Below are 72,089 nucleotides of genomic sequence, written 5' to 3' on the forward strand. Positions count from 1 at the left end.
AGGTCTGCAACATTTCAAACTTACCCAGACATCTTAACTCTGATACAGGCAACCTACAAAACTGACTTGCACATTTCATCTGTTTTTTACTCTTTTACCCCTCTTCTGAAATCCTCCTCCTCATCTTTTTTCCCTCCCCTGTTCTTCCAGATATCTAGATTTCACTTAGAAGTCTTAGATTGTTGTCTAGCTGTTCAAAGTTCCCCCACCACTTTCAGATTTGCCCTCTTAAATGATCCCTCCATCCTTCTTGTCATACCAAAAAAATACATTCTCTTTACCCAGTTAGATGTTCATTATGACTAATTGATTCATGTAATTCACACCAAGGTGCCAAAAATGCATCATTAGAGAGATTTCATATTTTAAAAGATGCTGTGTTTAACACAAATGAACTCCTAATTAGTTGAATGCAAAGGGGTTTTTGGAGCATTAAAGTCTTTAAATATGTTATTTGACTCCTCTGGTCCACTCTATAAGTCCTCTTCTACTCATTACCTAGTTTGTTGGAGATTAAAATTCATGAAATCAGCACAATCATCACAAATAACCTGTGCTCTGCTGGGTTCAATTAAACAAAATTGTTCTTTGGGAAGATGACACAGGTTGGCTCATAAACTGTCCAATGTGAAAGGTCTTCCATATTTTGAAAAATTATGTTAACTTTTTCAATACCATCAATTATAATTATCATGTTCCAGAGAAGTTAATTTGAAGTCTTCACAACGTAGGATATACATTATTCACCTATCAGAATCTGGACCAGAAAGCCAAACCAGAAAGCATATTGTTTCAGTTCATTCAACATGTGAAATGTACCAAGAAAAAGAAAAAAAAAACCAATCTTTGTCTTCAAAGAGTACATCCTACTGGGAAGGGGATGAACATTAAATTGAAAATATATGGAAAATAATTGAGGAGGGGGAAAACAAAGTATTGACAGCTTGAAAGAGCAGGAAATACTTCCTACAAAAGTGGCAACTTCTTTCAAGAGTTCATGAGTATTCCAAGAATAATCTGATATTCTGGTGTAATCCTTCTTTTTTCAATAATATTAGAAATTACATAGATTCACTTCAAGTTTGTTTTGATTAACTAGATGTTTTATATTTTGTTTTATAGTAGAAAATGAATAATAATAACAATAACAGTTAAGCTTTTAAAAGCATCTTAGAATTATCTCATTTGATCCTCATGACAAACCTGGAAGATAGGTAATATTATTGTCCCAATTTTACAGAAAAAGAAACTGAGGCAGCTGAAGTTGTGACTTGTTCAAGATCATATAGGTAGTGAATTTCTGAAGCCAAATTTGAACTCAAATTTTCCTGACTCTAGATCCAGTGTTTTATTCATTAGGAACTTTAAAGGGCACTGAGCTCAACACCCTTGGTTTAAATATGTAGAATCTGAGACACAGAGAGCTTAAATGACTTACAGAAGTTTACACTGCTAGTAAGTGTGTAAGGAGAGATTTGAAAGTGGTTCCTTCTGATTCCAAGTGTAGTTTCCTATCAACCAACCATACCATCCTACCTTTCTTTAGTTTGGTTCATGGTTCAATTTTTTTAAAGCTATTAATTGATCTCAGTACCATACTTGGTTAATGAGTACAGTACAATATGGGAAGCTAGGTGGCTCGGTGACTGAGCTTGCAATCAGGAAGATTCCCCTTCGACAGTTCAAAACTAGCCTCAGACACTTACCAGTTGTGTGACCCTGGTCAAATCATTTAACCCTGTTTTACAGTTCCTCTTAGGTAAAAATGAGTTGGAGAAGGAAATGGAAAACCAATCCAGTATCTTTGTCAAGAAACCCCAAAATTGTGGCACAAAGAGTTCAACATGACTAAAACAACTGAATAATTCATCATAGGTTTTGAATAATGCATCACAGGGCACAACTCCTTAATTCAGAGCAATAATAAACTCTGTGAAATATAAGAGATATTGACATTCCTATCTCTGAAATTGACGTCCTTTATCTCAACTTTACAGCTGACTAAATGGGAATATGGGGAAATCAAACAATCAATCCATAAACATTTATTGAGCTCCTACTATGTGTCAGATTCCCCCAAAACAAAGATATGACAAGAAGAATGGAGAAATCTTGACTGCTTACTATTCCTCTAAGATCTTCCTGCCTCTGGGTTCCTGGTCATCACAGTCCTGCTTAAGCCATGGAACCAAGCTCCCCAACTCAAAGTGAGCATTCTTGTCCAGAGAGAATAATTATAACAATCATTATATAATTACATATTATATTAATATAATAACAAATATGACCTTGGAAGCCTGAATTTTCACCCCTGGTTGGAATTTCAGCCACAGATAAGAAGTAATTTGGGAGTAGTATGACTGTATATGACCAAGTGACAACTCAAGAAATCAGCGTCACCTGACACCGCAGGATATTTTTGCAATCAAACTATCTTAGATGGATAGTCCAGAGGTAGAAGTGAGTAAGAAATAAGATATGGGTTCAAGTACTCCCTGAAAAAAGCATGTAACGCAAGAATTGAGCTCTATTTAAAGGCACTGTGGAATGAGACATGTTGGCAGTCAATATGGTATAACAAAAAGAGTGCTGTATCTAATATGAGAAGACCTAGGTTCAGATCCCAACCCTGCCACTTAGTACACTGGACTGGTTATCAGGAAGGCCTGAGTTCAAACTCAGTCTCAGACATTTACTGGGTCTCAGATACTTATTAACTATGTGACCCTGGGCAAGTCACTTATTCAGTTTCCTCATTTGTAAAGTAGAGATAATAATAGTAGGGCTTTTGTGGGGATCAAATGAGATAAGGTATGTAACATGTTTAACAACCTTAAAGGACTATATAAATGCTAGCTATTATTATCATTATATCATCATCAATATTATTACTACTATTACTCATGTGACCTTGAGTAAGTCACTTAATGTCTGGAAAGAATGAAGAAATAAGTGAGAAATTCAGGCAACAAATCATGGAATTGGCATCTGTAAAACATGGATATTAATACTTGGACTACTTACTGCATGGGATCATTTCAAGGCAAAAGTTCAATAAAACTTATGTGATTAAGTGCTGTTCTGTCAAAAATTGCTGTACACAATTAGTTATCCTTTCTACATCATGGGCGTTAGGTGCATGATACCTCTGCGATCTATAAAATCTGCATAAAATTTCTGGCACTCCCTTCATACCAGAGAAGTCTGGGCTTTTCTTTTTTTTCTTTTTTCTTTTATAGGGTGTTTACAGTATCTTAATGCAAATAAGTTAATATTATACAACACTATACATATATTACATGCACTTCTGAGTTTCTAAACTTTTTCTGTGTCACCTGCTGGTTTTGAATGTCATCTGTAGTTTCTGAAAAACCCTCAAAAAATTTCCATTAAATTTCTTATACTGACCTGTGATTTATTGAAACCACAATGGGAAAATTGTGATGTGAAAGTGGTAACTGTACTTTCTTCAGACACTGACATCGTGTAACGATTGAAAGTGTATGGTTGTGTCATCAATCCCAAAGAGTCAGAAAGGTTCCCTTGAATATATGTACTTTACATATTCAGCCTATGTCACCTTTTATTTTCTTTTTTCCCCTAATTTACTTCTTTCAATCTTCAGGATACCATAGTTCTTAGCTGGGGCATCTTGGTGGTAAAGTAGATAACATACTGTTCCTGGAGTCAGTAAGATGAGCTCAGATCCAGCATCTGAAACTTACTAGTGTCTTAATACTTTCCTAGTTCTAGGATTTAGGGACCAAGTCCATGTTCAGTCTAGTTATCCTTTTAGTGAATGTATAGTTTTGCATTTTTTTTTTCCATTTCCACTCTTAGTCCTTGTTTTCTCAGGGTGACGAGCCGTAATCATTTGGTTCTAATATAGAAGCCCTTCCATTTGCTAGCTTTTGTTAGTTGCCTGTCTCTGGGCCTTGTCCAGCTCTATTAAGCTTTTTCTGAATTATAATATCAGAATTATACACTATATTTCAGTTGATTTAATTGAAAGGCAGAATAGTTTTATGTTTTGCTTTTGGATGGTGTCCATCATTTCTTAGATTTTTTTTTAATTGTGAAAGTACATTGGATCCTTGACAAAGAAATGACAATTGCTTCCCTTCTCCACCTTGGCACTCATGGCTGAGCCCATTACAGAGTCAAAGAATCAGATAAATGGAAGGGACCTTAGCAAAATCTCATCCTACTTATTCTTAACTATGAGTAAATTGAGGGGCAAAAAGACTGTGTCTTGCCTGAGATCAATACAAATTCATATGGTGGCGAAGCAAGGACTGGGAAACAAGCTCCTTGGTCCCCAGTCTAGTATTCTACTACACAATAGTGTGAATATTTTATTTCTCCCCACTTATTGAAGTTTATTTGTTCCTTTTCTGCCCATTGACAGTCCTGAAAGACTTTCCTGTTATTTTTTTTTTCTTTTCACCTTGCTGTTTTAATGTGCAGGGGAGATTCTCTCTATAATCATCTACTTGGGACAAGCAATACTTTTTATGTGGTGCCATTTTGTGTCATTGTATGTTTGTGTGTGTGTGTGCTTCTATTAGTACTAGATTGACTCAGAAGTCTGAATTAGAGGCAGCTAGGTGGTGCAAGGGATAGGAAAGCACTGGGGTGGAGTGAGGAAAACCTTAGCTCAAATCAGCCTCAAACACTTACTAGCTTGGTAACCCTGGGCAAGTCACATAATCTCTCTGTCTCAATTTCCTCAACTGTAAAATGGGGATAAAAATCACACTAAACCTCCAGGGTCATTGTGAAGATCAAATAAAATAATATTCGGAAAGCGCTTAGCTCAGTGCCTGGCACATACTAAGTATTATATAAGTGCTTATTCCCTTCCCCATTTAAAAAAGAAAAAGGTGAAACTGGATCGAGCTACTTTACCCCTTTTAGCTAGTTCTCTGTCAAGGGAGTACTGGTTTTCACAATATATACATGTGTTCCATTGTTTTCATTTGAAATGCTTTTAATTCCATGGTTTTAACAATGGGTATTTTTCCAAGGAAATATGTAATAGATATCACTTGTAAAGGACACATTTCAATAACTATTACAGATATTACAGCAGCTTCTGTGGAAGTCAAATATTTCAAGAGTCATTCAGGAGCACAATAAAAAAAAAAAAAGATTCATCCTGCTGAAATGCAAAGATGCAAAGGAAAGTTTTGAGGAAAACAGAATTAAACAAAACAAAAATTAAAAAAAATTTCAAGAACTGACAAGATGTTGTTACAAAACAGTTTAATTAATTCTCAGGAAACAAGCAAAAATGTCCAGGGGACGTAACAGCTAGAGGAAGTATGGCTGCTTCTACTGATGTGTTGTTAGCCTTCGTGAGGCTGGAAGAACAGTAAGAGCAGTATTTGCTTTTTAAGTGTTTGTTACTATAAAGAAAAAGTTGTTATGGGTAAGACTGAAACACTAAAGACTGGAAAAAGTCAATGTTTATTGATGAAATTTTTTTTTCTAATTCAAGCTAATTCATATTCATTCTAATTCTAATTCATATCAGAAAAAACGTTCAAGTGAGTTTGTAGTCTAATAAAGTTCTGGGCATCTTCATCAGACTGCACAATGTTCACATCCCTGACAAATGCTTCAGAGATTTTTACTTTCAATACACTTGGAAGTTTTGTCCTCAATGAGGGAATGGTAAACACTGATAATTATACCATATATTGAGAAGTAGAATGTTCCAGCAATGCAGAAATTCCAAAATAGAAATGGAATATTGCAACATTACCTTGTGCTGTGCAATGTAAGAAAAAATTAGGAAATTTATCCAAACAACAGAGAGAGAAAATGCTTTAAAGACCTTGGAACTCACATAATTTAAATTTCGTTGAAAACCTATTATCTATGATCAAAACTAGACTGAAAAAAATGCACTGTCCATCAAAAGTGCACTTAATATCCAACATAATAAAAGGATTGGGTTAATAACAAACTAAAAAAAATGTCTAAAAATCTGCTGAATTCAATGCCAAACCATATAAAGCAAGTTATTAGAAAAGAAAGATGTTACAAACGTAAAGGGTTTTTTTTTTTTTAAGATGTAAAAACTTACAGGTTTATCATGTCAGTTAAAAAAATAACCTCTTGTTCTAAGGTAAGTTGTATACCATTGCATAAAACCTGACGTCATCTCCAAGCCAGAAAAAACAATGATGTTGAGATGATCAGGAAATCAAAGGTAGAAATAAGCAAATAAAAAGGTAGGAATAAATAGTATTTCTCTGGAGGGACTCTGTCATGTGTGTGTGTGTGTGTGTGTGTGTGTGTGTGTGTGTGTGTGTGTGTGTGTGTGTGTGCGCGCTTATTTGTGTAAAACAAAGGTAGCCATGATGTGATTAATAGAAGGTTTTTCAGAGCCAGAAAATCTTGGTTTAATATCTCATCTCTGATACATTTTAGCAATATGACCTTGGGCAAGACATTTTTTATCTCTATGCTCTAAACAATTGCCTAAGGATATAAGTTGTAGAGAAGGCGCTGACCTCCATTGGTAAATGAAATTTTCTAACCTAGGAGTTACTATTATCAATGAAATGACTAATTTTTAGTCTTATATCATATTATGTAATTATAGATAGATACAGAAGGAGAGACAGAGGAAGAAAGAAAGAAAGAAAGAGAGAGAGAGAGAGAGAGAGAGAGAGAGAGAGAGAGAGAGAGAGAGAGAGAGAGAGAAAGAAAGGAAGGAAGGAAGGAAGGAAGGAAGGAAGGAAGGAAGGAAGGAAGGAAGGAAGGAAGGAAGGAAGGAAGGAAGGAAGGAAGGAAGGAAGGAAGGAAGGAGGGAGGGAGGAAGGAAGGAAGGAGGAAGGAAGGAAGGAAGGAAGGAAGGAAGGAAGGAAGGAAGGAAGGAAGGAAGGAAGGAAGGAAGGAAGGAAGGAAGGAAGGAAGGAAAGGAAGGAAGGAAGGAAGGGAGGGAGGGAGGAAGGAAGGAGGAAGGAAGGAAGGAGGAAGGGAGGAAGGAAGGAAGGAAGGAAAGAAATGTTAGCTTAGGTCTGTATTTAGAATCTGTCAGTTCTTTCTCTGGAGGCAGATAGAATTTTTCATCATGTTTCTTCTGGGATTATCTTGGAACATTGTATTGCTAAGAATAGCTAAGTCATTCAGTCGTTCATGATACAATGTTGCTGCTAATTGTGTACAGTGTTCTCCCAGAGCAACTTTTGAAGTTGTGCCTTACCAACAAGTTGTCAACTACATTGGCAGATGGAGTTTCCACAACGGAATCCTCTATATCAGTAATATATGTGTACACACGCACACACACACACACACACACACACACACATATATATATATATATCAATTTATAGATTATATCTATATAAGTGTATATACAATTTGTTGTGTGATCTAAATAATACAAATCTATATATGATGTACATGCATACTAACACAAATACATACACTTCTCTAGCAAAAAGCAATGAATATAATGAACACAGATGACATACATATGAGACAAAGTAATGTTTAGACACAGAGTCAGAAAACTGAGGTCCAAATCAGTGCTATGACATGTACTATCTACTTGGTCTATGGCCACTTGATCTCATTTTGGTGCTTCATATAACTGTGATATTTATTTGATCTAACTGTGATATCTATTAGTTACATGGTCTAACTTCACAACTCAATGTCTGTTTTCCCATTTGTAAACAGAGAGAATTGGAATAGATGATTATTCAGGTCCTTTCTAATTAGATTTCTTTGAATTTTTGGTAGGTTCAATTATCACAAATCCAGAAAGGGATCTAATAATTTTGTCTCTGAAAGCTAGGGTTCCATACCTTAATGCAACCAAAAAATAAAAACAAAATTAAATATCATTAGAAGGATATGGGGAAAAACATACAAAGTATCCTGTGTTTGGGGACAGAAAGGGTAGAGGGAGAGGCAGGAAGAGGAAAGATGATGGGAAGTTTTAAAAATTTGATAGAGTTTAGAAGAGAAAGAAGAAAAATATTGGTACACTGGCACTTGATGGACTTTGCTTGAGAACACCTCACCTATAATAATTGTTTGAATTGAGGCTTTGGGGCAGTTAGGTGGCACAGTGGATGGACTACCAGACCTGGAGTTGGGAAGACCAGAGTTCAAATCCTAACTCAGACACTTACTAGCTGTATGACCCTGGGTAAATCACTTATTCCGGTTTGCCTCAGTTTCCTCTTCTGTAAAATAAAAAGGAGCTGGAAAAAAAATGGCAAACTACTCCAGTATCTTTGCCAAGAAAACCCCAAATGGGGTTATGAAGAGTCCAACCCGACTAAATGATTGAATGACAAAATTGAGGCTTTGGCAGAAAGCCGCTATTTACAAATTAATGGCTATTGAGTAAATTAATATCTAAAAAGTCAGGAAGGCTGATATCAATAAATAAAACCTTCTATTGAAAATAAATAAAGACTGCTCAGGCTCCCCCATGAAGATAAACAAGCATTTTGCCACAGCTGTTTTGTCAAGATAGCTTGTCCTGAGAGCTGGGGAGAGCTAGAGAAGACAAAAGAACTCACTTCCAGAAAGCAGAGTAGAAAAGGAGGTGAAGAGACCTGCAGGGAGGTCTACATTTGTATTTCTGCCGTAATTCTGAGCAAATTATACACACATGCACACACAGCCACACATATATGTATAAACACACGCACAGTAGAAGTTGGTTTTGCTCCTTGAAAATAAGAATTGAAGAAGTAGGAGAAAACTTTCTCCTTTCTAGGATATGAGAGGAAAACAAAGTTTTTTGAAAGGATAGAAAAAGCACTCGATAAAATCAAAAAAGAAAAAAAAAGGATCTGAAGAGACAGTACAGATTTCTAACCTGTTAGGTAAGAGTGGAAGGATGTGACATAGAAGAAGGAAAGAACTGCTGAACACGAGGAATCAAATAATATCATATATACATATACATCTATATGTATGTATGTATATATATATGTATGTGCATGTATATATGTGTGTGTCTGTACATACATACATATATATATAGTTATATGACAAAAAATAAGATGTAGGAAACTTACCAGTAAAAAAAAAAAATTAAAAATTAGGACCTCTCAGGGGAGAGACTTTCTTGTGTGCCAAGGAAGGATAATGTGGACCCACATATGACATTAGGGAAAATGAGAAGTAAAAGTCAGAAGAAAAAGAAATAACTCTTAGAGTTTCTTTCTTCATGGGGGAAGGGAATGTCAGCCTCACTTTTTTGACCTGGTGCGAATATGTGAGGTCTGTTGTTTTCCTGAGCCAAGTGTGCAAGATGGCATAATGGGCCTTCTGAGACTTGTCAAACTGACAACCATTAGCCACTTCTGGTGATTCACACAAGGACAGAACATACTTCTAGAAGGCATCTAGAATGCATTACTAGGTATTTTGGAGTTCTGGAAATGAGACCAAATTAAATATACAGGTAGCATTTTCAACACTATTGAAAATGGGTATTAGGAACTCTGGGACAGAAAGTAGACTTAGGAAGTGACTTAGAATATGATGTTTAAGAACAGGATTTACATTTCTGGATAATAACTTAAAAATCTAGGCTGGATAGATAAGATATGGTGAAAAGTGTATTTGTTTAAGGACTTAAACTAAAATTGGAAGGGAAGGGTGAAAACTGCATGCATATATGCCTCCAGCCAGATGCCAATGAGTATAACAGCTATGGCAGAGGAAAAGGAACAGAAGAAATGAACTCCATAACTGACGGAATACAAAATCCCAGAAAAGCAACCACGAGTTAATCTCATGACCTTAGATGTCAATGTGTAAGTACATCTAGTGGGGTTAATAAACAAGATAAAGTAGGCATCTTAATGCAAGGAGTTCTATACAACCTAGTATAATAAGAATAAATCTAATAAGGATAAATGGGAAACTTTAAAATTGGATTCTGACAATCATCTTCACAAATGTGAAGCTGGAAAGGTATAGCTAAGACAAATGATTTGCTTAGAAATATGGAAGTTTTATGGAACACTAGGTCAAAATAAGTCAACAGACTACTGTGGCGGCCAAGAATGAAATTGTAAGCTTTGTTGACAAAGCCATAGAGTCCAATACCATCTTGTCATATTCTTTGCCAGTTTGACCATTTCTAGAGTAGCATGTGCAGTTCTGGTTAACACATTCTAACAGGAGCATTAATGGATCAGAAATATCCAGGATAGGGTGTACAGGAAGATGAAGAACATGTAGACCTGAGGCTACATGAGACTCAGTTGAAGAAAACTGGGGATATTTAGCCCAAAGAAGAGAATTTTTAGATGGGAATCTAGTAGCTTTCACTAATAATTGAAAGAGTCATCTCACAGAAAAAAGGGAAGACTTGTTCTCTTGTGCCCCAGAATGCAGAAATAAGAATAATGAAAGGAAGTCAGAGAGGCAAATCTGGGCTTGTTGCTTTTATCTTAGTTTATTTTAGTTTTAATTTATGAAATAGAAATCAAAACAATTTATAGTCATATGAAAAATGTTCCAAATCATTATTGACTAGAGAAATGCAACTTAAACTTGAGATATCATTTTATGCCTCTCAGATTGGCAAAGTAATTGAAGGGGAAAGCAACAAATGTTGAAGGGGAAAAATTGGGATCCTAACTACTGTTGATGGATCTGTGAAATGATCCAACTATTTTGGAGAGCAATATGGAATTGCCCCCAAAGAGTTATGAAACTGTCTATACCTTTGGACCCCATGATACTATGGATAGTTCTGTTTCCAAAGATAATTAGGGGAAAAGGAACAGAATCTATATGTTCTAAAATATTTATAGTAGCTTTTTGTGGAAGCTAAGAACTGAAAATTGTGGTGATGCCCATCAATTGGAGAATGAATGAACAAGTTGTGGTATATGATCATGCTAGAATATTGCTGTGCTATTAGAAAAGATGAGCTCATTGAATTTAGAAAAAAACAACATGGACATGATGTTAAGGAAAACTTTCTGACAATTAGAGCTCTGCAAAATGGAATGGGCTAAGTCTACAAGTAGAGTATACCTTCTTCATTGTTGGTTTTCAAGTTGATGCTGAATGACCACTTGTTAGGTATAATGTCAGGGGATAAGGAGGTAGACAGGTAGGAAGTCAGGGAAGGTTGGAAATCAGATAGGCAGGAATGTAGAAAGGAAGATAACAAGTATTTATTCAATGCCTACTACGTGCCAGATGCTGAGCTAAGTGCTTTACAGATATCATCTCATCTGATCCTCACAACAATCCTGGGGTATAGGTGCTAGTAGAGGGGAATTCCGGGGAGAAAATGCCTTCTAGCAGTGTAGATTGATTACTTGTCTTGTAACTTAAAATCTTAGAGAGTTTTCTGGGGCACAAAGAGGGAAAGCTATTTGCCCACAGTCCCACACTCAGTCTTCTGATTGTTCTCCATGCCTTGAACATTCTCCCTCTTTTGCTTTGACTACTGATCTCCCTGGCTTCTTTTAAACCTCAGTTAAAAGCTTAACTTCTATAGAAGGCCTTCCCTAACCTCCCCTGATTCCAGTGCCTCCTCTCTTTTAATTATTTATTTATCTTGTGCATGGCTTGCTTTGCATATATTTGTTTGCATTCTGTGTCCCCAATTAGATTTTAAGTTCATTGATGGCAGGGACTGTCTTTTGCCTCTTTTTGTACCTTTAGCACAGAGCACAGTGCTTAGCACGTAGTAGGTACTTAAAATGTTTATTGATCATTGTATCAGAAATGGGACCCGAACCCATGCTTCTTGATGCCAAGTCTAGTTTTCTAAACCATGCTGCCTCAGAAGATTATTTTATAAAGCAAATAATCATCTACTCAGCCAATTTGTATGACATAAATTTAGGGCTTTGTTTTGTATCCTGCACAGTCCCTTATCAGTTTGTCCCAAGGTATCATATTATACAGCAAGGTATACTTGCTAAATATTTGGAAATACCCTGCACTAAACAGAGGGTGCAAAGATGCACAAACAAACAAACAAACAAAAACCAATGTATCCAGTTAAGGATACGCAAGGACTTTCAATCATCTAACCAAAATGAACCCAAGTTGAACTGACAAGGGCCCAGACAATGAAAGAAATTAGATTAAGTGTGAAGGAAATAAAGCTATGATTGGGCTTGTCTATGATGTAATTCTGATTCCCTTTAAGGAATCAGAAAAATCTGCATTGCAAACTTCTAAGGAATTTCCTGAAGGAGAGAGATCTTGCAGAATCGGCAAAATAATAATATTTTTTCTTTAATGCTAAACTTTTCTGCTGACATTGTCACAAGGAAAAAAAGAAAAAAAAAAGACTCAGGACCAGTAATTAGCAAACCAAAAGTGATTTTGGAACATGGTACAATGGAAGGAATCCTAGATATTGAGTAAGAAGACCTTGGGTTCCAATCCTAACTCTGTTAACAGAGTCACAGATTTATTACTTCTAAATCTATTAGAAGATACCTTAGTGTCCATTGAGTTTTTGTCGTTGCAGCTATTCAGTGGTTCACTCATGTTCCACTCTTCATGACCCAATGGACGGTAGCACACCAGGCTCTTCTTTCCTCCATTATTTCTTGAAATCTATCCAAGTTCATGTTCATTGTTTCCACCATCTCATCATCTGCCTTCTCATTTTCCTTTTGCCTTCAGTCTTTCCCAATATTACAGATAAGGAAGCTGAAATACAGAGAGATTATAGACTTGCCCAAGATCTCCAATCAAGATTATATCTGAGACAAAATTTGAAACTAGGTCTTTCTGACACCAAGTTCCACATCTCTAACTACTGCTAGGCAACTCCATCTGAATCTACCACCAGTACTTCTGATTCAAATATTCAGAAATGAGGCATCCTCCTCCCTTAGGGGCAACTAGATGGTGCAGTACATACAGCACCAGTGCAGGAGTCAGGAGGATCTGAGTTCAAATCTCATCTCAGACACTTGACACTCACTAGCTGTGTGACCTTGGGCAAGTTAACCCCAATTGCCTCATCCTGGGTCATCTCCAGTCATCCTGATGAATATCTGGTCACTGGATTCAGGTGGCTCTGGAGGAGAAAGTGAGGCTGGTGACCTGCACAGCCCTCCTTCACTCAAAACAAAGTCAAGTGCAAGTCATCTCATCATTTCTCTGATGGCATGGTCTTCTTCGGCAATGAAGGACAAATACACACAAGTCTCCTGCATAGTTTCGCATTTCTTTTAATGCAACATCATCCTTCCAAGGAACCAGGCTCAAGATCGTTGACTTACCTGTGACCTTTCCTACTCCTTCATCTGCCCCCCCATCGGTTGTCAAAACATATTGATTCCACCTCTGCAAAAATCCCCTATTTTATAATAGTAACAGTTGCATAGTATTTGAAGTTTCAGAAGGTAGTTTTCTTTTGTATATACATATATGTATATATAGAAACATGTTTATATACATATACATCTATGGTCTGTATATAGTATGTGTTTATATATGTATATATGTGTGTATATACATATAAATATATACACATATATGTGTATGTTTGTGTGCATGTAATGCATATATATGTATATGTATTGTCCCAAATGTCTTGGTGAAGTTTTCACAGCAATCCCGTAAAGTAAGTGCTATAATTCCCACTGAACAGATATAGAAATTGAGACTGAGGGACATTAATTAACTCGCTCAGTGTCAGAAGCAGGATTTGAACTAATGTCTTCAAATTCCAGACCCATTATTATTTTTTTTTTTACTGTACCACATTTCCCCATAATTGCAACTTCTCTGGGTAGTCCACCATGTTGGCGTAGTACCAGGTCAATGCATGTCTACATTTTAACCTCCTTTCTCCACCATGATTTCTTTTGTCATATAAAGGAAGTGAAAATTAACATGTAAAAAGGTAACAGAGCTTGGCCTGCTGTTTTGCCCACATGCTGAATATGTTAATTAGGAAGGATAATAATGATGGATGATAATGACAATTTGTCAGTAGATTTGGGAGACATATCTATATACATATATATTGAGAGAGAGAGAAACAGAGATGCATAGGAAGGAAGACAAAAAGGGTGAAGGGGAGAAGGGAGGAGAGGTGGGGGGAATGGGAAGTGAGAAAGGCATAGAAGGAGGTGTGGAGGAGGAAGAGATTGGGGAGGAGAACTAAGAAGGAGAGAGTTGAGGGAGTGCTCTGCTATTTTTGGAAAAAGCATCTCTAAAATATAGCTACTAACCCAGTGTTCTGTATATATAAATTTTTTAAAAAAGCTTCACTGTGTTGGAATATTGTGACATTATATGTGTATACTGGAGGAGGCTACAGCTTGGGCTGCAATTGATGCTGTTTAGCAATTAAAACATCTCATCTCATTTGCTAAATGTCAAGCACTGCAAATAGTCAGGTGTAACTTCATGGACTTAGAGGAGAAATACAGTAGCACATTCAATTAGCAATCAAGACAAACTAACAACTAACTCTAGTTTGTGATTTAATAGCAGCTGTTGGAATGCTGTCATGACAACAAGGCACAGGGAGAAAAGACAAGATTGGGAGTCAGGAGGCTTGAGTTCTTGTTCAGAATTTGTGATTAACTGACTGTTTGGCCTAGATTACCATACCTACTGTCAGTATGATGAATGAATGAATAAATGAATGAAAGAATGCAGTGATTTAATGAATGTAACAAAAACATTTATTTAGCATTTATTATGTGGCAGACCTGTATTAAGGGCTGGAAATATGAATACAAGCCAGTGCATAAGTGTCTGGAACTCAAGGACTTTACATTTGAATAGGAGGAGACAACACATAGAGAGGAAAGTGATCAGGGAGGAGTTTCAAATACTTAGGCAAGATAAGGTTTAAGATCGCCCATCAGGGACTAGTCCAAGAAGATGGACTCCAATTTCAGGAGATATGGAGGAAAAGGAGGAGACTGGAGTGGCGTGGAGCTTTCTAGGAAGGGATACAGTGTGCCAGGGGACCCAGCAAGACAAGGTGAAAGCTTATCAAGGAGAACCCAGGGTGCCAGGAGTTAAAGTCAGTTTTCTGACTGGAAGGGGACAGGGAGAAGGAGAAGAGTGTATTACAAGGGGCATGGTATGGCAATGGCCAGGAAAAAACATGATTGGCTTGATGCAAACAAGATTAGGTGACGTTCACCCCTCAGAGCCCAAGGAGGAATAGTGGAAAGAGCATTCAGTGTGGATTCCTTTTAGAAGGGGTCTAATCCTGTCTCTACCACTCACTTGCTATATGTCATCTCTACCTCAGTTTCTCCATATTTAAAGCTGATACTTGATCTCTAAGGTTCTTTCCTGTTCATTACAATAATTCCAAGAAATGATGGTTGAAGAGGTGTCACATGATTCTTATGGGAAAATTTATTAAAATGTGAGGCAACCAAGAGGAGGATTTATTTTTTCTTTTCAAAAATGTACATGCCCTCATTAGGATTTTTGACTTTCTGTAATTTGGACAAATAAAAACCAAAAAGCTTCATTGTCACCCTTTTCCTTTGTGAAGTATTCAGAAATAAAATTTAAAAATCGCAACAACTTAATACTTAACTTAAAAATCATAACTTAACTTAAAACAATAATAACAGCTTCCCTTGATACAGCAAAAGATTTGCAAAGCACTTATGTACATAATTCTATTTGATCCTTGAAATAAACCTGTGAGGTAAGTATCATTATGTTATTATCCATAGTCTACAGATGAGAAAACTGAAACTCAGAGAGGTTAAATTATTTGTCCAGAGTTAACAAATCAGGGAGTGTCTGAGGCAGAATTTGGACCCAGGTCTTCCTCCAAAGCCATCACTCTCTCCGCTACTCAACAGAGCCTATGTATTCATATTATTCTACAGATCAGCTATGCAGCAATAAAACACCCCTCAATTAGAGGGTAAGTTGAGTCTGATCCAAAATTATTTTTTTCTATGCTGATAAAAGGAGCATAAGGTAAAGAAATTAATTAAAACCATACTATAGACCTCCTATACCCAAGTGTAGCCACCATGCCAGAATTTCTTGCTGACCTATTCATGGGAAAATTTTTTTCAATTTCTACCTTTACCTTCCTTTTTGCTTGTATTTCTATCCCTAGTGTTTATTGCCTTGCCTTGTTTTCCACAACTAGGCTTCCCAGGTCTTCTAACCCTGTTCTCATACCTCTCTTTTCTACTTGCAAAGCTCATATGGGTCTTGACTTTTCTTACAGACAAATTACTGATTGTCCTGGGCTATATTCCAGCTAGAGGACAACAGTGGAAAATCGGTGAGATATGTGCATGCCTTTTTTAAATAATAAGGAATTGTTTAAATCTATCTATTGAATCAGGATTTGCATTAAAGAAAAATGATGACATTTATCATAGGGTACTCTTGGAAAGGAGACCAGGCTTAGGTTGATGCAGTGGTAAAAAGTGGTTAAAAAGTGCTTATATGGAACCACTCTTGAAGTATAGGCTTATTTTACTAACCCGTTCCTGACATGCTTAGGTCCAAATATTTCCCTACTCTCATCAAAATCTCCAATAGTTCAAATTGCCTCTAGGATAAATACAAATTTCTCCGTTTGGCATTTAACGTCCTTTACAATCTAGCTCCAGCAAAGTTTTCCAAGATTATTATGTGTGCAGTGGATGATGTTGAGAATGATGAAAATAATAGCATTTATATAGCATCTACCATGTGCTAGAACTGTGCCAAACATTTAAAAATTATATCTCATTTGATCCTTACAATAAGCTTCTGAGGCAGGTGTCATTATCCCCGCTCTATAATTAAGGAAACTGAGGGAAGCGGAGATTAAGTGACTTGTCTAGAGTCACACAGTGTCAAAGGCTGGATTTGAATTTGAGTCTTCCTTGTTCCAGGCTCCATATCCTGTTCCACTTAGCAATCAAACCTACAGTTTACAGTTACATATGACATTCCACTTCTAATCTCCCTGCCTTTTTATGAATTATCCTTCATGTCTGGAACTCATTCCTTTCTTGACCTCTGCCTCTTAGAATCCGTAGCTTCTTAAGGTCACTTCCCACATAAAAAACTGAATTATACTCACCCCCATTTTCTAGTGTCCAGCCCTCCAAAAATTTTTTTCATATATTTAGCATTTTGTTTTCCACATTCATGCTCTTTTCCTCCAATGGAATAAAAGATCCTTGAAGGCAGGATTTGATTTGTTTTTGTCTTTATATCCCCCATGACTGGTAAAGTGATTGGGCACATAGGAGGCAATTAATAAATGCTTACTGAATTGCAATTGAATAAATAAAAAAGCAGGCTTTGCTGAAACTACTGAATGATTTCAACTCTGAAAGACATGCCCTTGGGAATGATGAAGCATGACTGGAGTGGGTGGGGCTGCATTGGAAATGACCTTTTCTTGTCTCTTTTTTCTCTCTTCTCTCTATCTCTCTTTTCCTCTATTCTCCTTTCTCTCTCTTTTTCTCCTCTCTCTGTCTCTCTCTCTCTCTTGTCTGTCTCTTTCCCCTCTCTATGCATCTGTCTCCCCCTCCTCTCTTTGTTTCCATTTGTTTGCCCCTCTCCTCTCACTGTCTCCTTTTTCTCCTGTGTCCCTTTCTGTGGCTTTCTCTTTTTTTCCTCTCTCTTTTTTTTATCTCTGTCCATCTCTTTCTTTCTCTCTTTGCTCTTTTTCTCTTTTTTCTGTCTCTATTTCTCCTCTCTTTTCTTTCTCTCTGTCTCCCTCTATCCCTTCAATCCCTGCCAATTTTTCCTTGTACTTTGAGCAATGGAGAATGGGATTTCTCTTCTCCATTTGCCCCCACCACCACGACTACCACAACAACACACACTCATAAATACACAATGGAAACTAAGGGTTGACAGAAGTAAGACAAGAGAAGCATGACAAACATGCTTGTCTAAGTGAACCCAAGATTAGGCTTCAAGCCCCTAGCTGTCTCTTCTGCTTTGTGTTTCTTTTCATGAATGCAGGTCCCAAAATCATGATCCTGAAAGATGGAAATTTTCAGCCTTGGTGGCTACTTGATGAATTTGAGATGTCATGAATCTCTGACTTTGTACTGACAGCCTAGTAGTGAGATGCTTCCTGGAATTATATTGCTTCTCAGAGGAGAAGTTTGACCACCAGCAGGAGAAATCAATAGAAAGATGTTGCTCCTGAAAAGACAAAGAACGAGCAATCCATGACCTTGCTGTCCAGAATATCTATATTTGTGAATTGTTTAGACACTTCAGATCTGAAATGAAAGTGGAAAATCAGCAAAGCAGTTCAACAAGATTATTTGTACTTCTCAGGAGACTATATAGGGGTAGGTTACTGTGAATCTCCTGTGTTTTATTTATTTCTTTTGCTGGTGAGGAAATAAGTGTCTGTCCCATTCCTGAGATCTTCTTTGTATATGGAACAAATTTTCTAGAAAGGTCCTTGGTAATCAGTTTTAGAGAAGAATCTACATATAGACCATAAATAAATTTTAACAGATTTTCTCTGGAATGCCACCTTGGGGGAATAACTAGCCAGAGCATGGTAAAACATCCTGATTCCTTATTTATTTATTTTTTTAAAGTTAGAATCTCCCAGGATTAAACTCAGGGTTGCTGGAGCCTAGAGCTAGCTACAGCAGGCTTATCAGGGGACCACAGGTAACAAAATAGTACATGGGAATATGAGGAAGGAGAAAACTGCAATAACTGGGTTATTAGGGAAGGCTTCAGGGAGTTGGCACCATCTGAATTAAGGCTTGAAGGAGAATGCCAATCTCCTATTCCAAAACACCCAGGGACTCTCTAGGGAAAATGTTGGCACTGAAATGCATTTGTAATCTGACTATAATAGTCCTTTCCATGTATGTCATATCACTTCCCTTCATGCACTTCATATTTTAACCAAACTGAACTTATTTCTCTGGTGGAGTTCTCAGAACTAAACTCTCTGCCTTCATGCAGGTTATTTTCTACTCTTGAAATATACTCCACCCTCACTCCTGCCTCTTACCTATCACATAATAAAGGCTTAATAAATGATCAGTCATTGATTGGTTGATTAACTGTTCTTCATTCAAGCTTCAGGAGCTGTCTCCAAGAAAAACCTTCCCCAAGATATTGGTGTCGCCCTCTATTTCTCTGTCTCTGTCTCTGTCTGTCTGTCTGTCTGTCTGTCTGTCTGTCTGTCTGTCTCTCTCTCTCTCTCTCTCTCTCTCTCTCTTTAAATTACCTTATACATACTTATTTCCACATATGCTGAACCCCCAAATAGAATGCTAACCTCCTTTAAGGAAAGGATTTCTCATCCCTCCAACCCCCATCTCCATCCCTAGCATAATGTCTTTAAATAATAATAATATTTATATTTATATGGTACTTCAAGATTTGCTTTATATAAGTTAAAAAATAAATATTTACATATTTTTACTTATTTGATCTTCACAGCAACTCTATGAGGTAATTACCATAATCCCCATTTTATAACTGAGGACACTGGGGAACAAAACAGTACATTAAGTGTTAAGCAATTAAGCCCAGGGTAACAGGGCTAGTAAGTATCTAAAGCAGGATTCAAATTCGAAACTTCTTGACTTTGAATCCCACACTTCATCCACTGTTCCACTTAGCTATACTACTTAGTTGCCTTCCATTCATTTAATAAATGTAAAATTGAATCATTGAACATGAATTTCTATAATAACGATAACGAGGGACAGCTTATGTAAATGGGGTATGGTAGTCCAAGTATGGGCGATGATGGGCTAATGCACACCAAGGAAATGGAATGTAGATTGTATTTAATATGTAGTTGTCCCATTTGATTGAAGCATAAAGAGAAGAAAAAGAGGTATTATCAAATCAGACTAGAAAATCATTTGGAGCTAAAGCTATGGAAAGCCTGATTAATGTCAAGATGAGGAATTTATATTCATTAAAAGCAAAAGGGAGTCATCAGAAGTTTTTGAGCAGGAAAATGATATAATCAGATCAGTACTTTAGGGAGATTATTGCAACAGTTACATGGGGAAAATTTGAAGAGGAGAGAGATTAGAAGCAAGGAGACCAAAGTAGTTACCTGAATAGTTGTTTAGGAGACAACACAGCAATAACTTCAAAGTGATTTTCTGAAGGGCAAAGGAAGGAGTTGATTCAAAGTCTTGTACTATTTGCACCACACTAAAATAGACTATCTGTCTGAAACTATTTAGAAAATGGTAATGAGCCTTGGGTTCCCATTTCTTCACCTAGCCAGGCAGGTAAATTTCACTCTTTTTTTCTATTTTTAAAAATAGTATTTTTTTTTTTTTTGCCAATTACATGTTACAAAAATTTTTAGCATTCATTTTACAAGATTTTGAGTTCCAAATTTTTCTGCCTTCCCAAATTCTGAAAATGATAAGCAATTTGATATAGGTTATACATGAGCTATCATGTAAAACATATTTCCATATTAGTTACAGTTATGAAAAGAAACAGATCAGAAAGAGAAAAAAACACAAATGAAGTAAAAAAAAAAGTTATGCTTCAATGTGCATTCAGAGTCTAACAATTCTTTGTCTGGATGTATAAAGCATTTTCTTTCATGAGTCCTTTGTACTTTTCTTGAATCATTGTGTTGCTGAAAAGGGCTCAATCATTCATAGTTGGTCATCACACAATGTTGCTGATACTGTGTATATTTTCCTGGTTCTGTTCATTTCACTTTGTATCAGGTCATACAAGTCTTTCCAGGTTTTTCTGAAATCTGCCTGTTTAGTATTTCTTATTTCACCATAATATTCCATGACAGTACTCCTTAGTCTTTATAATTTTGTTGACATTTATTTATGAATGTGGGGGGGTGGTTCTTTCTGTTAACATATCGAAATCATTGCATACACTGTTTTCTTGGCTCTGCTTGCTTCCCTCTGCATCAATTCATGTAAATGATTATATGCTTCTCCATATTCATCACATGCAAAATTTCTTTTTTTTTGACAGGGTTCATTTTCATTTTTATGGGGTTTTCATTTTTTTTTAATTTTGAGTGTTTATTTATTAATTTTTAGTTTTCAACATTCATTTCCACAAAATTTTGAGTTCCAAATTTTCTCCCCTTCTCTCCTCTCCCCCCAACCCAAAACATCATGCATTCTGATGACCCCTTTCCCCAATCTACCTTCCCTTCTGTCACACCCCTCCCTTCATTATCCCCATCTTCTTTTGTTTCTTGTAGGGCAAGATAGATTTCTATACCCCATTACCTGTATTTCTTATTTCCCAGTTCTATGCAAAAATATTTCTCATAATTTGTTCCTAATACTTTAAACTCCAACTTGTCTCCCTTCTTCCCTCTCCACCCATCCCCACTGAGAAGGCAAGCAATTCAATATAGTCTATATATGTGTAGTTTTTCAAAAGACTTCCAGAATAGTCATGTTGTGTAAGACTATATTTCCCTCCATTCTATCCTGCCCCTCCATTTATTCTATTCTCTTTTGACCTTGTCCCTCCCAATAAGTGTTTACTTCTAATTACTTCCTTCTCCCATTTGCCCTCTCTTCTATCAACCCCCTTACCCCACTTGTCCCTTCTCCTCTACTTTCCTGTAGCAAAATATAGATTTTCATACCCAAATTGAATCAGTACATTATTCCCTCCTTAAGCCAAATGTGAAGAAAGTAAGTTTCACTTTTTCTCTCTCACCTCTTCCCTTTTCTCCTCCATTAAATTAGCTTATTCTTGCCTCTTTTACGAGAGATAATTTGCCCCATTCCATTTCTCCCTCTCTTCTCCCAATATATTCCTCTCCCACTCCTTAATCTTATTGTTTTAGATATCATCCCTTCTTAATCAACTCACCTTGTGCTCTCTGTCTATATATCTATATACATCTATCTATCTATCTATATCTTGATATATATATATATTTATACATATATAGACATATACATATATACACATATATACAAATACTGAGAAAGGTCTCAAGAGTTACAAATATTGTCTTTCCATTTAGAAAGTCCTTTATAATTTCTCTTTCCTGTTTACCTTTTTATTCTTCTCTTGATTCTTGTCTTTGAAAGTCAAATTTTCTTTTCAGGTCTGGTCTTTTCATCAAGAATTCTTGAAAGTCCTCTCTTTCATTGAATTACCATTTTTTCCCCTGAAGTATTGTACTCAGTTTTTCTGGGTAGGTAATTCTTAGTTTTAATTCTAGTTCATTTGACTTCTGGAATATCATATTCCCAGGTCTTCAATCCCTTAATGTAGAAACTGCCAGATTCTGTGTTATCCTGATTTTATTTCAACAATACTCAAATTGTTTCTTAGTAATATTTTCTCCTCAACCTAGGAACTCTGGAATTTGGCTACAGTATTCCTAGGAGTTTCTCTTTTAGGGTCTCTTTCAGGATGTGATCAGTGAATTCTTTCAATATTTGTTTTGCCCTCTGGTTCTAGAATATCAGGGCAGTTTTCTTTGATAATTTCGTGAAAGATGATATGTAGGATTTTTTTACCATCATGACTTTCAGGTAGTCCCATAATTTTTAAATTGTCTCTCCTGTCCCCAAGTAAATACCAAATTAGAAATGCTGAAAACCAAAAGATTAAGAAAATTGAAATTAAGAAAACTATTGAATTAATAAATAAAAACAATAGTTGGTCTTATGAAAAAACTAATAAAATTGATAAACTTTGGTCAATCTGATTAAAAAAAAGAAAGAAAAAAACCAAATTACTAATATTCAAAATGAAAGGGGTGAACTCACCTCCAATGAGGAGGAAATTAAAACAATAATTAGAAACTACTTTGCCCAACTTTATGCCCACAAATTCGATAATCTAAACGAGAGGGATGAATATTTTAAAAAATACAAATTGCCCAGATTAACAGAAGAAGAAGTTGAATACTTAAACAACCCCATCTCAGAAAAAGAAATTGAACAAGACATCAATGAACTGCCTAGGAAAAAATCTCCAGGGCCAGATGGATTCACAAGTGAATTCTATCAAACATTTAAAGAACAGTTAATTCCAATACTATATAGACTATTTTTGAAAATTGGGGAAGAAGGAGTCCTCCCAAATACTTTCTATGATACAAATATGGTTTTGATACCCAAACCGGGAAGAGACAAAACAGAGAAAGAAAATTATAGACCAATTTCCCTAATGAATATAGATGCAAAAATTTTAAATAAGATTTTAGCAAAACGAATACAGCATCTTATCATGAGATTAATACATTATGATCAGGTAGGATTCATACCAGGATTACAGGGCTGGTTCAATATTAGGAAAACTATTAGCATTATCGATCACATCAACAACAAAGCTAACAAAAACCACATGATTATCTCAATAGATGCAGAAAAAGCTTTTGACAAATTACAACACCCATTCCTACTGAAAACACTGGAGAACGTAGGAATAAAGTGAACTTTCCATAAAATAATAAGCAGTATCTATCTAAAACCTTCAGCAAGCATTATATGCAATGCGGATAAGCTAGATGCATTCCCAATAAGATCAGGGGTGAAACAAGGTTGTCCATTATCACCACTATTATTCAATATGGTACTAGAAATGTTAGCTGTAGCAATTAGACAAGATAAATATATTCAAGGAATAAGAATAACCAAAGAAGAAACTAAGTTATCACTCTTTGCAGATGATATGATGATTTACCTAGAGAATCCCAGAGATTCAAGTAAAAAATTACTTGAATTAATAAACAACTTTGGCAAAGTTGCAGGTTACAAAATAAACCCACACAAATCTTCTGCGTTCCTATATATTAGCAACAAAGTCCAACAGCAAGAGATAGAAAGAGAAATCCCATTTAAAGCTAGGGTAGACAGTAGAAAATACTTAGGAGTCTACCTGCCAAAACAAACCCAGGGATTATATGAACACAATTACAAGACACTTTTTGCACAAATAAAGTCAGATTTAAGTAAGTGGAAAAACATTAGTTGCTCATGGGTAGGCCGTGCTAATATAATAAAAATGACAATTCTACCTAAATTAATATACTTATTTAGTGCCATACCAATTAAACTATCAGACAATTATTTTCTAGAGCTGGATAAAATAATATCAAAATTCATTTGGAAAAACAAAAGGTCCAGAATATCAAAGGGACTAATGAAAAGAAATGATTGGGAAGGTGGCCTAGGGCTACGAGACCGCAAACTGTACTATAAAGCAGCAATTATCAAAACCACTTGGTATTGGCTAAGAAACAGAGAGGTAGACAAGTGGAATAGACTTGGCACTCAAGATGCAGTAGGCAAGGAATATAGCAACCTTCTGTTTGAGAAACCCAAGGACCCCAGCTTCTGGGATAAGAACTCATTGTTTGACAAAAATTGCTGGGAAAACTGGATAACGGTGTGGCAGAAATTAGGCATAGACCCATACCTGACACCGTACACAAGAATAAAGTCCAAATGGGTACATGATTTAGGTATAAAGATTGATACCATGAATAAACTGGAGAAGCAAGGAATAGTGTATTTATCAGATCTATGGAGAAGGGAAGAATTCTTTACTAAAGGAGAGATAGAAAGCATTATGAAATGCAAAATGGATAACTTTGATTACATTACACTGAGAAGTTTTTGCACAACCAAACCCAATGCAACCAAAATCCAGAGGGATGTAGTAAATTGGGAAAGAATTTTTACAGCTAAGCTCGGGGATAAAGGCCTCATTTCTAGAATATATAGAGAACTGACCCAAATGTATAATCATACAAGTCATTCCCCAATTGATAAATGGTCAAAGGATATGAACAGGCAATTTTCAGAGGAAGAAATTAAAGCTATCTATAATCATATGAAAAAATGCTCTAAATCACTATTGATTAGAGAGATGCAAATCAAAACAACTCTGAGGTACCACATCACACCTATAAGATTGGCAAACATGACAGAACAAGAAAATGATAAATGCTGGAGAGGATGTGGGAGAGTTGGAACACTAATTCATTGTTGGTGGAGCTGCGAGCACATCCAACCATTTTGGAGATCAATTTGGAACTATGCCCAAAGGGCTACAAAAATGTGCATACCCTTTGACCCAGCAATATCGCTACTAGGACTATATCCCCAAGAGATCATAAAAATGGGAAAGGGTCCCACATGTACAAAAATATTTATAGCAGCACTCTATGTAGTTGCCAAAAACTGGAAGTCAAGGGGATGTCCATCAATTGGGGAATGGCTGAATAAATTATGGTATATGAATGTAATGGAGTACTATTGTGCCATAAGAAATGATGAACAAGAAGACTTCAGAGAGGCCTGGAAGGACTTATATGACCTGATGCTGAGTGAAAGGAGCAGAACCAGGAGAACTTTGTGCACAGCAACGACCACAGTGTGTGAGAGTTTTTTCTGGTAGACTTGGAATTTTGTAATAATGCAAAAACTTCTTACCAAAAAAAAAAAAAAAATCCCAAAGGTGGTTCTCAAGGCAAAATGCCTTCCACACTCAGAGAAAGAAATATGGAAGTCATTCACAAAATGTAGCAGATCATGTTTGTGTATGTGTATGTGTTTGTGTATCATGTTTTGATTTGTTATATGATTTCTTTCATTTATTTTAGTCTGACTACATAGCATGACTATAGTGAAAATATACTCAATAGGAAAGTATATGTAGAACCTATATAGAATTGTATGCAGTCATGGGGAGGGAGGGAGGTAGTGGAGGGTAGGTGTGGGGTGGATAAAATCTCAATTGTATGGCAGTGATTGTTAAACATTAAAAAATAATAATAAAAAAAATTGTCTCTCCTGGATCTGTTTTCAAGACCATTGTTTTTCCAATGAGATATTTCACATTGTCTTCTATTTTTTCATTCTTCTGAGTTTGCTTTGTAACTTTTGGTTTCTCATAAAGTCATTAGCTTCCATCTGTTTCATTCTAATTTTTAAAGAACAATTTTCTTCAGTGAGCTTTTGAACCTCCTTTTCCATTTGGCTACTTCTGCTCTTTAAAGCACTCTTCTCCTCATTGGCTTTTTGGGCCTCTTTTGCCATTTGAGTTAGTCTGTTTTTTAAGGTGTTAAATTCTTCAGCATTTTTGGGTCTCCTTTATCAAGCTTTTGACTTGTTTTTCATTGCATCATTCTCATTTCCCTTTCCAATTTTTCCTCCACCTCTCTTACTTGATTTTCAAAATCATTTTTGAGTTCTTCCATGGCCTGAGACTATTGCATATTTATTTTGGAGGTTTTGTCTGCAGAAACTTTGAATTTTAAGTCTTCTTCTGAGGACCTAAATTGTTCCTCCTCATCTGAAAGGATGGAAGAAAATACCTGCTCACCAAGGAAGTAACCTTCTATTGTTTTATTATTTTTCCCTTTATCCAGCATTTTTCCAGCCAATTACTTGACTTTTGAGTTCTTGGTCAGGGCTGAGATTCAGGTCAGCTGCTTAATTCTCCCACAGGTACTAGGAGGAAGGCTCCACCAATGGAAGCTGCTGCCAGGGGTCCAGACCAAGTTCCCTTCTCCTAGATGAAGCGGCCCTCCAACTGAGCTTTGAAGCTGTCTGTGAGTTGAGAAATCTGTGAAATGGTCCTGGTGGTGGCTCCCTGAAGTCTGTTCAGGGTCCTTTCCCTGCTGTGTCAGGCTGTGTCCCACTCCATGATTCCTCATTATTTTTCATAGTACATTGTAGTAAGATACCAGATTTTAGTCATTCTAAAATCAAACAGCAGCTACTAACCCCCCCCCCCAAATTCTTTGTTATAACAGGAAACACTACTATGAATATTTTGGTGTATATGGGGGCTTTCTTCCTTTCAATAGCTTCTTGGGGTATAAGCCCAATAATGGAGTCTCTCGTTCAAAGGGTGTGGGCATTTTAGTTATTTTGTTTACATAATTACAATTTCTTTCCAAAATGGTTGTACTAATTTACAGTTTCATTCTGCATTGATTTCTAAGCATTATAAGAGTAAGGACCAAACCTAATGCATTTTTAATTCCTCACAGGATCCATCATATGTTTGCATAGAGTCAGCACTTAATAAATCATTACTGAATCAAGAAAGGAAGGAAGCAATATTTAGGTTTGCATATTCAATTTTCAAGAAGCTGCTTCTATTGATAACAATAGAACTAAGTATCTTCTTGACATCTGATATGCTGTCATATTACTGACCTTCTCTCAACCTGTTTTCCTGATCCCCCTCTTAGTCTGGAAACATTAATCTAATCAATTTATTAATATTTCTTCTTGACAGACCATATCAGTTATAGTTTATAGTTCCACTTCATAGTTCTACTCATATTTTTGGAACTTATTACCCCAACATCCTTCATTGGACACCACTCTCTTTTATGTGTTATTCCTCCACTAGACTGCAAACTTTTTGAAGATAAGGACTGCTTTAATTTTATATTTTTAGCAAACCACCATGCTACCCTCAAGCATTTAGGACAATATTTTACACATGGTAAACACTTAATAACTGTTTTTCACTTTTTCATTCAAGATATATGGCTGGACTCTGTTGTGGCCAAATTTTAGAGGGCCTTGAAATAAAAGACTGAGAATTTACATTATATCTGATAGACAATGGAAAACTGCCAAAAGATTTCAAGTAAAGAAGTTATGTGGTCATATTGGTGCATTAGGAAGATTACTCAGGAATCAATATGGAGAATAGATTCAAGTGCAGATAAAACTAGATGGCACTAGAGGAATCTAAGTGGCATAATGAATAGAGTGCTAGCCTTCCAGTAAACAACATCAGAGTTTGACTCCTGCCTCAATTACTTACTAGCTCTATAATCTTAAATCAGTCACTTAATCTCTCTCAGTCAAAATTTTCTCACCTGTAAAAAGGGAGACAGTGATACTACTTCCCTCATAGGGCTGTTGTAAAGATTGAATGAGATCGTATATGTAAAGCCCTTCATAAAGCTTAAAGTACTCTGTATGTACTATATTATTAGATGATCTCTGATGTCCCACCCTTCTATCCTATGTTTCTGTGAATGAAGACAGAATAGACTGAAAGCAAAAAGATAAGTTAGCAAGAAATTACCCTAGTGGAAGTGAGAAGAGATTAAAGCTTGATCTAGAATGAATTCACTGGGAGTGAAGGGAAGAGGTAAGACACAATATATGCTACAAAGACAAAAATGAAAGAAATGAGTGATTAGAAGAATATTTGGGTGGGGTCAAAGATGAAGCTAAGGTTATAAGATTTTGTAGCAGGAATAATAACAACAATGATAAAATAATCATAATTTATATTTGTAAAATAATTTAAACTATGTGTATATATTTGTATTTTGTTTTCAAATAGTTGTCCTGTAAAGTAGGATTGTTGTGGTATTAATACAAACAGAGAAGCTAGGAAGAGAGCATCTCCTTAGAGCAGATAGGGAGATGATAATCTCTGTTTTGTGTGAGTTGAGATTGAGATGCCAGCAGGATAGCCTGGTTGAGATAGACAACAGGCAGCTAGAAATATAGTACTAGAGGTTGAAGGAGAGTTGAGTGATGAGGACACAGATTTGGGAGTTACCTGTATAAAACTGAAAAATTGAAGCTGTCAGTCAGTGATATGACCACAAAAGGAATTTTAGGGACAGAAGAGGGCACAACCTAGGATTGTTACATGCATTTTAAAGAGTGGGAGGAAAATGGGGAGCCACAACAAGAGATAGAATAGAAAAGATCAAATGTGTAAAATATAAAAGTAGAATATTATGGAAGTAGAGCATCAGGCAAGAGTGTCAAGGAGTTTTCAGTGTCAAATGCTGGAGAGAAATTTAACAGGGCACCTTGAATTTCATGGCAATTTTATGTAAAAAGATGCTAGGATTTTTTCCCCTATCTTAGTCACAGGTGGCATGCCTGGTCTGTTTTAGTGACTTAAAGGGGTTGACTTGCTACCACATCAACCTACTTGCCTAATGTTTTATTATATGATGGTATCTCACAGCCATTTGTGTGTGTGTGTGTGTGTGTGCATGTGTGCACTCATGTGATTTTCTACTCTACAATAAGCTCAAAGAGACCAGGCAAAAACTATGTCTTACCTGAAGATCCTACCTGTCCCCAAATGCATCTTAGGAGTTAGTGTATACAGCAAATGCTCTTAATAATAATAATACTAATGAAACCCAAAATATAGTTTGAGAGGAAATATAATGAGTCCTAATTTGGATATTCTTAGTTTGAGATGTCTATAGGATATTTAATTTTAGACATCCAGTGATGCAATTGTGAGAGGCAAAAGGAAGGTTGGGGCTGACTAAATGGATCTAAGAATCATCTTCAAAGAAGTTATCACTGAATGTATGTGAGATGATGGGATTTCTAGAAAGGGAAAAAGAATTCAAATATACAAAAATACTTACAGCAGCTTTTTGTGTTGACAGAAACCTGGAGTTTAAGGGGATACACATGCACTAAGAAGTTAGCAAACAAATTATGCATGTAAGTGTAACATAATATCATTATGTATTATGAAGAAAAATACAATTTTAGAGAACCCTGAGAAGACTTACACAAAATGATTGAGAGTGAAATGAGAATACAGAGAATATTTATACAATAATGACAGAAACATTGTAAAGAAAAGCAGCTGAGAAAAACTTAAGAACTTTTAAGAATTCAATGATTAACCAAGATTTCAGAGAAATCATGAAGAAATATGCTACCTAATTCATGCCAGAAAAAGCAATAAACTTAAAATGCATAAGACGTATATTTTCAAACATTTCCCATGTAGGAATGTTTCATTGTTTTATATATACATGTATATATATGTGTGTGTGTGTGTGTGTGTGTGCGTGTATATACATATATATGTGTATATATATATATATTTGATAGAAGGGTTTTACTTTTCTTTCTTTCAAATTAGGATGAAGGATTTGAGGGGAGAAAGGGATCTAATGTTAGACTTACTAAAACAACAAAAAATAGATAAGAAAAGAGGGTCTCTGGAGGATTTTAAACTACGTAGAAGAGAATAACTGATAAGTCAATAATAAATATAGAGAAGGAAGTACATTGTGAAAATAATGTCAATTTTTATATACTTATGGAAAACAAGTTGTATTTTACACAGATTTGCCTTTTCATTTATAATACTCTGTCTCTATCCTACCTTGTATATGAAATGCTTTCTGGACATTTGAGAAGTTCAGATTTTAATTCTTTTTTTAAAGATAAGGTCCAAGATTATTTTCCTGTACCTTTGCCATCTTCCCCTCCTTCAGTTACCTCATATATCAATCCCTCAGTGTCCTAATATATATCCCTTCTCTCTCTGTCTCTGTCCTCTCTGTCATTGTCTGTCTCTGTTTCTCTTTCTCTCTACTCTCTCTTTACTCTCTAGAGATTTTCCATGTATGTATGTATGATGCATGTATGTATGTACGTATGTATGTATGTATACACATACCTAGGAGCTGCTTTATACAATGTTATTCTCATCATTCAACTGAACTTTTCTCTCCAAAGATACTAGTCATCTGGTAACTGACATATCATATGACCTTTTTTCAAACTTCATTATTCTTGACCTTTCTAAAGCAACTGCATTCTCAATCACATTCTCCTCCTAGATTTTCTCTTTATAGGTTTTTGTGATGCAATTGTCTCCTGGCTCTCTTCCTACAAACCTGATAATATCTGTCACTTATCTTTCCTTGTTCTTCATCCATGTCATGTCCAGTAATTGTGGGTGTGCCCCACATCTCTGTTCAAGGTTCTCACCTTTTTTCCCTCTATGCTATCTCACTTGGTGATCTCATGGGTTTTATTATAATCTCTATGCAGTTGATTCCTAGAATTGTGTGTCTAACCATCGCCTCTATCCTGAGCTAGTTATATATCACTGGTTGTTATTTGGACATCCTGCATTAAATGTCTCATAGGTATCTCAAACACAGTATCTTGAAATCAGAACTCAGCTTTCTTCTTAAACTTCTCTTTTAAACTTTTTTATTGCTGTCTGGAGATACTACCATTTTCCCTGACTCCTAGGTATACAAAATAACATTTATGTCATTTTAAACTCTTCACTGTTATTCACATCACATATCTAATTTCCACTCCCCCCAATCTTATGACTTCTATCTTTGCACCATCTCTTATATGTATATGTATCCCTTTCTCACACCACCTTAATTTAAATCCTCTTCACCTCTTGTCTGGAGTACCGTAACAACCTTGTAATCTCCTTGCCTCAAGTCTCTCCTTATCCCAACCTATTCTTGAATCAGATGCTAAAGTGATTTCCCTAAAGCATGAAGTATCACCATGTGACCCACATACCCAATGAACACCAGTGGTACTCTGCTACCTCCAGGATCAAATACAAATTGCACTGTTTGGAATTTAAGGCTCTTTATAGCCTTACTCATTCCTACCTTTCCCAGATCTTTTCATTTTGCTCCCCTCCCCACAGTCTAGGATTTGGCTACACTGGTCTACTTGTTATTTCTCAAAGTGGATATTTCATTTCCTGTCTCTGTACTGGCTTTCCTCCATACCTGTAGTGCTCTCTCTTCTTGCTTCACCTTCTTGCTTCCCCTGTGCTCCTTCAATTCTCAGCTCAAATCCCATCTTCTATAAGAGATCTTCCCTGTCCTCCCAGCTGGTAGTCTTGTCTCTTTTAAGATTATCTTTCATATGTGGTATGTACATCTCATGTATACCTAATCTTTTTATATGGTGTCTCTAACATCAAAATGCAAGCAATTAGTGGGCAGGAAATGCTTTTACCTTTTTTCATATCCCCAGCACTGAGCATAATCTGGCAAAGAGAATTTGCTCAATAATTTTTTTTTTTATTTATACTCCCTTTACTATCTCCTACAACAATATTGATGTTAATGTTTCCACTGTCTTTAGTGGCGAAAAAAATTGTTGAAGTTTACAAGTCTTTTCCATTTTTCATTGTTTGAAGTGTGGTATTTTCATCTTTGAATGCCCTTGGGATTTATTTAGTTGACTATCTTGCCAAGATTTGTTTAAACTGGTTTTATCCTCCACTGTTTTTATCTGCTTTATGAGACAATGCTATTCATAATTATATTGAACTTTATTCATGTTTTCCAGACAAGTTTATATACTGGTCCAGTGTAGTCATTGTTAGGCATATAGCTCTGTTTTACTGGTAAGTATGGCAGATATTTTCTGGCTAAAGTGGGCTATCTTGGTCTTTTTATTGTGGTGGTTAATTTATATTTGTTAAACCTCCAGATAAAGTCATTAAATTTGGTGTCAATGTCATTTCTGCTATCCATGTCCTCTTTTAATTTTTGAAAATTCTAATGACTTCTTTAATTAATTCAAGGTTAGATTGTTCAATTTGTATCCCATATCTTTTCCTAATTATTTTTGTTTCTCTTTTGTATCAATTTTATATTAACTTTAAGATAAGCATTTTATTATATACAGACAACAAATTTAGGAATGAGCCCCACATTTCCAGTCTATTAGACTATAACCTGTTTTATAGCTCATTACATGATTTGGTGCTCCCTATGCCCAGTGCCTGCAAATTCATTTTTCAAGGAAAGTATGATCTAGAGGCACGAGGTTCTGAGTTATCTATATATTTTTGTCCTTTCTCATTCTTGTAGGCCATGAAGCCCTATAGAAATGTTATATTACTATTTCCAGGAGCAAGATACTGAGCAAGATGTTTACTTAAGACTTCTTTTAGAAGCTGATGCTGTCTCCATCAACTTACAACTTTTGTAGGCTGTCTTTTTTCTTTCACATACTTTTAGAAAGAAAACCCAAACTTATGACAGAATATTTCTTTCAAACAACAATCATAAACAGAAAATGTAACAAGTTTTCAAAAACAAGCAATTTAAAGTGGTTTCACAACTTTGGGAAAGCAAATTACCCAGATTAAATAATGACAAAACCAGTAACTGATTTAAGCTTATTGTAAATGGTTCAATGTCTTAAGAGTAAAAAGAATGAACAAAATATTTGAGACATAGACTGATGCATTTGATCATGAGCAAAACAGCTATTTTGGTTAGAATCAGGCTGAATGGAGATAGGTGTAATTAGGAAGCATGTTGTTAATTAGGAAAATAATGGGGCATGATGGAGACAGCAATTGATAAAGAATCAAGAAAACCCAAAGTTCTTTTTCATCCTCTCTTATTATAGAATTTAAAACTCAAAAAGAACCTGGAATTCATCTAGTAGTGCCCTTTTACTTTATGGCTTGAGAAACCAAGGCCTAGAGAGGTGACTCACTTAAACTCACAAGATTCCATTTCATATTCAGGCACCATGCAACTTTGCACAAGAAAATATACAATCCCTGTATCTCCTCCATTCCCCACCACTACCTCATACTTGCAACTCAATTTCATCATCTGTAAAAATGAGACGTTTGGCCTGGATGATTTCTAAAGTCCCTTCAAGTTCTTTGTTTCTAGGATTTTAATGTTCAAAATATATGTAAAAGAGGGGAAAAATCATAAAAGCACATCTAAAATAAAGGAGGAAATTATATTCTAGGCCAATACATTTTCCTTATTTTGTATTTCTAGGCCAATAAAGGTTGTTGTTTTTTTAAACTCAGTTTGAATACACACTTTATAAAATGAGATAAGATCCCAGAACATGTGCCTCACCAGAAATGCACTCACAGTTATCTTTAAAAAGCCTTCTCATCATTGATTAACATTTCACTATAACACTGTCCGCATATCATGCATTGTCTGCACAGACTACTACCATAAGAAACCACACACTAGGTGAAAGAGGTATAAACACCCGACACACACACACACACATACAGATGCAGGTGCTCACACACACACACATACACACACATTCTCTATCAGCTGCTATTACTAAGAATAGAATACCATAGAAGAGAAACAAAGACCTACCCATGTCAGAGAAGTTTCTCACATGAGTTTTACTCAAGCTCTGAATAATCTACACCACCAGAAGGTATAAAAGTGAGCCAACCTAATTAAATTAAATCCAATCTCATTTACTGCCCTTCCTCTTCCTTAAATATTTCCTGTATAGTTGCCCCTTTAGATTGCTGCCATAGTAGGAACAATGTTACTTATGTGGAAGGAGGCTGGGTGTTGTCCACTGCCTCAGTTCTGAACTACCCACTACTCTGAGCCTTACCACACCTGCTTAGAGGTGGTGCTAGCAACTAAATACTATCACTATAATTTAGTAGGGTAGGAGAACAAGAAAAAAGAGAGAATATATTACAGATGGCAGGGGCTTGTATCATGATGATGCTTTTTACTGTCATTAAACTGAAAATTTCAACTTATTAATTCAATAGCTACTATTTCATCTACAGAGTTCACAAACCATTTTGATTTTTTTCAAATGCTTTCCATTATTAAGCTAGGATATTTCTTACCATACAAGAGAAATCTTGGCATGCTCTTTTCTTTAAATGAAAAATGAGTTGATGGCATTCCATGAAACTATTCTGTGCAAGAAGTGATGGTTTAGATAGTATCGATGATATATTAATCAATCATTGCATGAAATATCATATTGCATATGTTTCCTTAAAATCAGTTTATCCTATGTTGAGTCATGTTCCTAAACAGTCCCTCCCTGACATTGTGACAGAGACTATTGACAGAAGCAACAATTATACAGTTAACAATTAAATCTCTACTTGTCTGCATTTTGAGGAGTGGGCATAGAATCTTATCTAGATATAAAAAATAATAATCAATTCTATAGTTAAATTTATGTGGCTTATGAGAAATAATATCTTAATACTCTTTCAAGATATTCTTTCTTGTATGCATTTCATTGACTTTATTGAAAGCAATTTTTCAAATGGCTGTATTTTGACATGATTACTATAACCACATATAATTGCATAATTAATGTAAATACGTGCAATCACATAATTGCAACATGTAATTGCATCTTTATAATGTGTGTAGCAACATGTAAATCCATATCAAGAGAGATTTTCTCTTGGGAAGCAGTTGGTGGGAAACTTGGTTAACATTCTCTCTCTGTCTCTTTGTCTCTCTGTCTCTCTCTGTCTCTCTGTCTCTCTCTGTCTCTCTGTCTCTCTCTCTCTCTCTCTCTCTCTCTCTCTCTCTCTCTCTCTCTCTTTCTTTCTTTCTCTCTCCCTCTCTCTCTCAGAAATTATGGTGAATTTGTACCATATCCCCATTCTCTTTGTGCTGCACTAAATACTCTATCTAAAGCTTTTAGAAATAAACCTTCTTGGATCTCTCTGGCATTCAGAGGAAAAGTAGGTTAGTAAATAATTGAGATAGTTGGGTTTTACGGGGTTAAAAATATTAAGTTATAGGTTCACATCCTGAAAAGAATGGTTGAAATTTCTAGCAATTGTCTTTTTTTTTTTTAAGAGTGTAGCTTGTCTTTTTGAAATATATATATGAATGTGTATATAGACACACACACACATGCTTCATATACAAGAAATGTGGGGGGGGTCATGTGGACAGAGAAGCACCTGCATGTGTGCATGCGTGTGTGTGTGTGTGTGTGTGTTTATACATAGAGAGGGCAGGGGAAACAACAGTCAACTCAGCTTGTGAAAAGCTCCTTTTATCCTCCTGTTTTCTATTTTTTCCCATGATTTAGAAATTGTGAAATTGATCTTTATACTTGAAAAAAAAGACTGAAAAGTTTCAGCCTAGATTGGATTTTTGACAGTTTCCAGGACCTGGGAAAGAAGCTAATGATGCCTGCTACTAATGCCCTCAGGGACTACTAAACTAAAGGAAAAGAACAACAAATTCAGACATGGTATCAGGCTGAGGAAAGCACCTACAAAATCCCTTGATTTCTTATTCCATCAGTAGATGTGAACAAATATGTGTATTGGTGGGTAAATTTAATAATCTGTCATGGTGATTAATATTTAGGAAGGAGGCAGAGAGTATTTTCAGGAAAAAAAAGGCTGACCCCTGAAATCCAACAAATAGCAACTAATAAACAAATAATTATCTATGAATACTTAAGAGATAATAAGACTGGAACCAACCTCAAGAGGAGGAAGCAAAAGGCATAGAGCATCACCCGTCCTAGTAGACAAAATGTTGTTGTTCAGTCATTTTCAACTCTTTGTGTCCCCATTTGAGGTTTTCTTGGCAAAGATATTAGAGTGGTTTTCCATTTCCTTCTCCAGCTCATATTACATATGAGGAAACTGAGTCAAACAAGGTTAGGTAACTTGTCCAGGGTCACACAGGGACAGTCACTTAACTTCTCACTTCTCCAGGCTGAGGAGGTTAACTCTCTAACACTATAAATTGTGGAGAAAGTGTAGAAGTTCATCATAGAGAGTTCTGTATATCCATACCTCAGGTCCAGTAAAACAAATAAGTAAAAATTATTATTATTGTCATCATTATTATAGCAATTATTGTTACTATTTTTGTTATAGCTATTGTTACTATTGTTACTATAGCTATTGTTCTACTACTACTACTACTACTACTACTACTACTACTACTACTACTACTACTACTACTACTACTACTACTATTATGATAGCACTGCACTCACATGGCTACAACTGTAATGACTGGTGCATCAACAACAGTCATTCAAGGAATGGTCCCCAAGTGTCTTGAAAGAGTCAGTGCAGAATTTCTGACTTATTATGTCATTAATTCTCTCAGCCTACCCCCAAGATACAGACAAGATACCAAGTCTGAGAGTCTTTCCATTTTAAATCATGGTGAATCTTGAGAGCAAACAGAATTTCTTTAATATTTTAAATGAACTAATGTGGGTTATGGGAAAAAATTTTATCTTAGACTTAGAAAAGTTAGATGATTTTCCTAAAGTAATACAAATCCAATTCTTCTATTTTACAGACAAGAACACTGAAGCCCAAAGAAACAAATTGTGTTGTTCCTCTTACTCCAAATCCAGGTCTGATCATCTACTCATTCCCACTGATGTGAGAGGAATTGTTAGACCAGAAACTGAAAAAGGTAACAATGTCAAAAAGTGCTAGTGTTCACCATATATTTAAGTCCTAAGGCATAAGATAAATTCCTGGAAAATAATGATTTTTTTTTGTTTTGACTTCACCTTCCATCACATAGCGTTGTTCATAAAAAGCACTTAATAAATGTTTCTTGAATTGGAATGGATTAGATTGGGTTTATCATATATTCATATGACTACAAATACAGTCATATTTCTAAGCACCTTCATAACCTCACCTGTTCTTACCTGTTCAGTCTTCTTACACTGCTCCCCTCTGCATAGGCTACAATTTACAATCTAATGACATGTTTCTTTTTTATAATAGTTTTTTTTTTATCTTTTTAATAGTTTTATTTAATTATTTTTAGATTTCTACATTCATTTCCACAAAATTTTGAGTTCCAATTTTTCTTCCTATCTCTCTCCTTCCCCCACCCCATAACACCTTGCATTCTGATTACCCCTTCCCTCAATGTGCCCTCCCTTTTATCACATACTCCCTTCTCTTATTCCCATCTTCTCGCTTTTCTTGTAGGGCAAGATAAATTTCTATACCCCATTACCTATATTTCTTATTTCTCATTATATGCAATAACAATTCTCAACATTCATTTCTAATGGTTTGAATTCCAGCTTATCTCCCTCCCACCCTCCCCACCCATCCCTACAGAGAAGGCAAGTAACTCAATTCAGCCTATATATGTGTCATTTTGCAAAAGACTTCCATGATGGTCATGTTATGTAAGACTAACTACATTGCCCTCCAACCTACCCTGTTCTCCCTTTTCTTCCTATTCTCTCATTTGACTTTGTCCCTTCCCGACATTTGCCCTCCCTTCTATCATCCCCTTCACCCCACCTGACCCCTTCTCCCTACTTTCCTCTAGTGTAAGAGAGATTTTCATACCAAATTTAATGATCATGTTATTCCCTCCTTAAGCCATATGTGAAGAGAATAAGCTTCACTTTTCCCCTCTCACCTCCTCTCTTTTCTCCTCCATTGAAAAAGATTTTTCTTATCTATTTTATGAGTGATAGTCTGCCCCATTCCATTTCTCCCTTTCTCCTCCCAATATTTTCCTCTCCCACCCCTTAATTTTATTTTACTGTTTTATGGATATCATCTCTTCTGATTCAACTAAACGTGTACTGTGTGTGTGTGTGTGTGTGTAATCTACCTACTCAAATACTGAGAAAAGTCTCAAGAGTTACAAATATTATCTTTCCATGTAGGAATGTAAACAGTTCAGCTTTTGAAAGTCCTTTATGATTTCTCTTTCCTGTTTACCTTTTCATGCTTCTCTTAATTCTTGTGTTTGAAAGTCAAATTTTCTTTTCAGCTCTGGTCTTTTCATCAACAATGTTTGAAAGTCCTCTACATCATTGAATGACCATTTTTTCCCTTGAAGTATTATCCTCAGTTTTTTCTGGGTAGGTGATTCTTGGTTTTATTCCCAGCTCCTTTGACTTCTGGAATATGCTTTTCCAAGCCCTTTGATCCCTTAATGTAGAAGATGCCAGATCCTGTGTTATCCTGATTATATTTCCACTATACTTGAATTGTTTCTTTCTAGCTGCTTGCAAATATTTTCTCCTTGACCTGGGAACTCTGAAATTTGGCCACAATATTCCTTAGCAGGTTCCCTTTCCAGGTCCTTTTCAGGAGGTGATTGATGGTTTCTTTCAACATTTATTTTGCCCTCTGGTTCTAGAATCTCAGGGCAGTTTTCCTTGAGAATTTCATGAAAGATAATGTCTAGGCTCCTTTTTTGATCATGGCTTTCAGGTAGTCCCATAATTTTTAAATTGTCTCTCCTGGGTCTATTTTCCAGGTCAGTTGTTTTTCCAATGAGATGTTTCACTTTATCTTCTATTTTTTCAATCTTTTAGTTTTGTTTTTTAACTTCTTGGTTTATCCTATAGTCATGAGCTTCCCTGAACTGCACTCTCATTTTTGAAGAATGATTTTGTTCAGTGAGCTTTTGAACCTCCTTTTCCATTTTAAAGCCTTCTTCTCCTCATTGGCTTTTCAGACTTCTTTTTTTCAATTGAGTTAGTCTATTTTTAAAGGTGTTATTTTTCTCAGCATTTTTTTCGTTCTTCTTTAGCAAGCTGCTGAATTGCTTTTCATGCTCTTCTATGGCCTGAGCCAATTTCATATTCATTTTTGGGGTACTGGAGTCAGAGGCCTTCACTTCCTCTGACAGTGTGCCTTGTTCTTCCTCATCTGAAAGGATGGAAGGAGACACCATTCACCAAGAAAATAACCTTCTATGGTCTTATTTTTTTCTGTTTTTTTGGGCATTTTCCCAGCCAGTTACTTGACTTCTGAATCCTTTTGTGAAGAGGAGGGTCCTAGTGCTCCTCCTCCTGCCAGGACCATGCTGAGGGCTGAGATTTAGATTAGCTACTCAATTCCCCCAGTGTCCTTGGGTGGAGGCATGGCCGCTACTGAGGGCTGAGGTTCAGATCCCATTCTCAATTCCCCCAGAGGCTTTAAGCTGAGCTGCTGTTAAAATGGACCTAGGCTGCTTCCATGCTACAACTACCTGTGCTGCTACCTGGGGCCAGTGCTGGAGGGACCCCAGTCCCCTCTTGCCCAGCTGGGAAAGGCCTACCACACTGACCTTTGAAGCTTTCTTTGTCACTTGTGGGTTGAGGGACTCTGGGACCTTCCCTGCTGGGGATTCTGCATAAGAGGCCTGTTCCTCCCAGTGCAGCACAGCCAGGGCTGTACTCTGCTCTGCTCAGTGTCCCATAGGATAGATCTTTCTTGTCAGTCTTCCAGGTTACCTTTGGCTGGAAATCTCTTTCACTCTGTCATTCTGTGGCCTCTACTGCTCTAGAATTTGTTGAGAGTCATTTTTTTTACCGGTATTTTGTGGGCTGTGGGGGAAGTGCTAGAGTATATGCATCTTTCTAATCCACCATCTTGGGTCTGCCCCTCCCCGCCCCCAGCTTCTTTTTGTTCTTCAGACAAGACCCTTCATACTCTGACTCCTGCTATTTTCTCTGGATGTCACCTATGCCTGGAATATTCTTCATCTTCATATCTACCTCCTGGTCTCCCCTGTTTCCTTCAGGTATCAGCAAAAAGTTCTGCCTTCTGCAAATGTCTTTTACCTTTCCCTATAATGAGTGATTTTGCTCTGAAATTATCTCCAATTTATCCTGTATACACAGACACATTATATATATATATATATATATATATATATATATATATATATATATATATATATATATATATATATATATATATATACACACACACATATATATATATACATATATATACATATATATATACACATATTACATATATATTATATATGTATATAATATATATGGAGAGAGAGAGAATTATTTGCTTGTCATCTTTCTGTTAGATTATGAACTCCTTGAGAACAAAGATTGTTTTTCCTTTCTTTGTATCCCCAGTGTATAGTACTTGGCAAAAAATAAGTGTTTAATCTGTGCATGTCTACTTGACTTAGGTGCTACAATTAGGATTCAACCAGATGTTTGCAATCTGTGACCCATGACTTGTGCTTAATATGGATAGTAGCTCTGGTATAATGGATACCAAAGTTGAAGTCAGGCAATTTTTCAATTAATCTTTAAATATCTCAGTTTCTCTATCTTTTAAATAGCAACCTTTGATTCCATACTTATTGGTTTTCTGTCTCAGGGTTAAAAAGCAGATATTTGCTAACAAATGTTTAACAACTGGTTCTTGGGGTGGGGGAACTACATATGACACACTTTTAAATTTAATATGCATTAGTAACATGTTCTCTATCATTCAACAGAACAGAAAATCAAGCCCAATTTGTAGCATTTATTTATTCCTGAGGTATAAAGGGTCACACTAAGCATTTAATGATCTGTTGGTAAGCCAGTTGGAACTGGCTCCAGCATCCCTATGATTGTAACGATTAAAGAAATTATGAAATTCTCCAGTGTTGATGTCCCTCTCTGGTTGCAATATAGCCACTGATGATTTCAAATCACTGTGAAGGTCTTTTGTCCATTCATACTACTAGGTCCCAAAGTGACTAAAGGAACATCCTAAATGAAATTTGCACCCATAGCTACCCCATTGCTGCAATATTACAGCAGTCATACATGCATATGGTTCTGTCCTGAACTTCAATGTGGTTCTCTGATTTAAAAACCAGAAAAAAAAAACATGCAGTGGAGGATCAATCCCATTGTGAAAAGTTCTCTAACTATCTTGCAAGAAATGTGCAAAATTAAATACAGAGTACTGTTCATTTTCTGCCTTCATTTATACTGGACCACATAATAAAGAGGAGAATTTTATGCTCTACCACCTTCTATGAAATGTGAAAGGCTATTCATCACAAATATACCATTCCTGCGGCCCAAGCCAGGTGGTCCAGTTGAAACCACAGATTATATGCTAACGTGAACTATGGTGGTAACTGATTTTTATAATAGTAGACTTCCCACGACCTCAAAGGAAAGAGAAAAGAAAATAAGAAGGAAGCTACCTTGTGATCTCTGTGTCTGGAAGTCCCTGGTGCTCATATCAGTTGCATTGACTAGAACATGGTATGTTCCTCTAAATGTTTTGGCCCTTCATGATCAGAGGTGAAAGCTGGAACTAATGAGAAATGATGTCTGAAATCACTGTATGTTTGGCTCTAACATTACCCTTTCTTTTTAATTTGACTGGGACCATGAATGGAGGGGAAGGTGCAATTTTGAGCACAGATGAAAAAAGAACGTGGAATTTGAATGATAGACATTCCGACTAGGAATGAATTTCAAAGACAGTATAATGGAGGGAGGATAGGGCAGTGGAAAATCAGAATTTTTTTTTTCTGACAAGGTAATGTTTCTGTTTATAGATTATTTAGGGAAGAGAAACTATACCCATAATATTATTTATATCAGACACTAATTTTTCTTGGGTAGGTAAGTATCTTTTCTACAATACATAATTTTAGAGAGTTGTTTCAGACACTAAGATATTGCCTAGGTTCACTTGGCTGCTATGTGTCAAGGACAAACTTTGAACCTACCTCTTCTGGGCTCTGACACCAGCTCTTTAACCACTGATCTATGATGTCTCTCTTGGGCTCTTCATAGGAGTGATCAAGTGAGAAAAAAAGCCGCATATGTCAATTGAGTGAACAATGAGGATGGCAGTTACAAGGAGGCAGATATTAGCTCGAGGTAAGAAAGAATTATCTATTCTTTGTGGACATCTTTTAGTCACACACTAATTGAATGTCAGAGCTGGGAAAGAGTTTGGAGATTATCCAGTCCAAAGACCTTTTTTCTACAGATAAAGAAACTGAGGTCCAAAGAAGGAAATTACTGATCTTGATATTTCTTTTAGTTACTTTAAATAAAGCTACTCCGTATAATAAGGTATATTCTCCTTTCTCCTCCTCCTCCACTTCCCAGCCCATCTTTTCTTCAACCAGCAGGGCATTTGCATAGCTGCCTTTGTGATTTGACTGTCATTTGCCTAAAAGATATTAATGGACCTCCCTGACAACGCATGCAAGTCACCTCTATGCTTTGAAATTAAACTTCATTAGAAGATAAGGACTTCTACTAAAGTGTTACTCTGATGCCTGCTTCTGGAGTGGGGTGACCTTTGGTTCTTGACTGCTATGCCCACAAATGATGAATTATGGCAGATTCTACCAAGCTGAGGAAGCTTCAAGTAGTGGCCAAATAATAGATTCCATCTGTCTAACTAGCATCCCTTCAATAAAGCTTGGGAGGTTCATTGCTGGAATTTTGGCTACCAGGTGATAAACTGTTTTGACCACCAGTTTTCATGGGAGCATCAACTAAAGTATTGAATAGCTATAGTCTTCCTTACTGAAAAGTGAGTGTGTTTTTGTCCTTCTTTGCTGAAGAAGACTATGCCATGAGAGAAATGATGACATGACTTGCACTTGACTTTGTTTTGAGTGAGGGAGGGCTGTGCAGGTCACTAGTCTCACTTCTCCTCCAGAGTCATCTGAATCCAGTGACCAGATATTCATCAGGATGACTGGAGATGACCCAGGATGAGGCAAATGGGGTTAAGTGACTTGCTCAAGGTCACACAGCTAGTGAGTGTCAAGTGTCTGGGGTGAGATTTGAACTCAGGTCCTCCTGACTCCTGCACTGGTACTCTATCCACTGCACCACCTAACTGCCCCACCAAAAATGCAGAATAGTATCTTTACTTTATAAAGTGCACATTATAAAGGCATTTTATAAGTGTCTACTGAACAAAGTTAAAAAAAGAAAAGAAAAGAAAAGAATGAACTTCAATGGCATTTAACAATGACAACTAAACCAAACAACTAAACATATATAGATATATCAAACTGCATTTTATTCTTACTTACTGAAAAGTGACAATCCCCATAAAATTTCCTGAGGTACTGGGGAGGGTAAATGACCATTTGCAAAGCACCTACTATGTGCTGGGCATTCTGTTAAGTGTTTTAACAGTATGATTTCATCTGATCCTCTCAATAATTCTGCGAAGTAAATGATATAATCATTCCAACTTTACAGTTGAGGAAACTGAGTCAAACAGAGACAGGATCATAAAGTTGTTAAGTATCTGAGGCTGAATTTGAATGCAGGTCTTTTTAACTCTAGGTCTAATATTCTATCTACCATGCTTTCTAAAGGGAGAATGTATAGGCAATTCTACCATGCAAAAGGGAAACCAAATCAGAGATGAGTCAATTCTTCTCTACTTATAGAGTCCTGAGAACTGATACCTATTTCTGTTGCTGTCTCTAAAGGCATTAACATCCTTGTTATATCAATGCTTTCTGCCACATATATCTATTATAAATAAGGATCAAAAGGTCGGATAAAAAGCTGATGATACTACAACTCAAAGTGTCTGCAGAACCTGGTACAAAGTTTAGCATACAGTAATAATAGAGAATATATAATATATGAAAAAATCTTTATGAACATATGTCGAAGTAATATGGACAAACTAATTACAGAGCTAATTACAGCTGCAACCCATACGTTCAGAGGGGCTGGCAGAAACCTTAACTGGTTTTTAATCTACCAGACTCCACTTCAATCACTTTGATATTCCTTGATGGAGAAATCTCACTGGTGGAAAATCCAAGGAAGGTTCTCACCAGTGGAAACTGAGCAACTATTGTGAGGAGTTGCCCTGACAATACAAGTTCCTTTCAAAGGTCAGCCATGTGCCAGATTCATTAAGGATGCCTAAAAATAGCAGTAGAGAACTGCTTGATTAAAATGCTTCTTCCATTGGAGACATACGTGCACACACACACACACATGCACATGCACACACGCATGCACATCTGTATATGTGTATGTATATAAGTACATCAAGGTGTATTTGTCTATACATATGTCTATGCAGCATTTATACACACACACACACATACACACACACACACACACATAATATTGCCTTTAATTAAACAAACATCTTCAATCTAACAAGCCTCCAAAAGCACTTCTAGGCCTCCTTAATGGAACTGGTATAGGGTTGGTCTATGGAAAAGACTTACCTTGTCAGAATTTTTGGATTCCATTTTCATTTTTGAATTATTGCATAAACTTATCTAAGTTGCTTTTCGCCAGGCCTCAGTTTCTTCCTCTGTAAGATTAGAGGAAAAATCTTATTCAGTTCATTTTTATCTTTAATAGTAAAAACAATACATTGGTACTGGTGTGTAGAGCTTGACAGTTACTCTGTTTCTATAAAGTGGCATCCTTAATGAAACAAGACTTTGGTGTCTGGCATTCTGCCAATCCATAACTAAAAGGAAAGCCTTAAACATTTTAATAATGATCTGGCTGAAAGCTGATTAATCAAAATGTTCACTACTGTTGTATCTCTGGCCCTAGCTTATAATTGGAAAGTTTGCTCTCTCTAGTCTTGTCAGCACAGACAAGCTCTTGCATTACCAATGTGTCTTGGACTGGTGGCTATTGTTTGAACTAATATCTCAACTTGCCATGAAGTATTAAATTTTTAAAAGTGTTTTAGTATGCTAACAAAAATAAACATCACATTAATTTAACTCCTTCAGCAGCAAGTATAGCTTCATTTTCCAATACTCTAGTTTGTTTGGTTAGGGTTTACTTAAGAAGCATCCCTAAAATGAGGTTTGCTTTCTTTTCCCTTCCTCCTTTTTCTTTCTTTCTTTTCTTTCTTCTTTTCTTTCCTCTTTCTTTCTTTCTTTCTTTCTTTCTTTCTTTCTTTCTTTCTTTCTTTCTTTCTTTCTTTCTTTCTTTCTCTCTTTCTTTCTTTCTTTCTTTCTTTCTTTCTTTCTCTCTTTCTTTCTTTCTTTCTTTCTTTCTTTCTTTCTTTCTTTCTTTCTGTTCCTTCCTTTCCCTTCCTCCCTTCCTTCCTCCCTTCCTTCCTCCCTTCCTTCCTCCCTTCCTTAATTTTGTTCTTTCTACTTTCCTTCATTTTGTCCTTCTTTCCTTCCTTCCATCCTACCTTTCTTCCTCCCTTCCTTCCTTCTCTCCCTCGCTCCTCTCTTTCTTTCCTTTTCCTTCCATCTCTTCCCTCCTTTACCTCTCCTTTCTTTCCTTAATTTTTACCTTCCTTGATTCTTTCCAAATTATGAAACATATTCAGCTAGAAAAACTGAAATTTACTGTGCTATAAATAAATAGAACTAGAGTGTTGCTGATGGCCCCAACTGTTAAATTGGGATGTGACTTAACATTTACAAATACATTTGAAAAAGCTCTAAAAGAAATCAGAACCACAGCATTGATCTTATCCACCCCAGTGGTGTTTTCATGCTTAGGCAATAACCACAGCATCATTTAGCTAAACAAAGTCTTTATACTCCAGAGAAAATCCTCCCCAACAGAGTTATTATAAGCATGGGAGGAAAGGGACTGTGCCCCATGGTACCCAAATGGGGGAGTTTTTTCATGGTGGAGGAGGTACATTTCTTTCCCATGGTAACCATAGTCCTTTTGACTACTCTCTGTATTCCTTTGGTGGTACATAGCACATTTACTCCAGTTCCACCTCCCTGTGAACCCCCTCCTCTGGGATCTAGGTACTGTAGTCCTTTTGCTATAATCTATCTTTCCCCCTCTAGGGGGAAGGAAGGATTCTATGGAAGGCAGGTCACTCCTGTTATAGTCCTGATATGACTCTTTTCTTTGCTGAAATGCACACTTCCTTTCCCATCCATTACTGCACCCCCTAGTTACTGCACTGCTGCAATTGTGCAAGGTCAAGACATCTGGACACACCACCCTCCAAGAAAAAAAAAGGGAGAAGGGTCACCTAAAGAATTCTATAGTAAGAAAGTCCACTGTGATGACATAGATGCATGTGTTAAAGGTAGAATCAGGGGACATAGGCTTGAATTCCACCTCAGACATTTACTAGATCTGGAACTGTGGACAGGTTAATTTCAGAACCTCAGGTACCTCATTTGCAAATAATTGCACCAAGACTCATTAAGTTATGGTGGGGAAAAGGACTTCAGAAAATTTAAACTGGTTCATAAATAGTTTTAGTTTAGATGAGAGGCACAGTAAGCATGGTATTATAGGAACCGTGGTCTATCTAGAGACAGAGGATGTGAGTTCATATCCTGGTTTTGCAACTTTCTACTTGAGTGAAAAGACTTGGGGAAAAGTCTTTAAGTTTGCTAGGTCGTAGTTTTCTCATCTGTAAAATAAATGGGAATGGGTTGCACCAGATGGCTTCTGAGGACCCTTCCAAGCTTTAAATCTTTAATCTTATGCATCATCATCATTATTATTAATTATGTCTCTTCAGTGGGAAATGATGATGCCATGTGACAGATCACAGGGTCATAGAAATAAGGTTGGAAGGGACCTAGGAAGATGTGAGATCTAACTCTTTCATTTTATAGGTGAGGGAACTGAAATACAGGGATGTTCAATGTCATGCCCCAGGTCCCAAAAATAATTACAAGTAATTGTTCATTATAGCACATTCTTCTCAGATCATTTTAAGTCATCTCCCACCAAAGCAAGACACACTAGTATAATACATATGGAGTCATAAAGGTTGAGGGAGAAAATAAGACTGATACCTGCACTCGTGTGTTGATGGAAAAAGAACTATCACCAACCAATAATTTGTACATAAAATTGTTCCTCTCCTGTTGGACTGGGATGGAAAATGACTGAGGATAAGCTGCAAAAAGAGTAGGTCATTAAAACATGTTTTGTGACTAGGAAACAATTTGCTGAGGAAAGAATGGGGAAGTGATCATGGCTTTCCAAAAGCTAATGAAACTTCCTATGGAGGGTCTTTACAGAAAGCCAAATTCTCAATCTTAATACCAGAAAAGGTATTTGAAACCAAACTTCTTTCCTGTATTCCCTCAACATGCTCAGTAGGAATGTTTATTTTATTTCAGTACAGCATGGAATTATCCCCTACAGGGAGCAGAACGGGTATAAACAACACACTGGCATAGATATGAATGTTCAACTCCCCCAGTTATAACCCCCAAATGACTTCAGGACTAAGGGGACAAATGATTTTGGAAACACAATGAGGAAGTTATTTAGCTTGAAGTCTTTTATTTGGGTTGAAGCAATCATTATGGCACCAGAAGGGTAGTGAGTGGGTCCATGCACCCCATCATGGGAATCAGAAAAGTAAAGAAAAAGTAACAAAATGATGCAATATTAACTTTAGTTTGGACAAGTTCAAGGGAAAGTTTTTTAAATTGTCTCTAATGTCCAAGAAAGCAGACAGGGGTCTTCCAATGCTTGCTTCGGGATCATGCTTTACCTAATCCTTGAAATGTTTTGGGGTTTTTTTGTTCTTTTTGTTGTGGTTGCAGTTGTTACTCATCTAAGACAAATGCCTATTGAGGACACTAATTACCTTTTATTTGAAATTATAACTCGTAGAATTCCAGCTACTTAAGGAAAAAGAATAGAGAAAAGAAGTACACTGTGTTTTCCTCTGTTAAGGATAATGTGTTAAGGTGATAGTCAGCATTTGTCCTTTATGTCCATGGAGGAAATAGATTTATATGAAAGATATGGGGAAGAACTTTTCTAATCCTCTAATAATGATATGGTTGAAGTGCTGGTCAAGACAAATAAGATAGAAGCTGTCTGGACTCTATGATGGGAGATCATAGGATAATAGATATAAAACTTGAAGTAACCTTAAGGTCATCTAATTCAAAAGTAACCTTTGGGTCATCTAATTCCACCATCTTATTTTAGAGTGGAGGGAACTTGGTGACAGAGATTACACAAGGTAATACAGGTACCACATAAATGGCAGAACTGGGAACTGAGACTAGGTCTCTTTGACTCCAAACCAGCACTCTGTTGACTACATAACAGTTGTCTATCTTTAAAGGCAGAACAATTGATCTTTTAAAATCCATTGTTATTCTGCTATTGTATAATCCTAAAGACTACCTTCTCTCCCTTATAATAACTTAATTAAGAGTAGAAATAATATGAGCTCTACAATAATCCAAACTCTCCTCCAGGTCTAGGGATTTTGCAGCATGGCTGAGAAACAGGTCTGATCAGCTTGCCTTTTTCAAAAGTAGCTCTGACTGACAGATCAGCACTGACAAGATTGAATAATTGTATTGTTCAGAGAGTCAGGGAATGGTTTGGAGAAATCTGTGACATCTACTCTAAAAGACAAAGTAGTATGATCTTGGCTCTATAGAAATTAATTTCTATTCAAAATTCTGCACAGAGAAGTAAAGGTTTCACAGTTATTTTAAATTATGTGTCCCAACTGAAAACTATTTCTTTACCTAAAATGCTTGTTTTGCACTTTACCTAAATAGAAAATGAAAGATGACAAGAATGGAAGTCATAGGATTGGTGTCCTTGTTTGCCGGCTTTCATACTCCTTGGCCATTTGTCACAGGGCATCAAAGGAATTCCAACTGCACTGAGATGTCATCACAATCATGTTCTCCTTTATCAATGTCATTTTTTACTTAGGACTTGAAACTACAAATACAAGGTCATTTTCTCATGTATTACTGAAGAAATATTCATATTGTAAATAGAAAGACTGAAAGGGAAATGTGGAATAACTGGGAGAATTTTTGTCCATAATTTAGGTAGCACCCAAATAATACTACCAGAAAGAATAGTGAAAGAATTGCTAAACATCAAAATGCCTTGGGCAAGAGATCCAACATCACATAGGTGAAGCTCTTCCAGCTACTGTCCATGTAAGGGGGAGAGGAAATTTGAACTTTAGAGGCATAAGGTAGGTTTGGGAAATGAAAAACTGGTTAAGAAGAAATTATCTGAGAATAGAATTTAAATTTCTTGTCAATGACTTAAAACATAAGAAAAAACAGACTTCTGCCCAGGGAAGGCGTTCACTTAGTGAGGTCTGGCAACGCAGTATTTTCTCTAGATCTTTATAAATGGAAAAAATGAATAAGAGAAAATGGTTCCTAGAAAGTATAATCAATAAAATAAGGAAGTATATATGTAATGCAGGAAGGTAGAAAAAAGAATAACCATGGAGATATCAAGAAGTTCAAAGGAAAAAAAAATCAAGAAATAAGTCAGTAATATAACTTATGCCTTCAGAGATCTATATCCAAATGCTCAAAATATGGAAAATAAGAAAAATAAAATATAAGAGCCTGTTCAAAAATGTGTATTTGACTTCATATATATCACAAAGACTTGGTGGAAAGAAGTGTATGACTAGAATATAATTCTGAAAGAATCTCCCTTATTCAAAACTAAGATAGGTAAAGGTGGTAATGGTGCTAGTGGAGGAGGAGAATGGTATTGAAAATATAAACTCCTGTGAAAACATTCATGTATGGGGAGTGGGGGAGGGTTCTGAAGAACATGCAAATATAAATGAACAAAAACAGAAAAAAGCAGTATTTATCATCAGAATACACTGTCCTCCACCTAAAAAGATAAAAGACATAGATGAAGAATTCAAGAAGAGTTCAAAAACTTCATTGAGACATGATATAGTAGGGATGGTGAAATTCACATATTCAAATATCATTGAATGTGGTACTCAAAAGCTCTTCCTTCTTTTCCTTCCTTCCTTCCTATCGTCAACTAATGTTTTTTAAATGTGCCTTAATTTCATCTTCCAAAAGATGGAGGAACCAAGAAAGATATGCCTGATTTCAGACATACCTGATTCTCCCTAAGAAGGAGGATTATTACTAAAAAAAAATGTGGGAAGTATGGAGAGAATTAACATCCAACTTTTAGTTCATGATCAAGAACAAGAGGAAAACAGGAAAATTATGAGATCCCTACTAGTTTGGGGGAGAGAAAATTTCAAAGGATTCTTGGTGAGGGGGGAATAAGCAAAATTCCAGTGGCTAAATTTCTATAATGGAAGTAAGCCTAGAAGAGTTGAGGAGATCTCAGAAATAAAGATAAATAGATAAATAGTTCTGATGATGAATAAAAGGGGGAAATGTCTAAAGAGATCAACAAAGATGAATATATCAACTATGTTAGTTTTGGGTTTGTTTTTTTTTTTTTCAGATGGAGGCAAGGGAAGGCAATGGAAGATAACTGTAAAGCACCACAGAATTTCAAATGTAAAGTAAATGTTTTGAAAGTAGAACTGTTTCATTCTACATATTCTCAACATCCAGCATAGTTCTTGACACATAGTAGTCATTTAATAAATTTTTTTGATTAGTATAAGAATGTCACAATTCAAAATGACTTTATTTGCTGTCATTGAGTTGTGTCCAACTCTTTGTTATCCCTTTCGGAATTTTGTTGGCAAAGATACTGGATTGTTTTTCCATTTCCTTTTCCATATCGTTTTAGAGACGAGAAAACTAAGGCAAACAGGATTGAGTAATTTGCCCAAGATAACATAGCTAGTAAATGCCTGAGGCTAGATTTGAACTGTCTTTGTGACTCCAGGTCTGATGTTCCATCCACTGCCCCATGTACCTGGTTCATCAAAATTACTATAGGCTGGGAAAGAAAACTAAGGAAAACAAAAAAGAATGCTTTTAGATATACTGGAGGAAAAAGTAGTGCCAAGAAAGGACAGAACAACCAATCTGGGTCAATGGGACTACAACAGCAAAATATAGAAAGAAAGAAGGAGGAGTTGCTCAGCCAAAAATCAAGATTTATTTTCCTTAACCAAAAAGGACAGGTAGAAATGTTTAAAAAAGAGAACAAAAGATTTTACCTTGTTATCTTTGATGAAGTCAAATTACCAGATCCAGGTAAACTACACTTACACATACTGAAAGAATTGGTAGATGTGATTGATAAACCACTGTCAAACATCTTGGACTATGGAGAACATAAATACTGAAGGAATGAATAAAGAAAAATTTTGTCCCATTTTTAATAGAGGAAGAGAGCAAAGTCTACAAACTCTAGGTCAGTGAGTTTGATTTGTAAAATTCTAGAACATCTTATCAAATATATGGTTTATGTGAGATCTATAAAAGGTAGTATTGATCACCAAGAGCTACTATGATTCCATAAAGAACAAATCATGCTGGGTCAATGTACATGCACACTTTAGAGACTTTTGGGGCATAATTCCGCGACCTTGAATGGCTTCAGAACTTTGATCATAGTTTTACAAGTCATGCCTTCAGAATCTGATAAAGTACATCTTCCACCTCTTAGCAGAGAGATGGTGTGATTCTAAAGATATAGAATATGGAATGCAATTTCAGACTGAGCCACTATATTTTGTTTTGTTGGATTATACGTATTTATAAAAAGGGAGGGTTTCTATTTTGGGCAAGAGTTGGTGAGTAACTTAGCAGACAGTGACAGAAATTTAACAAAAAAAGAGCATCAATGAAACATTTAACATATACATAAGCAAGAAAAACAAGTTCAAAAGACACAAATAAAGCAGTTTGTTACTCCTTAGTTAAATGTAATATAACCTATAAAAACTCACAAACTAAATGTAATAAACATGGAAAGTTTATTATATAGTCCTCTTTCCTATTCTTTGTATATTTAAAGATTTGGGCTTTTTATGATTAAGACACATATATCTAACATTTACATAGTGCTTTAAAAATATTATCTAATTTTATCCTCACAACAACCCTGTGAGGTAAAGGGTACTATTACCTCTACTTTACTGATAAGAAAAGGGGACTCAGAGAGGTTAAATGACCTGTGCATATAGCTATTAAGTATTTAAAGTTGGGGAAGAGGCAATATGGCAGAGTAGAAGGATGGACCTATAGTAGCTCCCCCCATAGCCCATGAAATACCTTATAAATGACTCTAAATAAATTCTAGATCAGCAGAAGTCACAAAATGATAGAGTGAAAGAGATTTCCAGCCCAAGACAGCCTGGAAGGTTCACAGGAAAGGTATCTTGCACCAGGCAGCAGAGCAGAGCACAGCCCACCATGGGCAACATGGCAAGGATAGAACCCAGAACAGGCTTCAGGGCATCACCAGCAGCAGCAGTTTCCAGATTTCTCAACCCACAAATGCCAAAGACAGCTTCAAAGGTCAGTGAGAAAGCTGTTTCACTTGGGTGAGTAGGGAATGCAGTCTAGACCCACCAGCAGCAGCCACTGCATCAGTAGTGTCCATTTTTGGAGTCCTCTCCCTAAAGACCCTGGGGCAATTGAGAAGCTGACCTGTTTCTCATACCTGAGTGGCTCTCCCAGGTTGAGGAAGAATGCTGGTATGGTGGAGCAAATGGAGGCTCTGGAACAGGAACCCTGCAGGCAGATCCTGTGCAGAACAGAGTGCCTGTGGTTGCTCCCAGACCAGAGTGCAGGTAATCCCTTGATTGTGCCACCTTGGAGGATCTGAGAACTTACAGGCTTGCAGAGTATATGCTCCTCTTAACAAAGGACTCAAAAGTGAAGTAACTAGCTGGGGAAATGGTGCAAAAAGGGGAAAAAATAAAATTATAGAAGGCTACTTTCTTGATGGACAGGTCAGAGCCTGACCACCTAAAAGTCAAGGCTTATGCATCCAAAACCTCCAAAATAAATATGCAATGGTCTCAGGATATGGAAGAGCTCAAAAAAGATTTTGAAAATCAAGTGAGATAGGTGGAGGAAAAATTGGGAAGGGAAATTAGAGTGATAAAAGAAAATTGTGAAAAGTGAGTCAACAGCTTGCTAAAGGTGACTCAAAAAAATGCTGAAGAAAACAACACCTTTAAAAATAGGCTAACTCAATTGGCAAAAGACGTTCAAAAAGTCAATGAGGAGAAGAATTCTTTAAAAAAGTAGAATTATCCAAATGGAAAAGGAGGTTCCAAAACTCACTGAAGAAAATAGTTCTTTAAAAATTAGAATGAAGCAGATGGAAGATAATGACTTTATAAGAAACCAAGAAATTACAAAGCAAAACCAAAAAAATGAAAAATAGAAGACAATGTGAAATATCTCATTGGAAAATCAACTGACCTGGAAAATAGATCCAGGAGAGACAATTTAAAAATTATGGGACTACCTGAAAGTCATGATCAAAAAAAGAACCTAGACATCATCTTTCATGAAATTATCAAGGAAAACTGCCTTGATATTCTAGAACTGAAAGACAAAATAAATATTGAAAAAAATCCACTGATCACCTCCTGAAAGAGAATCAAAAAGAGAAACTCCTAGGAACATTGTAGCCAAATTCCAGAGTTCCCAGGTCAAGGAGAAAATATTGCAAACAGTTAGAAAGAAACAATTCAAGTGTTGTGGAAATACAATCAAAATAATACAAGATCCAGCAGCTTCTACATTAAGGGATCAAAGGGCTTGGAATATGATGTTCCAGAAGTCAAAGGAACTAAGATTAAAACCAAGAATCACCTACCCAGCAAAACTGGGTATAGTACTTCATGGGAAAAACGGTCATTCAATGAAATAGTGGACTTTAAAGCATTCTTGATGAAAAGATTGATTAAAAAATTTGCCTTCCAAACACAAGAATCAAGAGAGTCATGATGAGGTAAGTAACTCTTGAAACTTTTCTCAGTATTTGAGTAGTTGGAGAGATTATACACACACACACACACACACACACACACACACACACACACACACACATACACACACGTATAGAGAGAGAGAGAGAAAGCATAGGGTAAGTTGAATAAGAAGGAATGATGTCTAAAAAAATAAAGTTAAAGGGTGAGAGAGCAATATATTGGGAGGAGAAAGGGAGAAATGCAATGGGGCAAAGTATCTCTCATAAAGGAGACAAGAAAAAGCTTTTTCAATGGAGGAGAAAAGGGGGGAGGTGAGAGGGAAAAAATGAAGCTTATGCTCATCACATTTGGCTTAAGGAGGGAATAACATGCTCACCCAATTTGGTATCAAAATCTGTCTTACACTACAGAAAATTAGGGGAGAAGGGAAAAAGTGTGGTGTGGGATGATGGAAGGGAGGGCAAATGGGAGGAGGGAGTAATTAGAAGCAAACACTTTTAGGGAGGGATAAGGTCAAAAGAGAGAATAGAATACATGGGGGGTAGGATAGGATGGAGGGAAATATAGTTAGTCTTACACAACATGACTATTATGGAAGTCTTTTGTAAAACTACACATATATAGCCTATATTGAATTGCTTGCCTTCTCAATGGGGGTGGGTGGAGAGAGAGGAAGGAAGAGAAGTTGGAACCCAAAGTTTTAGTAATGAATGTTGAGAATTGTTTTTGCATACAACTGGGAAATAAGGAATACAGGTAATGGGGTATAGAAATCTCTCTTGCCCTACCAGAAAAGAGAGAAAATGGGGATAATGAAGGGAAGGGTATGACAGAAGGGAGGGAAGGTTGGAGGAAGGGGTAATCAAAATGCATGGCATTTTGGGGTGAGGGAGGGGAGAGATGGGAAGAAAATTTGAAACTCAAATTTTGTGGAAATGAATGTTGAAAACTAAAAATAATTAAATAAATATATAAAAGCAGACAAACAAACAAAAGTATTTGAAGGTGGATTTTAACTAGCGTCTCCCCAACACTGATATCTGTATCCATACTTATTTTCTATATCTATACCTAGCTGTAGTTATAGCAAATATCTATGTGTACAGATATTATATATAAATATACATGTATATGTATATAAACACATATATCATGTGCAAGTGGACATGTGTACATGTGTGTGCATATGTGTACACACATGTATGTGTGTGTATATTCATCTGTACACACACATACATATATCTATATCCATATGTTTTTTGATATAAATGTATGACTAAAGTCAGATCATGCCAGAATAACCTAATTTCCTTTGGGAGGGTGTGTGGAGGGGCTGTGATACTATTTTGGCAGATCAGGGAAATACCTTACATTATTGTTATAGAAAATATGGAGTTTATGTCTTATAGCATGATAGTATAATTTGCTACAGTCAGAACTGATTGAATGAATGGACCCAAAGTACCATTCAATGTCTGCTTGGAAGGTCACCAGTGACTTATCATAGGTTTCTGTCCTTGGCACTGTCTTTGACTTTTGACATTTTTATTGATGAATTTGAAAAGTATATAGATGGTATACTTTTTAAATTTGCAAATGAAACAAAGTTGGAAGGAACAGTTAACACCAGGAATAACAGAGTCATTATTCAGAAAGCTAAATGACAGGCTGGAATCTTGGGCTGAATTTAATAAGAAACGGAAAATCTTGCATTTGGGTTAAAACATTAAGTTTGTAAGTACAAGATTAGGAAAGCATGATTAAATAGTTATTGATCTGCAAAATATCCGCAGGTTTCAGTGGACTGTAAGCTTAATATGAATCAACAGTGTGATATATGATCCAAGAAAACTAATGCAATCTTTGTATGTATTGAAAAATTCATAGAGCCCAGGTTTAGGGAAGTAAAAGTCATACTGTACTCTGTTGTGGGCAGATTACATTTAGAGGACTCTGTTCAACTTGGGTTTCAATGTTTCAGGAAGGATATTGATAAAATGAAGAGTACCACAGAAGTTGACTATAACGATGAAGTTATTGAGTTCATGATCCATTAGCATGAGTTGAAAGAATAAAGGATATTCTGCATGTGAAAATTAAAATGGAAGAATGGGACATGATATCTGCAATCTAATATTTGGTGTTCAAAGAAGATGACTTAGACCATTCTATTTGACCTCAGAAAAGAAGACTATAATAGGTTAAAGTTGCAAGGAAGCAAATTTAAGTTTAATGTAAGTTAAAATGTAATAGAGTCAATGAACAAGTGGAATGAGCTGCTAAAGGAAGTAGCGAGATTTCCCTCACTGGAGGCCAATGAGTGAAGAAATTGTACAATTCTATGCTCTCTTAAATTATCAATTTTGTTTTAGTTGTGGGTTGGAAAAAACAGGCTTCAAGGTCCGTACAAACTTGAGGTTATATAATGAGATTCATATTCGTTTGTTTTTCTTAACTTGCATATAAGGCTGGAACCTCCTTCACTGGACTTTTATACTGGAAATGTAACTCATATCTTTGAAAAAGATATCTCAGTTCTAAGTATGTACCTCAGTGAGGTCAAACAAAAAAAATAAAGGAAAGACCTCACATACATCAAAATATTTATAGCGGTGTTTTTTGTAGTAGCAAAGAACTAAAAACAAAGAAGATATACACTGATCGGAGAATGACTAAAAATTGTGATGCATAGATATAAGAAAATTTTACTGAACTGTCAGAAATAGTAAGCTAGAAGAATACAGATAAACATGGAAACATTTGGATGAACTGATGCAAAGTAAAGTAAGTACAAGCAGACAAAATATACATGATGACAAACTTCAGCAATGTAGCTGGAAAGAGCTCCAACAATAAAACAACAAAAATGAACAACGTAAAATTGATACCTAAAATAAACAAGGAGATGGTAAAAAAAAAAAATCACACTTGGCTTTGATAAATTCAAGTTTCCTGACCTCAGTCAACTCAATCCTTTGGTCCTGAAAGAGCTGGTGGATATGATTTTATGAAGCAATTGTCTAAGATTTGAAAGATCATAGAAAATTAAAGTACCATAAAATTGAGAGTACAAATGTTCTCATTTTCAAAAAATAGAACAGTCTTAAAACTATATACCAGTGAGCTTAACTTTGATTCCTATGAAAATTTTGGAATGGGCCATTAAGAAGGTGTTTTGAAAACATTTAGAAGAGCAGCAGTGATTACAGTGAGTTAGGATGGTTTCATTAACAACGGGTCATGGCAGACTAACTTCATTTCCTTTTTTTGATAGGATTGCTAAACCTTTAGGTGAGGAGAATGCTGTGAAACTAGTTTTCCTAGATTTTAATGATTTTTTTATTTTAATAAAATATTGCATACTATTTTTGAGGAGATGGAGAGATATGGATTGGAAGATAATGCAATCAGAAGGATTAAAAAATTAGTTGGATGGCTAGACACAAAAAATAGTTGCTAATGATGCAGTGTCAAAATGGCAGGTAGTCTCCAGTGGAAGATTCCAGGTAATTTTTGCTTTTCAGTAGCTCATCAATGCTTTGGATAAATGCTAGTTGATTTGCTTATCAAATTCCCAGATGGCACAAAAGTGGGAGAAGTAGCTAACATGCCAGATGGTCTTAATAGGCTAGAACATGGGGCTGAATCTAAAAGGATAAAATTTGGTGAGGATAAATATAGAATCTTGCTCTTGAATTAAAAAAAAATCTTTATAAGCATTAGATAAGGAAGCATAGCTAGACAGTAGTCATTTTGACAGAAGCAAAAACTAGGGTATTTAGTGGACTAAAAGCTCAATGTGAGTCAGTACTGTCATGTGGTGGTCAAAATAGTTAATACAATCTTAAGCTGCATTAAATGGGGCACAGCTTCTAAGAATAAGAAGATGACAGTTCAACTATGCTCTGCCCTCATCAGACCTCATCTGCAATATTTATGTATTCCTAACTTGATACTACAGTTCAAGAAGAATATTCATAAGCTGGAGAATTTCCTGAGGAGATTAATAATACATTAAGTCCAGGTCATGTGAGAAATGTCTAAAAGAACTGGGGAATAGTTAACTTGAAGGAAACAAGACTTGGGTTATCTGATGGAGGGGGGATTTGAATTGTTCTTCCCCTCCCATCCCACCTCAGAATGACAAGTCAGGAACAGTGGGTAACAAGTTCAATGAAGCAACTTGAGATTGTCAAGAAAATTTTGTTAGTAACTGGAGTTGTCCAAGAGTATAATGGGTTGTTTCAGAAGACATGTTGTACGCCTTACTTTGAAATTTTTCAAATGGACGTCTTCAAGTGTTCATCTTTTTATAAAATCATATGGTACCTACATTTAAAAAATATTGAATATAAATAAAACATTTAAGTTGCTTTGACATTATTTACACTTGTTTTCAATTTTATAGATTTTTTTAAATTACTAATTTATTTAAGTTTCCACATTCATTTCCACAAAATTATGAATTTCATATCTTCTCCTCATCTCTCCCCTTCCCCCACCCCGAAACTCTGAGCATTCTGATTACCCCTTTCACCAATCTGCCCTCCCTTCTAACATCCCTCCCTTCCCTTATCCCCATCTTCTCTTTTGGTAATGGGGTATAGAAATTTATCTTGCCCTACAGGATAAATTTTATAGATATTTTGATGTTGCATCCTCCACATTTCCTAAAATTTCCCTCTCTCCCTCTAACTCCGAAAGGGACATCCCTAGAATTTTTTTAGAAGAAAAAAGTCAATCTAATTGACTAGCATATCAATCATGTGTGACCATGTTAGTGTCCCATACCTTTAGTTCTCCACTTCTTTAAGGAAGATAGAGAGATGCATACGTGTATCTATTCTTTAGGGACAAACTTGATTTTAATTTCACTGAATTCACTTTCAATTCTTCAGTTACTGTTTCTCTTTCCATTTACATTATGGAAGTTTTCCATTGTGTATATTGTATTTAGTATTTACTTCACCTTGCCTCAGTTCATATAAGTGTTTTCACGCTTCTCTGTATTCTTCCAGCTTATCATTTCTGACATCTCATTAATATCCCATTATATTCTGTATCACGTTTTTGTATTCATTCTCCAATCAATGAGTTATCTTCTTTGCTTCCAATTCTTTGCTATTACAAGTACTGATAAGTATTTTGATGCATATAGTGCCTTTCCTTCTGTGCCTGAACTCATTGAAATACATACTTAGCACTCAAAAAGTACATAATTGTCAAAAATTATGAGTATTGTAGTAATCTTCTTTGATTCTAATTTGTGTTCTAGAATGGTTGCACCAATCCACAAATGCACCTCTGATTTATTAGTGTGCCTGACTATCCACAGCTACCTCATTATTGACTATTTTCATTTTAAGTCATCTCTGATAATTTTTGAGTATAAAGTGAGACGTCAAATTTTTTTTTACTTTGATTATATCATGTGATTATTTATTTGGAGCATTCTTTCCTATTATTCTTAATAGTTTTAATTGCTCTTTTGAGGACTGTTTATATCTTTTGACTATTCGTCTACCGAGGAAAAACTGTTAATTTTGTGTTGTTTTGTTATTTCCCTTATATTGATATCTGAACTTTAATATTTAGTGTGATATTTAATCATTAAAATTTAAGATATCTAGTGTAATTTTCTGAATTGGTTGCTTCCTTCCTGATAAGAGGCATTAATTTTGTTCTTACAAAGGTTTTTCAATTTAGTGTAATGAAAATTATGTATTTTATCTTTTGTGATTACCTCTATTGTTTGATTAAGAACTCACTTTCTGATTATACCTTTGAGAGTTGCCTAATCTTCTATCCTCCTATGTTTTGGTTTTTCTTACTGGCATGAAGTTTAATTATCAGGTGGAGTGTCTATTTTGTGGTATATAATATAAATTTTGTTCTTATGTAAATATGTGTATATAAGAAGATGTTAGTCTAAACATAATTTCTGTCAAATTGCTTGAGTTTTCCCAGTAATGTTTGTCAAAAGGGGAGTTCTTCCCTAAGTAATTTCCAAGTTTTAATGTCAAATTTTAATGACTATTTACATTAAACTAGGTAATTTCACTACCTAAAATGGCTAATCAGTTACTTTAAGTTTCAAATCAATGATTAGTTGGATAGATGACAGATAGAGCAATTAGCAAGCATTTATCATGCACCAGACACAATGCAAAGCAGTGGAGATACAAGTACAAATAATCTAGTCAGTCCCTGATCTCAAGAAACTCATATTCCAACGAGAGAACAAAGTACATAAAGAAGACCTGACAGGGTGAAAGGTACAAATGCATTACAGTGTGACAATGTCCAGGAAGTGAGGCAGAGGACTGTCTCTAGGGAAATTAGAGCCTACAGTGATTCTAGGTCAAAGTCAAGTGAAGAGGAAATGATGCCCAAATGGAAACGGCATAATACCCTATCTGCTACGTTATTGCTTAGATATACATAACTAGTGTTTCAATTAATGAAAAAGCCTTTATAAGCATAGGCTTTGTGCTATACACTGTGCTAAGAGCTAGGGAATAAGAAATAACAGATAAGAGAGTGATACATTCCCTGGTATCAAGGAGTTCACTTTCTAACTGAAGTAGGTAATATATGTGAGAGAGTTCAACTGCAAAACCGATGAAAAGGTCACAAATGCTTAAGAGTCTCAAAGTGGGGACAAATGCAAAGCCCAGGAGCTCTTAGGGTCTTTAAATGGGTCAGATGGTTGTATTTGGGTGTCTGGAGAGTGATTTATCAACCAGGCCAATGGATGAGATCTGGTTAGCTCAGAAGGTGAGTAAAGGGTAGAAGAAAGAATAAAGGGATGGCATTTGCACTAGTGAGCAGTAGTTAACTCTTTATTCTACCTAGTGATCGCTGCTAACAGAAAAGTATTCCGTTTAAATCCTCACAGACCTTGTCAAGCACTTTGTCTTTACTGTGCCTTTCCCCCAGCACCCTCATGATCTGTGCAGAAAAAGACTGAAAACAAAGATACGCTGCAGAAAGGGACCAGCTATTCCGTTCAATAGGACTCTGTGTAACAAAAGGGGGAATAAAAGATTACTTTCTTCCCCTACTATTCTAAGTCCTTTTGAGAGCTCCCCATTTATTAACAAAACTGCCTACAGAAAAATTTCCATCGTGAATTGCCCCCCAAAAAAGCCAAGAGGAACCTCTATTTGGAATCCCCTAAATCTTATGTGATGACCAAAATTAAATAAATAATAAAGATAAAAAGAAGCTTTTATACTCAAGTAACAGGAATCACCCCTGTTACTCATAAACAAAGAGAAAAAATAATTATGCCAGGTGACAAATAGATGAGAAGCATTATTTCTTTTAAAAAAATCAAATACTGAGAATATCTGAGCTGATCAAGGATACAAAAAAATGTCATAATTACAGTTGATATCCATCACCCCACTTCTGTCTCCACACATTTTAAACAAAGATTAAGAGGCTGTGTTTTGATTGAATGTTACTAGTGGAGCTGGTGGTGACAAATATCTATTTCCTCCTGGTGAAGTCTTTATTCCTGGTGTCAGACATCCATTGTGGAACAGAAGCTTCTGTTTAGACTTGGTGCTGAGAGTTAGGGATGACTAAATTAAGATGAATGATCAGAAGCTGAGAAATGATTTAGAAAAGAAGAGGCCTTGAAACATTGGCCTTTACCTAGATTCCTGTGCTGAATTCAGCCAACTAGAACTGTGGCCAATTCTTACTCTACTGTTCCTCTTTTTTAAGAATATGCAATATTTTTTAAAATCACTTTTCTACTGAGTGTATACCTCCTGAGGTAAGTGTTTGAAGATATATTAACATAGTTCTACCTCCCCTCTCACTAACAACCAATGATATGTCAAAGAGATGCTAAATACTTGGCAGACATCAAATGCTAAACTCATAGAGTTGGAAGAAGTTTTCAGGGTCTTCTAAACCAACCCCCATGGTGCCAAATCTAGTTTCTTTCCCTTGGAAGGCAAATATGTCGGCCATACCCCATTCAGCTCAATTCAACAAGCATCTTATTAAGTGTTTGCCATGTGCGAGGAAACAGTGGGGTGTAGAAAGAGAAAAGTGAAATTTTTCTGCTGTACCATGATGAAACTTACATTCTCTTGGTGATGCATCCTGCATGCAAACAATTCAGTAAATACTGAGCATATTCTAATGCTGCAGTACTCCAGTGGATCTGTTATCTTTTTCAAGTTGGATACTCTCTCCAGTGTTGGAGACTGTGAATTGCTAACTGCCCTGGTTGACTCTGGACTGTGTCTATAGGTTCCCCACAGACAGTTGATGAAACCTGCCTAGGGCCTTCCCTTATACTCTCTAGAAACCATAAGGAATCTGATGGATTAAAAAATCTTTGAACTCAAAGCAAACTGTTTTTAGTCTTTTTCCTGTCTTTTACATACCATGATCTACTTCCCATCTCTATGCCTTTGATTTATCTATACTTTATGCCTAAGAATGCATTCCCAGTTTATCTTCACTTCTTAGAATTTCTAACTTCCTGTAAAACTCAGCACAAATGTTATCTCCTTGATAAGGCTTTTCCGTGTCCCCTGAGCTTCTAGTGTGTTCATACCTGAAATTGCCCTATTTTTATTTGTATGTATTTTACATCTCTGCATACTTATATTAATTGATTTCCCTATCAAAAATGTAACCTCCTTGAAAGTAGGTATTGTGTAATTTTTGTTTTTGTGTCTCCAGCACTTGCATGCTGCCTGGTATTTAGTGGATGGGGAATAAATACTTATTTACTGGTAGACTGATTGATTGAATCATACTTTTCTTGGATGACATCCTTTGTGCTCTTGCTTCTTTCAAGTCCCAGCTAAAATCTCATCTTCTCCCAGAAGTCTTTCCCAGTCCCACTTAATGATAGTCTTCTTCTATTCATTATTTTCATTATTCTATAAGTGTAATATCTTATAAGTATGTTTATAATAAAGTAGTTATAATTATAATATCCTGCAATTATATTTATCTTATAATTAACTTGGTTGTGCATAGTTATTTGCATATTGTCTCCCTCATCATATTGTGAACTCCTCAAAGGCAGGGACTGGTTTTTGCTTTTCTTTGTATCCCCTGCATTTTGCAAAGTGCCTGGCACGTAGAAGGTACTTTGCAAATGCTCATTGACTGACTATATCATTCTATGATTGTAATGTGAGGTAGGCAGCCTGCTCAAGTACTCTGTTACCCATCAAGGGATCTCATTGTTAATTTTTGAGAGACTGAAGTGTTGCATGTCTTGAAGTCAGACAATATTAACAGGGTAATATTGTTTCTAAAAAGATGACTGTTTATTTCAAGAAGAATTTTAAGTCACTTAAATCACTTGGCAATTTTCCAAAGACAATTCAGTCTATTTTCCTTCTATTCAATTCTGGACCCAAGTAATTCTTTGGTAGTGATTGTCCAAAATGTGTATTTATGTGTATACATATGTATGTACATATGCATATGAGTGTATGTTTAGCTATGCATATGTATGCATTTACACATCACATACTATACATGTGTCTTATATAAAATATATTACATGGATGTATACATATGAATACACACATGTATATTACATATACGTTGATGGGTTCTATAGAGCAGACATCAATTGCATAGACATTGATTGGTCCAGGCTGGTCTGGGTCAGTGGGTTCAAACTCAAATAGAAATAAACCATACATGAAGATCCCTGAGAACCACATGCTGACTTAGAAAATGACATTAACTTTATCAATGTTCTATTTTATTAATTTTGCTAAATATTTTCCCATTTCATTTTAACCTGGTTTGGGCCATATTCAGAAGTTGATAATAAAGTATGTTTATTCTTTATTCTTTGTATTCTTTATTCACTTGTTCTTGTTTTTGTTTTATTTGGTCATGGCAACCCCTAAAATTTAAAAAAAAAACATACAAAATAAAGTAATTTTGGGGAAAGGTGAAGAGAACAGACATTTCTTAAGCAACTACTATGTGCCAGGCACCATGCAAATCACTTTACAAATATTATCTCATTGGATTCTCACTATTACCCTGGGAAGTAAATCTTATGATGTCTATTTTAGAGTGCAGGAAACTGAGGCAGACAGAAATCAAGTAAATGCCTAAGATAGGATTTGAACTCAGATTTTCTTAAATTACAGGGCCAGAATTGTATCTACTGTACCACCTAGCTGCCTAAAAATTGATAGGATGAGGAAAGATCTTATGCAGGCAAGGACTACCGATGTGAATCTGGAAGAGAGAAAGGAGTTCTAAGAGAAGGATGTGATTAAGGAAAGAATTCTAGACACAGACAATAGAGGCAAGAGATAAAATGTCATGGAGCTGAAATGGCAAGGAGGAAATTTTAACTGCAATATAGAGTATATGAGGAAAATAATGTAAAAAATCATTCTGGAAAAATAGCTTAAGAGGAAGATTGTGAAGGATTTTAGGTGCCAGAGAAGTTTGTATTTGATCCTAGAGGCAGTAAGCAACTACTGATGCTTATTAACTACATGTGTAACACTGCTCTCTTCCTTAGGACTATCAATTGCATTTATGTAGAGGGTGATTTGAAAAGAAAGAGTAGAAGCAGAGACTTCAATTACTTAACTATTTAAGGATTAATATTCCTCAGACCCCTTTCCATCCAAAGGAAATGGAAGGAAAAAGGCGGAGAGGCATCATGAATGCCCTCCAAGTACAGATATATATATATATATATATATATATATATATATATATATATATATATATATATATATATATATAGATAGATAGATAGATAGATAGATAGATAGATAGATAGATAGATAGATATAGATATAGATATAGATATAGATATAGATATAGATATAGATATAGATAGATATAGATATAGATATAGATAGATATAGATATAGATATAGATATAGATAGATATAGATATCTATATCTATCTATATCTATATCTATATCTATATCTATATATATACTACTGTCCTCTCTGCATCCAGGACTGACTAGAGTGTTTTTGCACAGTATCATTTCTGTGTTTGTTTGTTTTATTTTTATAAATTCACTTTCATTTCAAATAATAATTAATTTGAGGACATATCACATACACATTAAAGATAAAGACTGAGGGCAGGGACTAAGTTTTTCATAGCTTTTATCCTTCACAGAACCTTTCCTACACACATTGATTAAGCGTGTGTAAGGCATTTTATATGTATACATTTATGTAACAGGTACTCCATAAGTTTTTGAGAGTATGATGTAATAAAAATATGTTAAATTAAAGAAGTGAAATCCTGACAGATCAGAGTAGGTAGCCAAAGTGTCCATTTCAGTGAAAATACATTTCCCCTGAAGAACCCAAACAGAGAGAAAAATGCTAACCTTCTAAAGAAGCAATGTCTTGCTTAGGCTTGTTGAAGAAAATTGCTAACAAACATAAAAATCATTCCACCCCCAAACTCAAATGAGGTTTTGGTGTGAAGGAAGTGGTTTCTCTGTATGTGGTGTGCTCTCAATAAAATATTGGTTAGTCCCCCTGCAAGCATCAATCAGCTTGTTGATTCTCTGTCCCCTGGCGTCTTGCTTCTTTCTGGTGGAGCTCATTGACCTCTGACCTGTTTATTGCTTTATTGCCACAGACACAGCACCAATTTATTCATCAACATCTGGTGGTCTGAAAATTGTGTTTTACATTATTAGGTCTCAAATGGAGAGCTAATGCTGTTTAATGGGGCAGTTATGAGCTATTACAGAATCATTTTTTCTCATTTTGCTAATGAATAGAAAACCTTCATCAAATAAATGTTTGCCAATTGGCTTAAAATCAAAGCCTCTAATTATCAATAAAAAAAGTGGACAGGATCCAGAGAGGTCAGTATTGGTGAAACACACATTTAAGGAATCAACCTTTCCACTTCACTACCTCTTACACATAGGCCATGGAAAACACCAAGTGACACATGTCCCTACACAAAATGAGAAGACAGTTAGATGATTTCCCTTGCTTTCACTTCCTCAGTCAACCTCAGAGTCCTTTAAAGAATTCAAACTTCTCACTTCCATAATCTTTCTACAACATTGCAATATTTCAACACTATTCAATGAATATCAAGGAAGTGTACAACAGCATTATCCTGAGCATTATAACTGCAATATCAACCGTACATAAGGTTCATCCCTGCTTTTTGAGGGGTGGTGGGGCATGTATTCGTGGTCTTTTAACCATGGTGATTCAGTCTGGTTATGTTGAGTGCCTTCCCCCAGAAGAAAGAGAGAGGACTATGTCCTTTGAAATACCTGAACTGACTGATGGTTCCATTGGATCCTTACATAATCTATTCATGCCTTGGAATACCAATTCTAGAAAGTGTGATAGAGAAGTGGTTAGAAATGAATGAAAGGATTGCTATTTAACAGTGAGAGCATGTGGTTAACACGAGATTACATGAATTTGTAGTGGACACAGGTGGCATGATTATTTGACTTCTGGGAACATTCACTAACACAAGAGGAGGAGCAAAAATAAATAATGGTAGGGGTAATGCACAGATGAGGATTGGCAAGGTATGGAAGGATAAAAGGATGAGGGATCTATTTGTGGATGGCAGCGTCTTGTTGATTTAACAACAGGGTTAAGACTGTGCAACAAAGGCCAAAACAGAGGTGACAGACTGGAAGAATATGAAGGAACTGAGGAAACAGAGTTCACTATAAGGGTAAAGATAAGGCTTAAAAGAGTGAATGAGTGGGAATGTAGAAAAACAGGATATTTTGATTGGAGGTGAATTTTAGAGCTCAAGACTTTGGAAGTTGAATAGTTCGGGGTGATGGTGAAAAATGACATAAGATTGCTGAGGTTGATTTAGAGATGAAGGCTAAATGATAAACTGAGAGGCCATAGTGTCCAAAACATCTTTAATGTGAACATATCAGCAGAGATAAAGAGTTGTATGCTAGCATATGAGCTGGTGAATTTCTCTTCACCTTCACTGAAGGTTAAAACTGCATCAGTATATTTTGAGACATTGGTCACCTTGGGAACTTTGTCTTCTCAGCTGGAAGTTTCACATCCTTCCTACAACAAGTTAATTACAAATTTATTTTCCCAATAACATTTCTGAGATCCCATTAATGCCAAGTTTCCATGGAATGTATCCAAAATATTCCAATATTTCAATTAATATCAAGCAAGCTAGTTTTAATTTTTCTCCTAGTTTCCAGTCATAATCATTAGCAGACCATTGGATATTCAAACTGGATGTGTCAGAGACATTTTAAACTCAACATGTCCAAAACCTGACTAATGATTTTTCCCCCAAATCCTTCTTCCTGGCTTCCCTATTACTGTCAGCAGATCATCTTTGTCACTCAGATTTGAAACCCAGGTATCATTCCTCAACTCCTCACTCTCTCTCACTCCTGTCATTTCTAATTTGATAACATTTCCCACATATGTGTCTTTCTTTCCTCTGACATTGGCACCACCCTGGCACAGGCCCCCATCACCTCACACTTTGGCTATTGGAACAGCCTTCTAGTTGATTTCCATGCCTCAAATTATACCTCCATTCCTGTCCAACTGTCATTCAGCTGGCAAAACCTGATCATGTTGCTTCCTGTTCAATAAGCTCCAGTGGTTCAATATTGCCTCTAGAATCAAATTTAAGACATTCTGTTTTGTTTCTGAAACCTTGTACACCTACATTTCAGTCTTCCTACATCTCCCTTTCACATATTGTATGACTCAAAGAGACTGGCCTCTTTGCTGTTCCTTGAACAAGATATTCCATCTCCCTACTCTGGACATTTGCACTAATAATTCTTCAGGCTTGGAGCTCTCTCCTTTACTATCTCTATTTTCTACCTGCTCTGTTTTCTTCCAGTCTCAGCTAAAACTCCACTTTCTTCAAGAAGCCTCTTCCCAGTTCACTCTATCCTCTGAGATGGTCTCCAATTTATATATATATATGTGTGTGTGTGTGTGTGTGTGTGTGTGTGTATGTACATATATAATATTGTGTATATAAATAAATATTATATATATGATAAACTGGATAAATATATATACATACACACATGTGTATGTATATGAAAGAAAGGTACATATGTGAGAGATGTTATCAAAGCACAAATGACAAGAATTAGCCAAAGATTAGATATGAGGGGTGAAAGAGTGAAGAGTTGAGGATGATATATTTCAGATACATATACAGACAGGTAGGTTGATATACATATACATACATAATATAGACAGACAGACAGACAGATAATGTGTGCATCCCATGTATTATGCAAGTGTTCTTGTTTATATGGTTGTTTACGTATTTTGTTCCCCCAACAGACTGTGAGCTTCTTGAGAATGGGAATTGTTCTATATTCACAGACCTCAGGTTAAAAACTCCTGCTACAGAGGTAGAAAGTGACTTGTCCAAAGTCTCCCAACAGCTAATTAGTAGCAGAGCTAGGGCTACAGCCCAAGTGTCTTGATAAATGTTGACTGTTCTTACTATTACACAAGTATGTTAGCCTCCTAGGTAATGTGGATACCACCTTAACTCTTAAGAAGTAACATAAAGACTCAGGGAGGTTATAAAGACAGGGTGGCCATTCCAAGTCAGGTCTATATAAGTCAAAGTCAGCCTTGTTAGTACTATCTTTCACAACAGATGTTCTTTAATAACAATAACAGCTAGGATTGGCATAGTGCTTTAAGGTTTGTAAAGCACTTTTACAACTATCTCATTTATCCTCACAACAAACCTTGGAAGTACTTGTTATTATCATCACCAATTTATAGGTGAGAAAACTAATGTAGAGATTAAATGGGCTGCCCAGGGTCACCTAACAAGCAAGTATCTGAGGCTGGATTTGAACTCAGGTCTTCCTAACTCCAAGTCCAACACTCTGTCTATTGTGCCACTTTGCTGCCTATAACGGTTTGACTGACTATGATCACAGCTGATTATTTTTCAAAAGCATTTTACTGTGCTAGGCTTCTTCTATTTTCATATTTTAAAAAAGAAGATGTTTGGAATATGTAGGATAACCCTGAGATGTAATAACTATGTTCTAAGTTACACTGGATGGAATCTTTTCTGCATGATACAGGGCACATAATAGGCAATTAATAAATGCTTGCTATAAGACTGATTGATTGCTAGGGAAAAGGTTACCTTTTATGGTAGTAACTTTATATTCCAAGCTCTATTTGCTTATAACATTTGACCTTGTCCAGTAGAGGCTTTAAACTGAGTACTTCCTCACGTCTGCAGCTCTGGTCCAGAAATTTCAAGGCACAGAGACAGTGCCTCATACTCTTGATCAAACTAGGGGATTTGTTGAAAGAATACAAACCAGTTCAGTGTCCATGAGATAATGAGGATGCCCAGTTCTGACATCCAATTTTCAGTATTAATCCCAGGCAACCAGACTTACCCAGAACTTTTCAGGCTGATTTTGAATGATCTTGGTAGCTGAGAGAAGGAGGTGCTGAAAGGACTCAGAGTAGCACAATAGAAAAAAAACAATGAATTTAGAGTCAAGTAATCTGGCTTCAAATCCTTGTTCTACTTCTTATTATTTATGTGACTTTAAAAGCTGAGTTATTTAACTTGTCGGGGACTCAGTTTCTTCTTCTATAAAATGAGAGGTCTGAACTCAATGTCCTTTAAGGCCCTTACAACTCCAAATCTATGATTCTATATATATGAGTATCTATTTATTTCCTATATATGATCTATATATGTGACAAAGTGTGTATAGACACAGATGAGTGTGTGAAAGGGAACTTTATTTTTTTAATATAAAATCATATATTTGTGGCAAATAGAACTCTTCGCTAATCAAGCCTCCAAAGTTTAACCTACCTCAGAAGATGACACCACCTCTTTAAATAGAAAATTGCTGTTCATCCTTCATTTTTGGAGAGGATCAATGACATCATGGGGTGATGTCTTGACTTGTGCATGATTGGGATTTAAATGAGGCAGAGTTACACAAAGTCATCAGCCTCTCTCTTCCAGAGCCATTGAAGTCCAGCGGCAAGACAAAGTCAGGATGACTGGTGATGATCCTGGATATAGTGGGCAACCTTGGTATCTTTGATTTCTGATCAATCTTTAAGCATTCCACAACGCCTGCTTCAGCTACCTTTGTGGCTATTGGAACATATTTTTCTCATTCATCCATTCTGCCAGGCTAAGTATTCACATACTTGGGGTAGACATCCCCCTAACTCCCTGATACAGCTTAAAACTTCTCTTTATTTTCAAACATCGCCTTTCTTTTTGTGCAATGTCTATGTGCACTAATTATGGTCATGCATATAGGTGCTTAATAAGGATATTTTGAATAAAATTAAACCAATTATCATCCATTATACTATGGTGCAGAAGGACATAGAGAAATAAAAGATCATATATGTATTGATGGAAGAGTTTAGAAAACTTCATCCATTTCTTTTTATCCTCTCCCAATGAAAAATTCTTTTTCTCTGTGTAAACACTGGAATCCTTTCCCAACATGCTAGTTTATATTTATTCTTCCTTTACAATAAAGAAAATTTGTGAACAAAACCTCTCTGAGCCTTAGGGTTTTTTTTTTTCATTTTTAAAATGAAAGGGTTATGCTAGATAGTTTCTCAGGTTCTTTACAGATCTAAGTCTATGACAAGTCAAATGATAAAATGACCTTATATGACACAGAATACATCATTCTCTCCACATCATCTTCTACCTCTATTCCAAGAGGAAGAGGGCATATTATCTCTTCCCCTCAACCTGGTTTTTCTTTCAGCGTGTTCTCTGGTAATGAGAACATTGTCCTGTGCTGGCAGCAAGACACAAAAGAGGGATTATGTTATGAAGCATTCCTTTTGTTTTCTGTTATTATTTTCTCCAAAACAACAACACAAAGAAAAGTTCGCATATATCCTGTCTCTAACAACTGTGCCACATATTATGTCATCATGACTAAAATGTGAAGATTTTATTTTTTCTAATTTAACTTTTTTCCCCAAACAGGAAAACTGATATCATTTCAAAGAATACATCTCTAATCCAAAGTCAGCGAAGCACAGGGCTTCAATGCCAAGTGCGTGGGACTTGTGAAGCATTAAGCAACCCAGATGGCTGCTAGATTCATTTCTGAAAATTTCTGTACCTTTCTTAATATTGATGCCCAATTTCCCCAAACTTGGTGTGGCAGTCTGAGCACCAAAACCTCTCCCGTGATTCCTGAGGGCTTGTCTTGGCCTTAAGCGTCACCTAACCTCTGCCCAATGAGGAGAATCAAAGAATGTGTCTAGATGGATCTTTGGTCCCTTCCTCTCTATATAGAGCAGCCAGGTTTCTGCCAGTGCATGGCAACTGAGAAGGAGAATGTGCTAATGGCTTTTTTCTAAATTCTCATCATTTTTGACCTTTCTGCTGAATTTTACATTATTAATCACCTTTTCATGGATACTTTCTTCTCTTTGGATTTTGATGTCACTGTTGTCTCCTGGTTCTACTTCTACCTATCTGATAATTCCTTCTCAATCTTCTTTGCTGGTTTTTTACCCATGTCACAACCATTAATCATGAGCATCCTCTAGGGTATTTTCCTTTTCTCTTCTTTTCATTCTATACTATGTCACTTGGCCATTTCATCAGTTCTCATGGGTTTGATTAAGATTGATTTAGTTACTTATAGTCTTTTTCCTGAATTCAAATTCCACAAAACCATTTAGATTATTTTAAGCTTGATGCCTCTTAAATTCAACATATCCCAAACAGAAATCATTATCTTTCCCCCAAAATGCTTCCATATTTCAAACTTACCTTTTTGCTTATTTTTAAGAGCACCATAACTGGACATAGTCGTTCATACCTATAATCTCCGTCACTGGAGAGGCTGAGGCTGGCAAATCTCTTGAATTCAGGAGCTCAGAGCTGTCGTGGGATAAGGTAATCAGACATTTGAACTAAATTTGATGTTAATGTGGCGAGGACAGAAGGGACACCACATTCCTAAGGAGTAACCTGATCAAGTAAGAAAACAGAAGAGGTCACAACTCCCGTGCTCATGCAATTGAGACCATTTCCCTTGCATTTCTAGATTGTGTGAGATAGGGAGACTCAGTCTTTAGGAAGAGAGAGAGGAGGAGATAGAAATAGATATATGTATGTGTATATATAAAGAGAGAGACAGAGAGAGATGGAGAGAGAGAGAGAGAGAGAGAGAGAGAG

Source organism: Notamacropus eugenii, chromosome 3 (genome assembly GCF_028372415.1).
Source record: "Notamacropus eugenii isolate mMacEug1 chromosome 3, mMacEug1.pri_v2, whole genome shotgun sequence".
Lineage (NCBI taxonomy): Eukaryota > Metazoa > Chordata > Mammalia > Diprotodontia > Macropodidae > Notamacropus > Notamacropus eugenii.